Consider the following 72,089-nt stretch of genomic DNA (forward strand, 5'->3'; position numbering starts at 1 on the left):
CCAAGCATGCTTTCTGTATTTATATGTTCACATATTTCTTACCTCATTATTTATTTTCCATTATTCTACCTCATCATTTATTTCCAAGACAATCCTACTTAAACCTGTTGTCCCTAAACCCTACTTTTTTGTTCTTATCGTCTTTCAAAGTACTTTTTGGCCAAACCATTTTCTTATAGCTTCTCAATGCATTTCTTTCCATTCATCACAACTCGTTCTCTTATATAGCCTACCCCATCTTAAGCTAACTTAAATCTACTGAGCCCAGATGCTAAACTAAGGGACAAGGCAATGCAGCAGCACATAACAATTAATACAAACAGCAATGACAAAAAAATGGAAATTGGCGAAGCAAGCAGCATTAGAGAAATTAGCAAAGCAATTGCAATATTACAACTAATATAAGGCAATGTGCAGCAAACAATAAAAATAAATCAGTAGTAAAACTGGCTTAACAAAGTAATACAAAGTCAAATTCAGTAACATTATGCCTGGCAAAGAGCAGCACCAAATGCAATAACTTATATCTAAACATGACAAAGCTCAAGCAGAAAAAATATTACAGTAAAGATGGCCATGTCTAATACCTATGTCACATCTTAGTGTCTATGTAATTAAAGTGGTGCACCACAACAACGTATTGTAATAATAAATATAACCATGTACTTGAAAAGAAAATTATGTATGCAGTTACTGTTACTAGTCCCTTCTTATTGTTCTTTCCTTTCCAAGTGCTCCTTTTTTGAAGAATGTGGATCACAAAATTATTGAAACTTCCTGGCAGATTAAAACTGTGTGCCCGACCGAGACTCGAACTCGGGACCTTTGCCTTTCGCAGCAAAGTGCTCTACCATCTGAGCTACCGAAGCACGACTCAAGCCCGGTCCTCACAGCTTTACTTCTGCCAGTATCTCGTCTCCTACCTTCCAAACTTTACAGAATCTCTCCTGCAAAACTTGCAGAACTAGCCCCCAGTTTTAATCTGCCAGGAAGTTTCATATCAGCGCACACGCCGCTGCAGAGGGAAAATCTCATTCTGGAAACATCCCCAAGGCTGTGGCTAACCAATGTCTCCACAGTATCCTTTCTTTCAGGAGTGCTAGTTCTGCAAGTTTCGCAGGAGAGCTTCTCTAAGTTTGGAAGGTAGGAGACGAGATACTGGCAGAAGTAAAGCTGTGAGGAACGGGCGTGAGTCGTGCTTGGGTAGCTCAGATCGTAGAGCACTTGCCCACGAAAGGCAAAGGTCCCGAGTTCGAGTCTCGGTCGGGCACACAGTTTTAATCTGCCAGGAAGTTTCATATTAGCGCACACTCCGCTGCAGAGTGACAAAATCTTATTCCACAAAATTATTATTTAATAGATCTGTTGACAGAAAGTGTTCACATTAGCAAATGCATTTTATTTTATTTTATAAAACCAATGCTGCAACACAGCTGGAAACTAGATATCAAATGAAGTAAGCAACTATGAAAAGCGAGCATAAAAATATCATTCAATAGTCATGTGACATTTCATAACTTAGTAGAAATTCTCTCAACTCTTGTAGAAAGACGCTTGTCATAATCAGTTGTGCAGATGTAAGTATCTTTCCAAGTAATGAGCATGTCGTATTTGTGATGCTTTCTCTAAAGGAATGTCAATGGCAGGGATAATGGCCTCTTTTTTTCTCCACCTAATGGCTTTCTTTTCTCAGACAACTACTTCTCAGCTGGGCGCCCAAAACGCATTACGTGCAGGTGGTCACTTACCTTTCTTACTGAAATATTTACGACAGCAGTTTCTGCTACAGTGGTAGTCTCATATAAAAAAATTCCACAGGTTGAGAATTTGCGTTACAAATGTGTAGAAACAAAATCCTATTGATATAACAGTGTCCAAAAAATTTTCGTCGGCATTGGTATACATTCACGCATTTACATACATTTCATAAATCTTAAAGTATGATTCTTGGTTTCCAACATCCTTTTTCACAAACCAGAGTCCCTAACCACTACTCGTTATTCCTTACCTTATTACACATATACATATTCGTCGAGACTTCTTCAATATTTCATCATAACAGATACGTAGCATAATCAAATAACTCATATACCATCAGCTTATTAATCATAAACATACCTCAGCAGCATAATACACATTGTCGTCGTAATAATATCATCATAACACCTCAGTCAAATCTCAAAAACGTCGTGGCTTTCTGCAATAATTTCAAAACCTAAAGAAAATTCTCTGCCCATTTCAATAGTATCATCTACCTCAAACGTACTTTAAAAATTATGATCTCATACCAAATGCATCATTCAAAGCTCTCATAGTATCACAATGGTTCCAAAAAAATATGAACAGTTCACTACGTACAGACAAAATACAATTTTATAAGTATGAAGTTATCCAACTGTGTAATTGCGTAAACATGTGTCGCTGATGTAGTCAAAAAAATGTTTGTCTCTCAGTTAAATGACCAGATAGCTGTGTAGTTTATGTGTTAGAGAAATATGGTACCGATGTGTAAAGTTGTATAAGCAAATACCATATTAGCTAGGGCTCCTTGTGCTTGCCACACACATGGTGCACAAAGTAGGCGTGTACCCCCTGAGGATTCATGTAATTATACCCTCAGGTGTTACAGATTACAGCAATGGAATGAAATGTATCACGGAAAACCTTTGTATCATTGTACTTCAAATATCTTTAAAAATAAATGATTTAAGTACAAAATTAATCACTCAAATACGTGTACTGTAGCGCTAAACTGTGCGTCTTGTTGTAAGATAATCTCTGTGGAAGTGTCATAGTTATCGTCCTACGAAAGCTAAGTTCTGCAGAAGCCAATGTACTTACCTCATGATCAACAAAAGTGAAATGCTTTGCGTATAGATATCTTAGTTATTACGTTTATTGCCGTGATGAAGAAAGTACTGTGCTATAACTTATTGTTGTGCTACGGAAGAGGCAGTCTCGTTGTAGCTATACCACAAAAGTTACTACTAAAACATGTTTTACTTTCCATAATAATACAGAAAAACTGTGCAGATATAAAACAGAAACACTGCAAAAGCAACATTGTAAATTGTCACTCATTAGTAGCGTCGTGATAAAATCGTGAAGCTGTCACATAAACTAACCACTGTGTCACCTGGTATCTCATTGAAAGTACTTTAAATCCAGAATGTATTTTCAAGTAAACCAAAATGTTGCATTAAAATCTCATTAGCAGTACCAGTAGAGCTGACTTATCTAGCTGTAATAAGCGAGTGTATCTTCGATGCTCCACACATCTCTAATGAACGGTGCGTGTTGTTTGACGTGAGGAATCTGATACACATCCGCTTTACGATGCTGTAAATCGTCCTTCACAGAGCCGAGTAAAGCTGCAAATCTTCGTGGGGGGGCCGGAAGATCACCTAAGACAGTGTTTCTCAAGAATACGGCCTATCTTCAAACTATTGTATTTATAAATAAATAAGATTGAAATTTTTTACTTTAGACCAAAAAACTACCGTTTTTAAAATATTTTTCTAAATTATTAACCTAGAGAAGTAGGATGAAGGACAACGAATAAGCCGAGTGATGCAAAAGATACAGGGACGGGTCCTTTATGACAGAAGCAGGCAGGAGTTTGCCAGACCCGGAGGGTCACCGCTGTGTGTGGGAGAGATACAGGACGGCAGTAACAGCCAGTAGGGCAGTCTTAAAAGCGGTCCGGTGCAGTAGGCCAATGCATTTTATGCGTTTTTGGAGACCCCATCCAGAATTACGAGCTAATTCAGCTCGTGGCACGTAGACTGCATGGATTACATTGGTACTCTTCTCTAGACTGAAGACTGCCATTTTCTGCGCTACGTCAAGGAAGGAAAAGCCGTCATTTTGTAAAACTAACCCCGTAGCTTCGAAGACATACTGGAGAGACAACTTGTTGATAGTAGCGATGATTCAGAATAACTGTAGTCAAATAAGCTACCATATTTGCAGGAAGTACATCGTTCTCAAAAGCCATTTGAACTAGTGATTAATTATTTATTATGTGTTTTATATACTGACTGCCCCCACTGCAAACCTTCTTCCAGAATATTTAGCGGAGAATGATATCAAAGCATGTAGGGACCTATCTGGCATCATATCGCCGAAATCACTGCTGTAAAGACAATTTAAGTAAGTGAAATTTCCGACTGCGTATGACAGCGACCAGTACAGTTATAAACAATAAACTTAACTGTCTCAACGATCTTTTTATTTATTAACTCTGTCACCCTTGTAGCTTGCTGCTGGGATGTTAATTCTCAGTTTCATTTATTACTATCTCATTACCAGAATTATACGAAATTTTATTTTTCATCCCATTCACATATATATGCGAACTCGCCTTTTCCCACGAAGTCGAGAGTTGCATTTCAGCATATTTGGCCAAAGCACTGCGTTCACTTATCAGGTTAGTGTGACATGGTGGCACGATCGTGGCAAGCTTTACTCCCCAATGAGTCACTTTCATCCGCTATGACCGAATGTGAGGGAGAGCGGAGAGCGCTGTAGACGGCGAAAATGTTGGTGGTTGCCACTCGCCCTGTGGCCAGGGACAGATAATGATAATTGCTGGAGATCATCCGAGATCATCCTGCAGACACTTATTTAAAGAGCTAGAGATCTTCACTGTAGCCTCACAATATATATATTCACATATGAAATTTGTTATTAACATTCCGAACGAATTCAAAAGTAATAGCAGTGTACATGGCTACAACACTAGGAGAAAGGATGAACTTCACTACTCAAGGTTAAATCTAACTTTGGCTCAGAAGGGGGTAAATTATGCTGCCACAAGTCTTTGGTCACTTACCTAATAGCATCAAAAGTCTGACAGATAGTCATATAGCATTTAAAAGAAAAATAAAGTAATTTCTTAATGGCAACTCCTTCTACTCATCAGATGAATTTTTGGATATAATAAGTGGGTAATTTCCCCAACCCCACCAAAAATAAAATTAAAAAAATTAAGTGTCATGTAATATTTTGTGTATTGTTATATCTTGTATAGACAACTTTTATTAACCTGACACGTTCCACATCATTACGAAGTGTCGTATTCATGATCTATGGAACGAGTACTAATCTAATCTAATCTAATCTAGATGCTTTTGTATCCCGTTTACGATCTCGACAGAGCGGGAGCAGAGAGAGCCAGGTCTACAGCAAATGAGTATTTCTGCCGTCAGTAAGTTTTGCCTTGACCATGCAGATGTCGTAATATTGCATCTCACTCAATACCATAACTAAAAAGAAGTGCTATTGCCGAAAAATTATTGCAGCCTTAAGGAACCTGCAGTTTTTGAACTAACACTTAGTGCGGACAGGGTCGCAATTTAAATATCTCAAGTGTTAGCGGACATTACAGATTGAACGGTTTTTGCAGATTAACATAATAAAAAATATGGATCACAATTTACAATCTAAATGTTGTATATTAACTGCTGTCAAGTTAAATAGCATTCCAAGAATACCTCTTCTGATGAAGCAATATTATGTGCACATGAATCGCCTTTGTGACTTACAAAGCGAAAAATAAAAATGGTACAAATAAATATTTAGAATATGATTGACACGGGATTGGTCCATGTTAGCGAACATACAGAAGATGCAAATCGCCCCTTTGACCTCGATGCAGTACTGTGTTTATCAAATTGCGGAACACGCACAGCATCTCTGCCTGAGGGATAGCAACAGTACCGTTTCCAGAGTTGTGCTGTAGCTATTCCAATGTGTGAGAATTGAATGTATCTGACCCTTCAATTTGCCCTACAGCTAAAAACCACTGGAAGAGAAATCAAGTGGTCGAAGTAGACAAAAGACTGCAACTGCCTCCGCTGACTGCCGTTTCCTCACAGAACCTCATCCACTCGCGACAGGGCTGTAAAGGCAGTGAGAGCAGCTGCTCCGTCTTGCTCAAAATATCTGTACAGTCATTCTTCCCCTGTGGGTTGATCTACATCTGGATTAAACAGTTCCTAGACGTTAGCAGTAAAAGTCATCTTCAGATGCTGCGAATACTGCTGTTACGTGTACTCACTGCATGACTCCAACAATCTGCTTTGAGTCCAGACAGCGAGTACACATAAAAACAGAACTGTTTGGTTCAAGTCTAGGCAGCCAGTACACAAAACGCAAAACTGTCTGGTTGAAGTCGAGGCAGCGACTAGACATAACAGCAAAACTCGCAGCACCTGAAAAAGAAGGCAGGGTCGGTCGTCGAAATATTGTGCATAAACGGTAACAATAACTCGGCAGAATATCCGGGAGGACACCATTCATCAGTCGCGCCGAGAAAACCTGAGAGATCAAAACACGGTATCGAGATTTTGTCGGAATTTTTTCCAGGGTTTCCTCCGCTCGAGCAATGTTTTCTGGCGTTTGAACTATATCCGAATTTTGCTACAGACCCGTTTTTTGCTGTTTTATACTAATTTTTGCATCGTAGATTTTGCGGGAACTTTTACCTAAACACTACCAATTTTATCCTTTTAGTTTACTGGCATACGTGCCCATATCAGCACTGAAAATATGATTCTACAGCTTTTTTTGACAATGTACAGTATACATTAGTTTAAGTTGTACCCTAGCACAACGTTACCTAGGCTTAACAACAGATACCGACATAAAGCAGATGTTACATCCACAGTACACTGAAACAAGTAAACAAGGCGAAAATGTAGTTCCAGTTTTAAACTCTTGCGCTAACATATTCGCACATGTTTTCCACGAATTGTGTTTCACATAACACTCGACAATGAACCAGCCAGGGTAGGCGAGAGCGCTAACACGCTGCTTCCTGGACTCGGGCAGGCGCGCCGATTCCAGATCGAATCCGCCCGGCGGATTAACGAGGAGGGCCGATGTGTCGGCCAGCCTGGATGTGTTTTTAGGCGGTTTTCCACATCCGGCTAGGTGAATACTGTGCTGATCCCCATGTTCCGTCTCAGTTACACGGCTCGCAGACATTTGAACACTTTCGCACTATTCCATGGATTACACTCGACGCAGACAGATGGTGTGCACTAATTCCATCCCAGGGGGTGCGGGGTGGCGGCAGGAAGGGCATCCGGCCGCCCCTTAAACATTAACATGCCAAATCCGATTAACGATGACTGACCCTGCGTAACTGTGGGACAAGGCTCAAGCGATAGATAGATACATAACACTCGACAATGAACATGCACTGTTTTATCGTGAGAACGTACCCAGCCAAGTGCATCTACATCATAGTTTCCAGACTTTTCTGTGACAGGCAGTTCTCCTGTTCCTTATGCTCCTCGTTCTGGGCCCAGACGGGCATATCGAACCCGACCGATCACCATGTCATCCTCTGCCGATGCGGTGTGGAGGGCGTTGTCGATTTTCTTGACCTTGGAAGAGCTTCTACTCGGTCAAGTAACTGCTCATTTGCCCTCAAGAGTCAAGAGGAGTGTAACGCCAGAAATGATTATCCTCCTATATCCATCTATTGTACTATAATTTTTTTTCCTTATTTTCTTACTTGAAGATATGACATTTCTGTGTCTTTATATATTGTAATTTTTCTACTATATATATATATATATATATATATATATATATATATATATATATATATATATATATATATATGTGTGTGTGTGTGTGTGTGTGTGTGTGTGTGTGTGTGTGTGTGTGTGTGTGTGTGTGTATATATATATATATATATATATATATATATATATATATATGCATTTATGTAGATGTTTAATTGGTTTCTTTTGTAAATACTATTTGTATTTTTACGCTGGGTCTTGCCTAGGTCGTGTGGAAAACCGAAGTGTTTAGGAGCTTTGGTAGTGTTAGCTCTGCCAATGGAGCGTGGGCAGAGCGGATGTCTGGCTGGAGTAGGGCGGTGGAGCAGGTATGTGGTGTGACACTCCCGCAAGTTGCCGTGCTTTCGGGGTTGGGCAGCAGGTAATTGCGCTCAACTTGCTGTGATAGTTTCTGACACGGTGTCGCGGACGGGAAGTATTAGCTGGCGCACATCAAGAGCCCGTTTCGCCTGGTGACAGTGTTGAGAAGAAGGCGCACCAACATGCAGCTTCTGCAACAGCGACGGCCGACAATGAGTGACTGTCTCCACCTCCCCGATCGACGACTGCAAACCTTCAATCAACCAACAAGGAAGACTAAAAGCACATAAAGTTTTAGAACTGTATGGCAGACCTCAGCTTTTCAAACTTTAAAAATTGTTGCATCACAAAAATACAGCAACTTAGCACGAAGCTTCGTTGCTCATTGTCCCAATTGTATTACCAAGCACGGTCCCTTCCTTTTCTGGAATGAACGCGAGTGTCTTTGAAATTCATACGCCAGCATTAAAGTAATATCATTCCATTTCACTGCTTTAATTTCAAAGTTCAGTTAAATCATTCATAGTTGGCTACAATATTTAGATTACACAAGCAGAAATTAAGAGTGTGAGCTTTGTTACATCTTTTAGCTTACCTGTGACTGCAGCTCAGCTTGGTACGTACTAAATTTTACTATTGTTAATTATTCAGAATCATTTAATTCAAGTTCAAAGTTAAATCTCCTATTTCTAAATTGCGTAGATTCAAGTAGCTTTTGAAATGATTGTTGATGTAGCCCAAGACTAACTTATTTTATTGAATTTCGTAGTGCTTCAGAACAAAGTTCACTATTAATTTCAGTCACTAAATTAACTTTCAATTTTCCGGTTTTATTAATTCTTTTGCTAAATTAAGTCAGAGTGTAGAGAAATTTATTACTTCTGACAAACATTCAGTTTTCACACAGCAAGTGTCAACCTTCAGTTACCACGCTTTTAGTGCTAATTATATGTGCTTTAATCTTTCATTTCAGTTACTGTAGTAGTTGTCCATAGGACTGGCGGCCGTAATTTTCCCCAAACCTCAAATATCTAATTAACGCCAATTAATTGTTAACGTAACGACCACACATTTACTTTCTTTATTAATTTTACCTTTTACTCAAAATTAATTTCCACCAATTTCATTTGCATTTTTTCTTTCATTAAGATGTAACCCTTTCCTCCCTCTTTACCGACAAATTAACTTCGGTGACGATTGCTTTTCCCAAATTTCCATTAGGTGCACGCGGTTTAATTTTTCACTGTCATTAAGGTCGATAAGTGAGGGGGAGGTTACAGGAGGAATGTATCTCGTTCCAGTGCTCCCGCCACGGAGAAATTTCCTGGTAGTACCGGTAATCGAACGAAGCTCTCCCGCATGGCATTCAGGTACGCTGAACACACAGTGGACACCTGCTCTTTCCAAGTATGATGTCCACGTCAGTCTTGTACTTTCCAATTTGATTTTGTTTAACCTGGGTATGGATAGAGCCATTGTACGAAAAATTGTCAAGCTAGTGTCTACAGTTTGCTCATTTATTCATTCGTTCCTGCCTTGTATGAGCTCAGATTATTCACTGTTCTGCGAACTTCTAACACTTTTAGAGGATCATAACAACTGAAACACGACATTACACTCTATAGGCACTCCTCACGTTCACCGGGACCATACCACTACAGTTAAACATCCAAGTCATTGCATAGCCACGCCGCCGACATGGCTTCCTATTGAAAAGCGTGAACCAGAAAGAGATTCACAAGGAAGGTAAGTACCTTGTTTCGTCACATCAAAATTGTACTCACCATTATTCTGCTTTTCACGTACACATTCACAAATAACAGACATTTAAATAAGCGCGCCTGCTACTGGGAGACAATAGTGAGAGGGAGCAAGTAACTGAAAACGCTACGGGAATGGCCTCTTTACTAACTCAAATTTATCGAAAATCTCTTGTGCACTCCTTCGAGGCTAGGAAACACCACAGGTCACTCCTATTTAGAAACTGGGTCACAGTAAGCTTGCACATAATTACGTACTATCTTCGCTGAAGTCTGTCCACTGCGGAAGTCCAGTGCACATTAAAAGCTCGAATGCTATGACATTCCCGGAGGAAAAGAATTCATCTTAAAGAATCAGCATGGTTTCAAGAAAAGCCACTTGTATGAAGAGCAGCTCCTTATATTCACACATGATATCTTGCAAATAATTCCCTCGTCCCGAAATTTGAATAGGTTCAACACTGTATCACATGCTCGACTGATAACCAGGGAACGACTCTACTGAGTATCCTGAAAAATACGTGATTATGATGAAAATTTATTTTACTAATAGAACATAGTAAGTTATATTAAACCCTGAAAGTTGAACAGTAACAAAGGTGACATCCGATGTTTCCTAAAGAAAGGCAAAGAAATTACTGAATTTCTGAAGTGGAAAAATATTTTCGTTGGATAACTATAAGAAAAAGCAGGACGAATTGCACAACAATCTCCTTTGGTATAATGAAAGACAACTCTCCCTAAATATGGGCAAATGCAGGTTAATATCTTTGAGGAAAATAACACGTTAGTAAGCGATTACAGTGTTAGGGTAAACTTCTGTAGACAAACACATCGTTTCAACATTTAAGAGTTACACTACGAAACAATTTGAAATGGGATGTACAGTTAAAATCAGTAGTAAGAAATGCGAAAGCAGAGACTTGTATTTGCGAGAAGGTTTCTGGCAAAGTACTGCGATCTCTAAAAGAAGCCACACGCAACACGCTACTGCTGGCAGTTCTAGAGGACAGCTTCAGCGTTTGTAGTCCTCATCGAGTAAGCACGACAGTGGGCTAAATCACTGGCATGGTGCTAGGACCCCGAGAGGTCGTTATAGCAGAAACCAAGCAGTCACAGTGACAGTTCTGCCTTCCTGTTCCTCACGAAGAGATCGTCAGAATAATACGAGAGATTGTGTCGCACACAGAGGTAGACAGACAATCCACTTTTATTTTCCTTTGCTCCATAGTTGAAATGAATAGGACAGAAATAGTCATACGAAGAATCATCTACCATAAACAATATTAAACTGTTCTTCAGTGTGTTTTAGTCATTTATCTGCTACTATATCTGCATTTAACAGTGGTTTCTTATCTACACTTCTTAGCTGACACATCTTTATAAATTTGATCGTCCCTTTTCGGTGCTTAGCTGGCAGCAGATATTTTTCACCTTTTTGACGGCACAGTGGCAATCATATAATAGATTTTTTTTAAATCTGGAACAGTGGAAACAAAGTAACCGAGTAACTAAAAAAAGTGAAACACAATATAAATTTTTATAAACTTTAGAATCTCTTTCTCATTAAATAACGAGCTTGACGATATTTGTGTGGAGAATGATTACGGATGTGTCAAAAATTTGAATGTGGATGTTGCGACTCATGAAGTGGTAGTAGTGGTGGTGCTTTGTGGTGGTTGTGGCCGTCTACAAATTGTTTGGGCAGACGGCTTTGCTGAAAATCAAGTACTGATGGTTGCGGATAGATGAAATAGGGACAGAAGATGGTATGTTGGTGTTGAGGTTTAGGAGAAAGCTTCGTGTCGCCGTATTGTGTGGACAGGAGGTGTGATAGGCTGCCTTGATGGTTACAATATCTTTGAGTGAGATGAGTGTGGGATGATATGGATGTGAGTGTGTGAATTTTATTAACAGTTGCGGGATAAGATTTTGAACGTCGATATCGCCAAGGACATAGACTTCTACCTGTTTTTCCATTCTTCTCTAAACTGATCATGTCGGTACTTTGCAGTCGTGACTGATAAAATTGATGTTTTGGTAATATTCACATCTGCCAGCACCTGCCCCCTTTCTTCTTCTTCTTTCTCTAATTTTTGCTGACCATATCTCGTATCTTCATGGGGTCAATGAGTTACTCTGGTTTTGACAATGTTAGTGGTATAGGGTGGCCGGATGGACTTCCTGTGGCCACTCCCTCCTACTCTCGTCCCCCCTTCCACCCATCACCGATGCACGCCGTCTGACTATGTCTACATTATATCCCATGTGCAACTGTCAGAACGTGGTCGAACAACTTATGAGATGGGACGTGGGTACCAGCCCGGTATTCACCTATTGGGATGTGGGAAAGCCACTGAAAACCACATCCAGGCTGGCCAACATGCTGGCCCTCGTAACCAGTCTGGCGGGCGGATTCGAACCGGGACCAGAGAGCCTCCCCAAATCACCATAGCTGCATACTAACGAGAGTGGCTATCCAGGCGTTTGGCACCTGCCTTCTTTGGAGTTGGCATTATTATAACCTTAGTTATGAATTTTCGCCACAGAATTCTTTCCTGCTGTTTTCTTTAGTGTTGAAGCTCTGTTGCGTTCTCTTTTTATGACACTTACATACCTTTTATCAGGAATTCCTCGCTCTCTTTGTGTCCCCCCGCTATCGGTGCTAATTTATGTGTTTTTTTGCTGTTTTTCCGCTACTTAAATAGATCTTGCCATGTGCAGTGCAAAAGGGTTGTGCTTAAAAAAATTTCAAATAGTCATTGAAATGTAAAGACTCAATGTCAAATAGCTTGGAAAATGGTTGCACTTCAGCTTTGTATTCATCAGCAGAAATTAAAAGATATGAACATGTCTATATCATTGGACATTGTTATTAATACATAGGTAAAATGTGTAAATAAATATCAGGTATACGAAGTTAATTCTTTATACAAAACTTCCACGAAAACTACTTCCTTAAAAAATTCACATTAATGTTAAAAAATGAAAACGGGTAAAGAGTCATGTGATTCTTTCATGAAAATATGCATTTACGAGATATTGAAACAACAATATCTTAATAAACAAACAATGCGAGTTATGAAATTTACAAACCAAAACTGAAAAATGTTCCCTAAACGCGACAACTCACGATTGCAATTTTAACACACGCAGATATCTGGTTGGAAATTACCTTATTTACTGAATTCCCACTATTTCAACAGCATTTCGAAATTCGGCTTTCACACAAGTGAATATCTGCTTCCTACCACACATGGTACCCGAGTCTCTCTCACCCGGACAGTTTACTTCACAACAATGTAAACTGTGGAATCCAGAGAGTCTCCTTTATACACGTACTCAGGAGAAGTGTTTATCGTGGCAGATATCACAAACAAACCGACAACTTCTCAAATTTTGCCCACATTTTCACATGCCATACATTTTGACACTTGTTTACTTTTATCTGATCATTTGTTTACCATCATATTTTCTGTAACAGTATGTGTAGAGATCTCCAGTCCTGATACAGATGGTATTCGACTGTTGCTCTGGCCAGCACATTCTTCAGGACTAACACACACCGACAGCATGTATCTGGTCGCGAGTTGTTGAGAGACTGGTATATCACCACTTGCCAGCCACTACGATTGGTTTACTCTAGCAAAAAGCTGAAGCGCATGGAGTGGCGTAACCGTATTTGTCAGACCAAGCTCACTTCGAATCGATGGCTAGTTGCGTTAGAAGGGCTGTTGGTGCCAAAGATGGCAGCTAAATATTGCTCCATGCGTAACCCCTAATTTATATAAAGTAAATGAAGTATTCTTCACAGTATACTGTGTATGTGCAATAAATAGCCCGCCTGGGTGGCCCAGCGGTTCTAGGCCCTACAGTCTGGAACTGCCCGACCGCTACGGTTCCAGGTTCGAAAACCTGCCTCGGGCATGGAAGAGTGTGATGTCCTTAGGTTAGTTAGGTTTAAGTAGTTCTAAGTTCTATGGGACTTATGACCTCAGAAGTTAAGTCCCGTAGTGCTCAGAGCCATTTGAACCATTTTTTACAATAAGTAAGCATTTAGGTATGTCCATCCTTGTCGTTCATGGTCCGTGGGACTTTGACTGTTCACTTATGTAATAAAATGAAACACCTGCTTTTGTGTTGTCTCGTTGTCACTGTATGCTTTTGGCAAGGGAAGCAAGGAGAGGATGTTGTTTGGTGGCTGGTATCCTCCTCTACAACACAGCTTGCACGTATTAACAGGATTCTAAATTCATAAGAACAAGAAGTTACTTAACTCAAGATAGTGTTATGGTACAAGTGTAATAGTCCAAGTGAGCCTCACTGCTGGTGAAGTACAAGTCCCACTGCGTACACTACTCTGGTCGCTAGGTACTAACTGACTCTGAGCTAGAGGCTGTGCAAACTACGACTGCAACTCCCATTGGACTGCGACTGGTGACTTTACACTCACTAGATGACTGACGGGGGCCGACTGGTCCGCAGCGGCGATCTAAACACTTCTAAATACTTGTGGCCGAGAGGGCGTTGCCGGCACATTACCTGCGAGTCTGTCTTTGGCCTCTCTGCTGATTGGCTCACTTGCTCTGGTGTCTATTATCGATCTTCTCACAACCTCTTAGCCGGCTGGAGTTCTGGCATCAGCTTACACCAGCACACCTGCAGCAGTCATTTAGATGTTACTTTATTACGAACCAACCAGTTTCGGTCTGCAGGCATCACCTGCCAACTGACTGGAGTGAGTTGGTAGCTGATGGTTGCAGATAAAGCATCGCTGGTACTGTATTCTACGAAAGCCAGGTGGCAGATGTTAGCCACTAATTGTATTTCATCCCCTCAGCATCAGTTAAGGCATGAGGATGGTGCACTGAGTCATATGAACTGGTCGCCGTATAATAAAATTACATCTAATGACTGCTGAAGCCATTAACTTAAATAAGGTAAATGACGTTACTTGATTTCGTTCCTGGTGCTGCAGTGTTAATGGCAAGAGGTTTAGTTCGCAGAAAAGCAAACAAAGTATTTTAGATCCTGAAAACAAGTGTTGGCCGGCAGTGTATACACAGGAAGCTTCGCGGTGATAGCGCGAGCTGTTGCCGCCAAAGCGGCGAGGTGCCGTGCCGTGCTGTGCTGTGTGGTGTGGTGTGGAGATTACGCAAGCAGGAAGCCGTACGCCACATTCGGCAGTCGTCAGGCGGAGACCGGCGCGTCGCCAGTCGTCGCGCTATGCTGTCCGGCGGCGGCGGCGGCGGCCTCGGCGTGGGCGGAGCTTTCGGCTGGCCACTGCCGGAGCTGCGCGATGACGTCACGCTGCCCTCGCGGGACCGACGCCTGCACAAGTAGGCCCCCCTCCCCCCCACGCTCCACGCTTGCAGACTCTCGTCATCTTGTTTGACAAGCTTCTCTCAACGAAGCAGCACAGATTCATAAATTAAAACCACTCGTGTGAAACACAGCTTGCTATATCCATACGAGGCACCTTCCAGGCAATACACCTCGGTGACAGGAGTCGTGGGATAGCGATATGCACGTATACAGATGGCAGTAGCATCGCGTACACAAGGTATAAAAGGGCAGTGCAACAGCAGAGGAGTCATTTGTACTCAGGTGATTCACGTGAAAAGGTTTCCGATGCGATTACGGCCGCACGAAGGGGATTAACAGACTTTCATCGCGAAATTGCAGTTGGAGCTACCCGCATGCGACGTTCCATTTCTGAAATCATTAGGGAATTCAATATTCCAAGATCCACCGTGTCAATAAAGTGTCGAGAATATCAAATTTCGGGCATTTCCTATTACCAGGGATAATTCACTTGACGACCGAGAGCAGCGGCGTTTGCGTAGAGATGTCAGTACTAACAGAAAAGCAACACTGCATGAAATAACCGTAGAAATCGATGTGTGACCTACGACTAGCTTATCCGTTAGGTCAGTGAGTCGATATTTGGCTTTAATCGGCTGTGGCAGCAGACGACCGACGCGAGTGCCTTTGCTAGCGGCACGACATCGCCTGTAGTGCCTCTCCTGGGCTCGTGACCCTATCGGTTGTACCCCAGACGGCTGGAAAACCGTGGCCTGGTCCGATGAATCCGACTTCAGCTGTTAAGGTGGGGTGGTAGGGTTGCAGCGTGGCGCAGACCGCACGAAGCCGTGGACCCGGGCCGTCGACAAGGCACAGTGCGAGCTGGTGGCGGCTCCATGACGGTGCGGGCTGCGTTCACATGGACTGGACTGGACTGGGTCCTCTGGACCAACTGAACCGCTCACTGACTGGAAATGGTTATGTTCGGCTACTTGGAGTCCATCTGCAGCCAGTCGTGGACTTAATGTTCCCAAATAATGATGGAATTTCTGTGGATTCCAATACACTATGTCATCGTGCAACAATTGTCTGCTACTGGTTGCAAGAACATTATGGACAATTCGACCGAATGATCTGGCTACCCAGATCGTTCAACAGGAATCCCGTCGAACATTTATGAGACTTAATCGAGAGTTTAGTTCGCGCACAAAATGCTGCACCGGCGACGCTTTCGAAATTATGGACGAGTATGGAAGCAGCAGGGCTCAGTATTTGAACAGGGGACTCCCAGCGACTTGTTCAGTCCGTGCCACATCGAACTGTTGCACCACACCACGCAAAAGGTGGTCCGACACGATATCACGAGGATCCCATGACTTTTGTCACCTCCGTGCATAGGCTGGTGTACATGTAGATTCTGCCTTCCTAGTTTTGAGAAAGGCTTTCGAGTCTGTACCATATCGTCAACTAATAACCAAGATACTATCAGACGGAGTATCTTCACTAATATGTGATTCAATGGAGGATTATTTGATTAATGCGACCTAGTACGTTATACTGGACAGCGAATGTTCCACAGAAACGAGAGTAACATCGAGAGTGAAGCATGCGTAACTGGACCCCTCACATTTTGAATATACATAATCCTTTAATAAGACAGCATCAGCAGCAGCCTAAAATAGTTCACTTACAATGCTGTTGTTGCAGGAAAGTGTACTTGTCGGGCGACCATAAGAAAACGTGGAAAGGCTTCCATATAGTGTAATGAATGGCAGCTTTCTTTAAATCTGGATAAATACAGTGAAGTAACCTGATAGTATCGGATTACAGAATCAGTTGTGAGTATCTTCAGTACGTCGCATTTGAGGTGATACTTAGAAGCGATATCGATAGTGACGATCATGTAAAATTAGTATCAGAGATACTTAGATTTGTTAGTTATTTCCATGTCCACGGCTTATTTATATGACTAGTCGTAATGAGGTGGAACGAGTCTCTTTACACGCAAGTGCAAAGATGGCTACATCCAGAACATTTACAAGTTTTTGTAGCATAACCAAATTAGTAAGTAACTCTTTTGCGGAATAGCATTTGTCAAGGAGAACCTACTTCAGTGTGTTTTCAAATTAAATTTTGCCTTCATTGTGTGGGTGATCCAAAGTTTGCTGATAAAGTGTGCACCCCTATTTGGCCTAAGGTCAATTATAACGTAAAATAATGAATGTTATCTTTTTCATCTGCTACTGTAATTATATATATATCATTGCTTAAAGGGTTCTGGGAAAATGAAGTGCATCTGTAATGGACATTACATACACGACGCCAGTGCGAGTATCTTAGAGTATTGATCCCCTGTTTGGAGTCCTTCTCAAGTACGCTTGTCAGCAGACGTCGAAAGAATTCAAGGGTGTACAGCTAGGATCTGAACAGCTAGGTATAGTCCATACGAAAGTATAACAGCAGTGTTCGGGCAATGCAAAAGCCAATATTTGGAAAAAAGAAGACATAGATCTCGCGAAAGCCGTTTGGGTAAATTGGGAGAAGCTATAATCGATAACTGTGAGGTCATTATGCTGCCATCTACTTACATCTCGCCCTGGAATAATGAGAGCAGGTAACAGCGACTAGGGTGCGTACAGACATATAGAGCCAGTCAATTTCCCTCGCTCAGAACTCGAAATAAATAAAAAAGAAAATCTATAACACTAATACGATGTACACTCCGCCATGCACTGTACAGTAACTTGTGAAACACGTATATAGTAATTGTACCTTTCAGAAGGGCGCGTAATAAGACATCTGGAACAGTTCCGCTGCCTAGCTATTTGTTTGAAACTTTGTTTCTGTGTCCAGTTTTCCAGTTGTTAGTAGGATACGCTGGCCTATTCAATCTGTAAGTAGCCTACTTATGTGATACTTCCCGACAGATTAAAACTTTATGCCGGACCGAGACTCGAACTCGGGACCTTTGCCTTTCGCGGGCAAGTGCTCTGCCAGAGAGCAGAAGAGCTTTTGTGAAGTTTGGAAGGTAGGAGACGAGGTACTGCCAGAACTCAAGCTGTGAGCACGGGTCGTGAGTCGTGCTTGGGTAGCTCAGTTGGTAGAGCACTTGCATGCGGAAAGCAATGGTCTCGACTTCGAGCCTCGGTCCGGCACACAGTTTTAATCTGTCAGGAAGTTTTATATCACCGCACACTCCGCTGTAGAGTGGAAATTTCATTCCAGCCTGCTTACGTGTTTGTATGTTGGCAGCCCTGTAGACTGCATTAATATCACTGACAGTGCTGTACGCCCTCTGTAAGAGACTCTGTGGCTGGACGGACTTGCAGTTACAAGTTAATAGTCAGCTGTGCTAGCGGTGAGTAGTATTAGCGCGAGCGGACGGTTTGGACGTGTGTCCTTCATGGAGATTTAGTGTTGGTTGGAAATGGATTCTAAAATGATGATTGATATATCTGCTAATGTTTGGGAAAGGGATCTATTGACGATTATATAATTTTTGGAACTGGCTGTCTCATCATTAAGGTAAAATCTGCTAAATACATTGTTTGATTTTCAACGAAATCTTTCTTTCGCTAACCATATGCCTACTAGTAGTTAGAGATTTTAGTGGTTAGAATATTTTATTTAGCTGGCTGTAGTTGCTGATTGCTGTATTTGGTCTAGTTCGTGTCATGAAGATTTTCTGGAACTGGACGTCACATGATTAAGGTAAAATCTCCTAAATACATTGTTTGCTTTTCAACAAAATCTTTCTTTCGCTAACCATATGCCTACTAGTAGTTACAGACTATAGTAGTTAGAATCTTTTTATTTAGCTGGCTGTAGTTGCTGATTGCAGTATTTGGTGTAGTTCGTGTTATGTAGATTTTCTGTGACTTATGAAATGTATGGGTAATTGTTAGGATTTCTCCTCATTCAGGGCCATTCTTTTGTGTTAATCATTTCTGTAGTTCAGTAGTTCTGTGAAATGACAAAAATAAGCAAAGTGTCAGAAGGTTCAGTCTCACCCAGCAGTTTCAGTAGGTTCTGTTGCATTCAGCAGTTTCGTAGAAGTTTCACCTGTCGCCCTTAACCGAGGATACTTCACTGGAATCTTCTGATTTTCTCGTAGTTTGAATATTAGTACACAATTAGAAATTAGTTATTGTCTACTGCTAGCGCATAGTTGTATATAGGGAATTTCCTTTGTAGTTGTAGTCTGTCATTGTTGTAATGTATTGTAATGAGCAAAGTAGTTGTGGAATGCGTGTGGATTTGCACTAAGTATTTCGCAGTAGCGTTTGCAACTAATCAGATATTGATTATTTTCAGTGCTATTTTAGTGTGTCTTCCTATTTTTGATTTTCAAATTGTGTTTTTTGGGTGTTATCCTAAGAAATACTGTGATTATCGTGGCGTGTGAAAAGCGTAACACTAACCGGCAAAGCAAAATGAGAAATGACAGTGAAGACTAGCGTAGCGTGTTAGAATCACCTAGTAACGACGTGACAAATATTCAAGACAATAATTTGATAACTGTGCATAGGGACATGGACCAGACAGTAAATAACGGGGTAAAAATGGAAAGTGGACTATTGTCGATCGATCGGTCGGTAACAGTTCGCATCAGGAAGGCGAAATAAGAGAACAAAATCTTGCAGATACCGTAGATTCAGGTTTTGCATCATTACACTTTTCTCAATTAAGTCCAGACACATTTTCAGCTTTTCAAAATACGAACATTGCAGGTGCAAACGCATGGCTGAAGAGCACAGAGGAACATTTTTCAGTGACTAATGCATTGTTATTGCAATTAATTCAAAATCAGAAACAAATTGAACAAAATCAGAAACAAACACAGCAACAAATGGAACAAAATCAGAAACAAACACAGCAACAGCTTCAAACGTTAGACATAATTGACGAAATTAGAGAAACACTCTAACAAACACGTGAAGATTTAACTGCTAAGCTACTTAAAATCGAATCGAAGCGTCAAAAGATCCATTAAGATGTAAAAACACAAATTTGTGATCATTTTCAGCCTATTTCTTCGCGACATGAAAAAGCATTACAGAATCATGCAACAGCCATAAAAGAACTGCAGATCAATGTTCACGAAAATCACGATACCTTGCAGGTTGAATTGACTCAGATGCATCTATCGATACGGTCACGCAACTTGTAAAAAATCAGGAAAACAGTAGATACGACTAAGGCACAAATGGACACTCTAAAATTTGGTTCATAAAACCACACGGAGGAAATCAGCACATTATCGGAAAAAGTAGTCAGTTAACAAATTTATCTACGAAGATAGAGGAATATTTGAATGATGCAAGACCGGTAGCCTTTACTGACACAGAGGGGTACAAGGAAATCAGTAAACTTAAACAAAATCAGAATCAAATTAATACGCAACACAAAAGAGAAATGCGGGAAGTAAAAGATCAATTGGCACAGGCGAAACTTCTAGGTTTTTACTTAAACTGCTGAATGCTACAGAACCTACTGAAACTGCTGCGTGAGACTGAACCTTCTGTCCCTTTGCTTATTTTTATCATGTCACAGAACTACAGAATTTTCCCTGACAAATGCTACTCAAACTTATCCTATTCATTTATGACCCACAATATCTGACTGCAAACAAAAGCATGACCCTGAGTTAGAAGAAATCCTAACAATAACCCATACATTTCATACGTCACAGAAAATCTTCGTGACACGAGCTAGACCAAATACAGCAATCAGCAACTACAGCCAGCTAAATAAAAATATTCTAACCACTAAAATCTCTAACTACTAGTAGGCATATGGTCAGCGAAAGAAAGATTTCGTTGAAAATCAAACAATGTATTTAGCAGATTTTACCTTAATGATGAGACGTCCAGTTCCAAAAATTATATAATCGTCAATAAATCCCTATCCCAAACATTAGCAGATACGTCAATAATCATTTTAGAATCCATTTCCAACCAACACTAAATCCCCATGAAGGACACACGTCCAAACCGTCCGCTCGCGCACTGCTCACCGCTAGCACAGCTTACTATTAACTTGTAACTGCAAGTCCGTCCAGCCACAGAGTCTCTTACAGAGGGCGTACAGCACTGTCAGTGATATTAATGCAGTCTACAGCGCTGCCAACATACAAACACATAAACAGGCTACTTACAAATTCTCAGGCAAAGGGAGCGGTACAGGCAGGATGGCGTACGCTGGAAGGGGCAAATTCCAAGAAGCCGTAAACCATATAGGAGGGAAAAATGAGGATGCAAAAACAACAAGTACTATAAAATAATGAACTTCATACTTCACAAGTCTTCAGGGCCACTCTATGTGCTGTTCTACTGATTTCACGTAGATCACGATGAAAATAATTTTTTGAAGAGATTTCACGAAGTGACATTAACTGTGAATGCAGTGGCAAAAGTGCTGATACGCGTATCATTGTTATTTCATGGTATCATATTTGCGTTTCGTATCGTATAGATTCTGTAACATTACTGATACACGGTATTTCAGCACCTTTGTCTAATTCCGTGTTCATTATGTGCTTAGTGTGAAAGACAACAGTTTTTGGAAGGAATTTAATGGCGTAACAATGGTTGCCTGAGGAACGAAGGGTTAATGCACTCATTTATGAGCAGACATCACACACGTTTTTATCGTTTGCTCTTCATTGGCTTGCACTGTAACTTAAGGCCTAGCTATTAGTTAGAATTTGTATGTTGTGACCCATTTTTATAGCTTCTCGTAAGAAAAACTGAAATACTAAGGTTTGAGTCCTTTTCCTCACTCGTCCTACAGATTCGCTGGTGCGTTTCTGTATTCGTTAGTGACAGACGACTCTAATGCATAGTACAGAGTTTCTGTGCTTACAGGTCACTGTAGAAACGCAAATGAAATCTGTGCTCTCGCATAGCCTACTACCCCTGACATTACCTTCCTGACCCCTACGGACGGATCACCGTCAACAACTAACTAACTAACTGTATCACATACGCAACTTCATTTGATAATGAAATTTCGCACAGCTCCGCGGCCCCACTTAACAGCCTCCGATTTGAGCTCAAATGCATTAGTGCTGCTACGGATGTACACTCCTGGAAATGCAAAAAAAGAACACATTGACACCGGTGTGTCAGACCCACCATACTTGCTCCGGACACTGCGAGAGGGCTGTACAAGCAATGATCACACGCACGGCACAGCGGACACACCAAGAAACGCGGTGTTGGCCGTCGAATGGCGCTAGCTGCGCAGCATTTGTGCACCGCCGCCGTCAGTGTCAGCCAGTTTGCCGTGGCATACGGAGCTCCATCGCAGTCTTTAACACTGGTAGCATGCCGCGACAGCGTGGACGTGAACCGTATGTGCAGTTGACGGACTTTGAGCCAGGGCGTATAGTGGGCATGCGGGAGGCCGGGTGGACGTACCGCCGAATTGCTCAACACGTGGGGCGTGAGGTCTCCACAGTACATCGATGTTGTCGCCAGTGGTCGGCGGAAGGTGCACGTGCCCGTCGACCTGGGACCGGACCGCAGCGACGCACGGATGCACGCCAAGACCGTAGGATCCTACGCAGTGCCGTAGGGGACCGCACCGCCACTTCCCAGCAAATTAGGGACACTGTTGCTCCTGGGGTATCGGCGAGGACCATTCGCAACCGTCTCCATGAAGCTGGGCTACGGTCCCGCACACCGTTAGGCCGTCTTCCACTCACGCCCCAACATCGTGCAGCCCGCCTCCAGTGGTGTCACGACAGGCGTGAATGGAGGGATGAATGGAGACGTGTCGTCTTCAGCGATGAGAGTCGCTTCTGCCTTGGTGCCAATGATGGTCGTATGCGTGTTTGGCGCCGTGCAGGTGAGCGCCACAATCAGGACTGCATACGACCGAGGCACACAGGGCCAACACCCGGCATCATGGTGTGGGGAGCGATCTCCTACACTGGCCGTACACCACTGGTGATCGTCGAGGGGACACTGAATAGTGCACGGTACATCCAAACCGTCATCGAACCCATCGTTCTACCATTCCTAGACCGGCAAGGGAACTTGCTGTTCCAACAGGACAATGCACGTCCGCATGTATCCCGTGCCACCCAACGTGCTCTAGAAGGTGTAAGTCAACTACCCTGGCCAGCAAGATCTCCGGATCTGTCCCCCATTGAGCATGTTTGGGACTGGATGAAGCGTCGTCTCACGCGGTCTGCACGTCCAGCACGAACGCTGGTCCATCTAAGGCGCCAGGTGGAAATGGCATGGCAAGCCGTTCCACAGCACTACATCCAGCACCTCTACGATCGTCTCCATGGGAGAATAGCAGCCTGCATTGCTGCGAAAGATGGATATACACTGTACTAGTGCCGACATTGTGCATGCTCTGATGCCTGTGTCTATGTGCCTGTGGTTCTGTCAGTGTGATCATGTGATGTATCTGACCCCAGGAATGTGTCAATAAAGTTTCCCCTTCCTGGGACAATGAATTCACGGTGTTCTTATTTCAATTTCCAGGAGTGTAAATAGATCATCTGAAATTTATACGAGCGTCAGGCCTGAAATACAAGCAAATCATAACAAATCATCTTTTTGACCTGATTGCCTGCGTATTTCATTTTTCAGAAACGCAGCCATAACGACATTGCGCTAAACCGCTCTACTGCTGCTTCGCTGGTCAACGTGTTCCTCGTTCGGTGCATATACAGCTGCCTTTATCTAGTGAACAACTTGGAACGATATTTTGAAATCGCTGTGAATCGGAAGAAGGGACTCCATTGCATTTGATGGACAATTTTGTTTAGTTCTGATAAAGGATGTTGACTCAGGGGGAGAACCGAGACGCTGAAAAAAAGGAAGGAGAAATTGTTATGCCTTCAAACCGTATTGTATGCTGATTATACACAAATCAAATAAAGTTTTTCATCACACCGGTTCCGAGAGTTCCGGAACCTGTACAGAAAATTGGAATATAGGTCAACTTAAACATCATTTCAGTCCTTTTTATTTCTCATGAAAACCACACATAGTATGTTGTACCACCATACAGGGAGGCCTTCAGAGGTGGCGGTCTAGATTGCTGCACACCGGTACCTCTAATACCCAGTAGCACGTCCTACTGCACAGACGCATGTCTGAATTCGTCGTGGCATACTATCCACAAGTTTATCAAGGCACTTTTGGTCCATATTGTTCCACTCCTCAACTGCGATTCACCATAGATCCCTCAGAGTCATTGGTGGGTCGCGTCGTCCATAAACAGCCCTTTTCAATCTATCCCAAGCATGTTCGATAGGGTTCATGTATGGTGAATATGCTGGCCACACTGGTCGAGCGATGTCGTTATCCTGAAGGAAGTCATTCACAAGATGTGCTCAATGGGGTCGTGAATTGTCGTCCATGAAGGCGATGGCCTCGCCAATATGCTGCCGATATGGTTGCACTATCGGTCGGAGGATGGCTTTCACGTATCGTACATCCTTTACGGCGCTTTCCATGACAGCAGCGGCGTACGTCTGCCCCACATAATGCCACCCCAAAACAGCAACGAACCTCCATCTTGCTGCACTCACTGGACAGTGTAGCTAAGCCGTTAATCCTGACCGGGTTGACTCCAAACACGTCTCCGACGATTGTCTGGTTCAAGGCATATGCGACACTCATCAGTGAAGAGAACGTGATGCCAACACTAAGCGGTCCATTCGGCATATTGTTGGGCCCATCTGCACCGCGGTGCATAGTGTCGTGGTTGCAAGGATGGACCTCGCCATGGACGTCGGGAGTGAAGGTGCGCATCATGCAGCCTATTGTGCACAGTTGTAACACGACGCCCTGTGGCTGCATGAAAAGCATTATTCAACATGGTAGCGTTGCTGTCAGGGTTCCTTCGAGCCATAATCCGTAGGTAGCGGTCATCCACTTGAGTAGTAGCCCTTGGGCGGCCTGAGCGAGGAATGTGATGGACAATTCCTGTCTCTGTGTGTCTCCTCCATGTCCGAACAACATCGCTTTGGTTCACTCCGAAACGCCTGGATACTTCCCTTGTTGAGAGTAACAATGCGACCGCGATCGCGCCGCGGTATTGACCGTCTAGTCGTGGTTGAACTATAGACAACAAGAGTCGTTTGTCTCCTTCCTGGTGGAATGACGGGAACTGATCGGCTGTCGGACCCATCCGTCTAATAGGCGCTGCCCACGCATGGTTGTTTACATCTTTGGGCGGGTATAGTGACATCTCTGAACAGTCAAAGGGACTGTGTCTGTGACACAATATCCATAGTCAAAGTCTATCTTCAGGAGTTCTGAGAACCAGGGTGATGCATAACTTTCTTTTATGTGTAGACATGTAAAAGAATTACAGTAATTGACATCATTATAAGCTGCAGTTATAGCAGTTCGTACTTCTTTAGAGGAACAGGTGTTGACTGAACAGCACACACTGCGTATATAGCCTATAAATTCTAAAATGTTACAGTTATAGAACGATACTCTAAAGAAAGGTCAAGCAAGAGTCAGACTTTGCTTTGCAGAAGTTTATGATGTTTCATATAAATGTGGCAAATAACGATTTTATACGCAATTTAAAACATATTCGGGAAAAAATGGAAATGAGCGTATGGCATCATTGGCCGGGCGGCCCCTACTCGGGGAACTTCGGCCGCCAAATGCGAGTCTTATTTCATTCGACTCCACATTGGGTGAATTGCGCGCTGGTGATGAGGATGAAATGATGATGACGACAACACAACACCCAGTCCCCGAGGGGAGAAAATCTCCCACCCGGCCGGGAATCTAACCCGGGGCCGCTTGCGTGGGAGGCAAGCACGTTACCACCCAGCTTTTCTTTTTTTTCTTTTTTTTTTTTTTAGTCTCATTTTGTTCGGTTTTGTTCGTTGCATCTGCTCGGGGCGGACGTCGTAAGACACCCTTTTAAGTTCGTTGTTGATCGATTAACTCAGTCTTTTTATTACAGAGGAAGCTAACCCTCTGACCGAACACACTGAGCTACCGTGCCGGCTAAGCAGGCGGACAACAAATTGGAGTTATGCAGGAAGTAAGTTTCTCTGGCCACAAAAAGAAAGGGAGCATAGTGAGATGGATACAAGTGTTGAAACATGTAAAGGAATGACTGAACGACTGGAATGTAAATACATATCGTTGTGTTGTATTAATTTTTTTAAAATTTCTGCCTCACAGAGGTTGCCATGGGAACTGAACCGTCTGCTTCTCTTTGCCACAGTTAAAATATTGACGCGACTCGATAATTTTTCAGTTTTAATAATAGGTGGAAATTGGTTGTAGCAAGGGAAAAACTATAGATACATCATCTGGACAAAAGTATCCGGACAACTCTATGTACTGCATAACTGACCACTAGATGTCACGATGGGCGCATCAGCCGGTGTAAAAAGAGACGGGAAATGATCTCATTTGAGAAGAAGTAACATCACAATCGTGCAGTCACAAGAGCTCAGTTACTTCGAGCGTGGACTAGTTATCGCATGTCACATTAGTGGCAAATCTATCAAGGACACTGAAATCTATCTAAAGCAGACCAAGTCGACTGATAGAGATGCGATTATGAAATGTAAACGCGAAGGAACGACCACAGCTAAACCAATATGGACAGCGTCCGTCGAGCACTGCGGGGGTAGTCGTAAAAAATCTAATAAAATCAGCAGAACTAGTCTCTAGTGAGTTCTACATTGCTACCAGCTGTCCAGGCTACGCGTAAGGATTTAAAAAGAAGGGGGTACAGTGCTCGAGCAACTGTTCCTAAAACACATAATTCTGCAGTTTAAGTGGTAATCGACGCTCGAGGTGCTGTGAAGAGCAACGCCACTGGACGGTGGGTGACTGGAAGCGAGTGATCTGGAGCGATGCATCACGCTATACCCTGTGGCAGTTCAATGGAATTGTTTGGTTTGCCGAATGCCTGGAGAATGTTAGCTACCATAATGTGTACCGCCGACAGTGAGGTGATGCGGTCTAGGGATGTTTTCGCAGGTAGGGTGTGGTCCCCTTATTTTATTTAAGAAAACACTAAATACGGAAGGATATGAGCACATTTAACAGCATCGTGCACAGATTGAAGCAGCGGAAAAGTTCGGTGCTGTGTCAGCATTACAATGCAACCTGTCATAAAGCAGAACCTGTGAGGCAGTGGTTTGTGAACAATAACGTTCGTCAAATGGACTGGGCTGTCCAGAAGTCCGACTAGAAACCAGCGGAACACCTTTGATACAAGTTAGAACGTCGACTTCGCTCCAGCCCCTTGCGTCGAAAACCATTATCTTCTCTGGTTTCAGCTCTCCAGGAGGAATGGGCTGCCACTCCTCCGTAGACTTTCATACACTTGTTACGAGGTTGAAGCCTCCATAAGAGTGAAGGGTTGATACAACCCATATTAATGCGCACTGTCTCCGGATACTTTGGTCAGACAGTCTAGTGCCGCATTTTCAGATAACGTTGTCACGACTTCTTCATAACACGAGTAGTGCACTGAGCCGATGAGAGATGATCAGAAGTCGAGAACTGAACCGATCACTACTCGCTAGTTGTCTGAAAGATTCGCCACTATGACAGAGTTTCGCAGACTGCCGTTTCTCTTAGGATATTCTTACACAACAATCCGTAGACGTGTGCTTTGTTTCTGGGATAAGGAGTAGTGTGATTAACTAACGTTTCATGACGTCCGTGTACTTCTCGTCGTCATCTCACTGTTGCTGCAGTACTAATGATGCTATTCGCATGCGTTTTGTTTTGTGTCAGGTTCTGCAGCACGCATGTGACTCAATTTTCGGAACATCAAGCGCTTTATGACAGTTTCTTGGGGTGTATACCACAGATGAGAGCCGAGTACCGTAGTCGTAGGCGAGCGACTGTTCTCTGCTTTGCACAGCTACACATGTTCCATAAGATAGTCACTGAAGGGGAACAACCATACACTGCACTCTTTATCGCGAACACGCTAATCGCCTTCCGAAAATGAACTGTGCCGATAACGCATCATCTGCTTGCATTTTAATTCTAGGCTATCAAGTAAACTTATTTCACTATGAATTTGATTTGTCGCGCCGTTCCGTGATTTCGAAGCCCATGAAAGGACGAAGTTGGTAAAGAAGAAATCGGAGCTCCGGCTTTCAGTCGTTACAGCAACGATACTGGGAGCGACAGAAGGTGCTGTCCGTTACGTGAGACATCCACGCCTCGAAACCCTCACATACGACCACTCACCTTTAGCAGTGCTCGGTTTGCTATCTTCTGATATTATGAGAAACTTACGCTCTACGTAATCCCAGCGCAATATTCGGAAATATTCTTTCGCACTGCAGCGGAGTGTGCGCTGTTTTCAGACTTTCTGGCAGATTAAAACCGTGTGCTGAACCGAGGCTCGAAGAGGAAAGGAACCTTGCCTTTCTCAGGGAATCCTCTCATTGACCGAGCTATCGAAGCATAGTCTTCAAGTCCGAAAAACTTTACTGCCAGAAGTGAGACTGTTATCAGTTGCGTTTGAATAGCTATAAAAGAAACCGAGTCGTTTAGAGCACCGCCCGTGAAAGCCCAGGGGCCTGCTGCAAGTTCTGGGCCGAAGCAGGTTTTGAAACTAGAAGAATATGTCAGAGAAAAATTTGCGTGAAACGTGTTCATAAACGGGTCAAGATATGACGCAAAAACACTACAAGAAAAGAAAAAAAAAAAAAACATCCAACACAAAATAAGACTCACTTCTTCAACCAAATTATAATTGGTAACAGTCGCCTATCCTTTGGTAATATGTTTCTCTGATAATTGCATTTGTAGCGATTCTAATAGCATACTCTGTCATTTTCTCCGTACTTGCACTACTTTCCTACTCAATTGAGATGACTTTCCTAAAATCCGTAGCCGTGGCAGTAAATTGCCAGAGCGATTCGTAATGTTCCTTAATTCAGATTAATATTGGGATAATATTTCTAATCATTTTTAGTTGACAAGTAGAATAAGAGTGATTAAAACATCTCAAGTTCTTACTAGCCAGTAGGAGAATGAAAAAAGTTCTGTAAACCTGCGTCCGGCAGTAAATACTTGTTGAGATGTAAATAGTTTTATTTGTGTCAAGAACCGTAAGTAGTCGGTGTTGGCAGGGTGTCGTCCTGCAGACAATAATTGCTCATTTGTTATTGTTATGTCTGTCTTCTTATCCCTAAAACAATAACTCTGTCGTCAGATATAGCACCTACAGCTGTCTCCTACGGCAGGCCACCACGCCAGTTCCTACGCTTAGGCTTCCTAACACATACTTTTTCAATGAACATCGGAATCGTGTAGGAGCCCATGTACCACGGCTTTCCCTTTCATCTGATCTTTATCCCCTAGATTCCTGGCGACTGAGTCACTTAAAAGCATTTGTGTGTTCCCACACCAATCGAGAATGTGTACACGTTACTGAAGCGTGAGTCCTATGCATGTGATCAAATCAGAGAGCGGCCAGTTGTGTTCCCATGAGTTCGTGAGGTTGAAGGACTTGTAAGATGAGATGGTGCCCACAGTGAGAATCTTATGTAGCTGCATCAGAACAGAATGGCTCACATTTCAACAAGCATTTGTTTGTGGGCATATGTTTATAGGACTTTTTTCTGATTTGCCAAGTACCATGTTTTGTAAGAATGCAGCACACTGCAAACAGGATCGTGATAAAAGGTAATTAATATTTGTGTGCTACACAAGGACCACACTACTTACCCATTTAGCTGTTCTCCTTGATTGAACATTGATACCTCTGACAACAAAGACTTCGGCTCTGTACAGTGACCAGTTTTATTACGTTGGCGCCTGTTGCTTCATACCGACCATGTTTACGTAAGCATTACATCACGTTCCACGCATACTACTCGCCACGATCTGGCAACGAATGGTATACTCTCAGAGCTCGATGAAATTGGAAGTAAAATTGTATCTACAGACATAACGATAGATTGAAAAGCTTTGCTCCTATCTAAGGTCATCAAACAGACTTCTTGTATCAGCTGACTCGGTAATCATAGTGGCACTGAAACGGAGGATGATTCAGAGATGATCGAGATACTGAAGTGTGTCTTGTGCAAGATTACCGTACTAGGATCCTAATTTCAATCGACGCACTATATCCAACACCACAGATACTGTGTTTAAATCGGTCAACAGAGGAAAAGCGTCTGGACGTTATGGCCAGAGTTTATTCCACTCTACGCCGACAACGTCATAGAACGTAGACCTCTTCTAGCAGCCGTTACCGTAGTTCTCTGTAGAAAGGAAGCTGCTACAAGCGATTGGAAAAAGGGCGCAGTTCTTTTACAAGAAAGATAGTCGGACAGATGAGAATAATGAGACGTCTACGTCGTCTATATCGGTGCAGAATTATGGAACGTGTTTCATATTCAGGCATTGTGGTCCCTTCGGAAAGAGAAAATCGCTTCAATGGTAACTGACACGTATTCCGCAAACATCGATCTTGCGATATTCAGCTCTCTCTGTTCGTCCATGAGATCGGCGGGCCAGTTTACAGCTTTGTCCCTTGACTGCCGGATGCAGTTCGCTAAAACTAGGCAGTACTGTTTTGAGTACGAAATACAAGATTAAGAGTGATTAAATTCAGGTCTTCAAAATCGCAGAGAGTTAAATTCGAGCGCCCACTATAGTTCGATTACACGATTGGCGCCCAATCACTTAAAATAGTAAATACTGTGAAACTGTTAGGAGTGTGCTTTCAGATTAAAATGAAATGTCACGACCACATAAATGAGTTTCAGGAAAACCAGACATCGGATTTAAATTCTTTGGAGGAATCCTATTATAAAGTAATTTACCCACTACAGATTACGAAACTCTCATTGACCGATTTTTGAGTATGCTCGTCATGCTGAACCTCTTGCTACGTGTAATTGAGGAATAGAGAGACGATTCAAAGAAGAGCTGCGCGTTTGGAAGCGGGTTCAGTTTTTAAGCGCCAGGAGCCGACGTGGCCAGCCCCTGTTTCAGACGTGACAAGGCAGGGGGCGCACACCACGGGGAGGCTCCGAGAGAACCCGTTCGCGAAGGAGTGCAGCAACGTGTCATCTCATCCCACGAATACCTCGCGAAATGACCGTGGCGGGAAAATCAGAGAAAGTGGTCCTCGTGCGGAGTCAGTCGCTCTTCTCACGCAGCCTTTGCAACTAGAACAGACAAATAACAGTAATACACTAAGTACGCATTAAGGTGGATTGTTGAGTGTAGATTTAGATGCTGCTGTACACTAACACAAACCCGCCAACACTGACCATCCTCCAAAGTTTGGAAATTTTCAATCCGTCACCGTCGCTCACTACGTTTTTTTTTAATTTTTTACGTTTTCTGACGCTCAGCAAACTTAGAGGCAACTCCTGTGATCACAAGAAAAGAAAATTACGTTCAACAATCGCAAAAAGAGTCTATGTGGTGCTCATGAATGTGGATAGAAACAGAATTAAAGGCTTGAAGAACACGTTTGAGAGTGGCAGATACTGTATTTCGTAGTAGTCTTTTCTTTCAGTTCATTGAAGCGCGAAAGAAGCTAGTCAGGGGAGACCATGAAAAATTTTTAACACCAGAAGTCAACCTACCTGAAGCCGAAGTTGTAAAAGTTATACTGAAGAATTCAACAGGAAACAAGAAAAGTTAAAATACACAGAAGGTCTTCCTCTGCGTTATGATACGTAAAAAAATATTTGTGCACCTAGAGTTGAACGTAGAAGGTTTCAGTTGAGGAAATTTTAAGAAAGTGCGTCGCGTAGCTATACCATACGGCGTTTATGGAAAATGAAATGGTAGGAGTGGGAGGGGAGTCGTAAGGTGCCAAGCCACGTTACAAACGTACCTTAAAAACAGATTTATTGTAAGCTTTTCAAAACTTTTAAACACTTGAACACAGATGGTCAGTTCAAAAAACTTTAAACGAACTCTGAAAACCAGCAATGAAAAAAATTATTAACTTGACAACTCTGATTGCTGACAGTAAAATAATATTGACAATAAGCAATACATAAAAAGAATTCCTAGAATCTTCAAGTAAGATTTTCTCTCTACAAGACAATCTCCCCCTCCCCCACCCCATGAACCATGGACCTTGCCGTTGGTAGGGAGGCTTACGTGCATCAGCGATACAGATGGCAGTACCGTAGGTGCAACCACAAAGGAGGGGTATCTGTTTAGAAGCCAGACAAATGTGTGGTTCCTGAACAGGGGCAGCAGCCTTTTCAGTAGTTGCAGGGCCAACTGTCTGGATAATTGACGGATCTGATCTTGTAACACTAACCAAAACGGCCTTAATGTGCTGGTACTGCGAACGGCTGAAAGCAAGGGGAAACTACAATTTTTGCCGAGGGCATGCAGGTTTACTGTATGGTTAAATGATGATGGCGTCCTCTTGGGTGAAATATCCCGGAGGTAAAATCCCCCATTCGGATCTCCGGGGGGTGGGGGGGGGGGGACTATTCAGGAGGACGTCGTTATCAGGAGAAAGAAAACCGGCGTTCTGCGGATCGGAGCGTGGAATGTCAGATCCCTTAATCGAGCAGGTGGGTTAAAAAATTTAAAAAGGGATATGGATAGGTTAAACTTAGATATAGTGTGAATTAGTGAAGTTCGGAGGTAGGAGGACAAGACTACTGGTCAGGTGATTACAGGGTTATAATTACAAAATCAAATAGGGGTAATGCAGGAGTAGGTTTAATAATGAATAAAAAATAGGAGTACGGGTAAGCTACTACAAACAGCATTATGAACGCATTATTGTGGGCAAGATAGACACGAAGCCCACGCCTAACACAGTAGTACAAGTTTATACGGCAACTAGCTCCACAGATGACACAGAGATTGCTGAAATGTATGATGAGTTAAAAGAAATTATTCAGATAGTGAAGGGAGATGAAAATTTAAATGGGTGACTTAAATTCGGTAGTAGGAAAAGGAAGAGAAGGTGAATATAGAATGGGAATAAAAACTGGAAGAGGAAGCTGCCTAGTAGAATTTTGCGCAAAGCATAACTTAATCACAGCTAACACTTGGTTCAAGAATCCTGAAAAAAGGTTGTATGTATGGAAGAGGCCTGGAGATACTGGAAGGTTTCAGATAGATTATATAATGATAAGACAGAGCTTTAGGTACCAGGTTTTACATTTTAAGACATTTTCAGGGGCAGATGTGGACTCTGACCATAATCTATTGGTCAAGAATTGTAGATTAAAACTGAAGAATCGGCGAAAAGGTGGGAATTTAAGGAGATGAGACCTGTATAAACTGACAGAACAGGAGGTTGTAGAGAGTTTCAGGGAGAGCATTAGAGAAATACTGACAGAAATGAGGGAAATTAATAGAGTAGAGAAAGAATGGGTAGCTTTGAGGGATGAAATAGTGAAGGCAGCAGAGGATCAAGTAAGTAAAAAGGCGAGGGCTAGTAGAAATCCTTGGGTAACAGAAGATGTCTTAAATTTAATCGATGAAAGGAGAAAATATAAAAATTCAGTAAATGAAGGAGGCAAAAAGTAATACAAACATCTCAAAAATGAGATCGACAGGAAGTGCAAAATGGCTAAGCAGGGATGGCTAGAGGACAAATGTAAGGATGTAGAGGCATATCTCACTAGGCGTAAGATGGATACTGCCTACAGGAAAGTTAAAGACCTTTGCAGAAAAGAGAACCACTTGTATAAATATCAAGAGCTCAGATTGAAACCCAGTTCTAAGCAAAGCAAAGAAGGGAAAGCAGAAAGCTGGAAGGAGTATATAGAGGGGATGAAAAAGGGCGATGTACTTGAGGACAATATTACGGAAATGGTTGTAGAGGAAGGTGAAATGGGAGATATGATACTGCGTGGAGAGTTCGACAGAGCACTGAAAGACCAATGTCGAAACAAGGCCCCGGGAGTAGACAACATTGAATTAGAACTACTGACAGCCTTGGGAGAGCCAGCCCTGACAAAACTCTACCATCTGGTGAACAAGATGTATGAGACAGGCGAAATACCCTCAGACTTCAGGAAGAATATAATAATTCCAATCCCAAAAAAAGCAGGTATTGACAGATGTGAAAATTGCCGAACTATCATTTTAACACGCCACAGCTGCAAATACTAACGCGAATCCTTTACAAACGAATGGAAAAACTGGTAGAAGCCGGCCTCGGGGAAGATCAGTTTGTATTCCGTAGAAATGTTGGAACACGTGAGGCAATACTGACCCTACGACTTATCTTAGAAAATAGATTAAGGAAAGGCAAACCTACGTTTCTATGATTTGTAGACTTAGAGAAAGCTTTTGACAATGTTGACTGGAATACTCTCTTTCAAATTCTCAAAGTGACAGGGGTAAAATACAGGGAGCGAAAGGCTATTTACAGTTTGTACAGAAACCAGATGGCAGTTTTAAGAATCGAGGGGCATGAAAGGGAAACAGTGGTTGGGAAGGGAGTGAGACAGGGTTGTTGCCTATCCCCGATGTTATTCAATCTGTATATTGAGCAAGCAGTAAATGAAACAAAAGAAAAATTTGGAGTAGGAACTAAAATCCATGGAGAAGAAATAAAAACTCTGAGGTTCGCCGATGACATTGTAATTCTGTCAGAGACAGAAAAGGATCTGGAAGAGCAGTTGAACGGAATCGACAGTTTGTTGAAACGTCAATAAAAGCAAAACGAGGATGATGGAATGTAGTCAAATTAAGTCGGGTGATGCTCAGGGAATTAGATTAGGAACTGAGACACTCAAAGTAGTAAAGGAGTTTTGCTATTTGGGGAGAAAAATAACTGATGATGGTCGAAGTAGAGAGGATATAAAATGTAGACTGGCAATGGCAAGGAAAGCATTTCTGAAGAAGAGAAATTTGTTAACATTGGGTATAGATTTAAATGTCAGGAAGTCGTTTCTGAAAGGATATGTGTGCAGTATAGCTATATATGGAAGTGAAAGGTGGACGATAAATAGTTTGGACAAGAAGAGAATAGGAGGTTTAGAAATGTGGTGCTGAAGAAGAATACCGAAGGACTTTGATAAGGAGATCTTGGAAATTAAACCAGAGATACAATCATATGAAACTCTTATAGACCTTGTCAAGAAAATCTCTCGACGGCGCATACCTAGAGGACGCCGCACCCAGTATATCGCTGGACTAAATGGTAGCAGGAAGGAAGCTCTGAAAAAGTATGAAGAACTGTACAATAAGGACCCCTTCTCAGAGGAAACGATCCAGGCAGGTGAGGTACTGATGTCTGGTATCTCCGAAGCGAGAAAGGAAAAGTGGTGCAACCTCCTACAAGAGACGGACATGAAGCACAGCAATAGGTAGGAAGGCATGGAAACTGGTCAAAAGTCTCAACAACGACCCAACAGAACCACAACCAAATTACAGTGAAGTTACACCTGATCAGATAGCTCACCAACTACTCATGAACGGAAAAACTAAAAGGAAGATCAGGAATGGCAAAATTAAAAGAAAATTGAACGAGGAGATTAGCTTCCTAGCTCGTCCGTTCTTCATTCAGGAGCTACAAGATGCCATCAATGATTTGAAAAACAATAAGGCCGCTGGCCTCGACGATCTGAGATCTGGGCAAATTAAACATTTTGGACCGTGAGTACAAGCATGGATCCTAGAGCTAATGAATAACTGTATTACAACAATGCAAATTCCTAAACTGTGGAGGAAAGCTCGGGTTATTGCGTTATTAAAACCAGGGAAAGACCCAGCTGAAGCTAAAAATTTCCGGCCTGTGTCACTGCTTTGTCATTTATTTAAAGTGCTGGAGCGAATGGTCCTCAAACGCATAGCTGATTATGTGGACAAAGCCCTCATTAACGAACAAGCTGGATTCCGACCAGGAAAATCATGCTGTGGCCAAATCCTTAATCTCACACAGTACATCGAAGACGGCTATCAGAGAGGAGAAGTAACTGGGGTCGCATTCCTGGATCTCAGTGCTGCATATGACACAGTTAACCATAAGTTGCTTACCCAAAAAGTGTATAATGTCACTAAGGACTACAGCCTTTCTATGTTCGTGCGATGTCTGCTACAAAACAGACGCTACTATGTAACCTTACAATCTAAAAACAGCCGATGGAGGACACAGAAAAATGGACTTGCACAGGGTAGTGTCTTGGCTCCAATATTATTTAACATCTATACCAATGATCTTCCCATCAGCCGCCAGACACGGATGTTCATATATGCTGATGATGCAGCAGTGGCCACACAGGATAAAACCTTTGAACAAATGGAGGAGAATCTCACAGGAGCCTTAACAGAACTTGCTACCTATTACGACGGCAATAATCTCAAACCAAACCCTAGTAAATCTCAAGTATCCGCCTTCCATCTTAGGAACAAACAAGCCAAACGGAAACTCCGAGTCATGTGGTAAGGGGAAGAGCTGAAACATACAAACAGCCCAAAATACCTGGGAGTAACATTGGACAGAGCACTTACTTTTAAGCAGCACTGTCACAACACTAAAAAAAAGGTCTTTGCCGGGAACAACATACTGCGGAAGCTAACAGGTTCATCGTGGGGAGCTCAACCACAGACATCATTTACCCCATCATAGGCAAAGCACCACCCACTATCCGCAGACAAGTAGCCGCCGAGATCGAAACATCAAAACAAAAGAATGATCCTCGACACCCGATGCATATGCACCGAAAACAACGTGTCCGGCTGAAATCCCGCAGGAGTTTCATTGAAACTACTGAAGAGCTCGCCACCAAGCCCGCCGCAAGGCGGCTATCTCTTTGGGAAGAAATGGTGCCACACTCCACAATGGAACTACTTGAGGAGGGATCTGCAGGATTTCAACTACCTTTTACAACTTGGAGGTCATTAAACCGGCTGCGCACTGGAGTAACTGGGTGCAAATCAAACCTATTTAAATGGGGTTACAGTGATGGCGACAGGTGTGAATGCGGAGCAATACAGGACTTGGACCACCATCGGATCTGCCCAGATATGTCTACAACATGCACTAAAGATGATATTTTGAAAGTCAATGACAAAGCAATCTACGTTGCTAATTACTGGGAAGGGAAGATATAATTGGTGCATCCGGACACGGAAGAAGAAGAAGAAGATGGTAGATCACATAACTAATGAGGAGGTATTGAATAGAATTGGGGAGAAGAGAAATTTGTGGCACAACTTGAGTAGAAGAAGGGATCGGTTGGTAGGACATGTTCTGATGCATCAAGTTATCACCAATTTAGTATTGGATGGCAGTGTGGAGGGTAAAAATCGTAAAGGGAGACTAAGAGATGAATACGCTAGGCAGATTCGGAAGGATGTATGTTGCAGTAGGTACTGGGAGATGAAGAAGCTTGCACAGGATAGCATGGCGAGCTGCATCAAACCACTCTCTGGACTGAAGACCATCACCACCACAACAACAACAACAAACAATTACAACTCACAATTTGAAAGACGGATTGTTCGAGAAATTACTCAACAGAATCAATTAAATCCCTAAATAGGTTGCTATATGAAATTAAGCTTGGCAATTGTTAAATAAATTTTCTGTTAGAAATTTTTAACTGCGAATGGTGTTGCGGTTGTGTCATCTTTGCGTTCCCCTTACACACCACAGCCCACGTGCTGGTCTTCACATTTTCCCTGGTAAAACCCTTTGGATGCTTCGTATTACTTTCGTCTCTCTTCGATTTATTCTCAGTCCAAATTCTATTTAACAAATCCCGTAATTCCTCATCACTTTCACTGCGGATAGCAATGCTATCAGCAAATTTTATCGTTGGTGTACTTTTACCCTGAATTTTAATCCCACTCTCGACCCCTACTTTTGAATTCTACATTGCTTCTTGAATAGTAGTCCGCATCTCGTGGTCGTGCGGTAGCGTTCTCGCTTCCCACGCCCGGGTTCCCGGGTTCGATTCCCGGCGGGGTCAAGGATTTCCTCTGCCTCGTGATGACTGGGTGTTGTGTGCAGTCCTTAGGTTAGTTAGGTTTAAGTAGTTCTAAGTTCTAGGGGACTGATGACCATAGATGTTAAGTCCCATAGTGCTCAGAGCCATTTGAACCTTGAATAGTAGGCGCAAAACAATATATACCTGTCTTACATCTCTTCTAATCCAAGCACATCGTTCTTGGTCTCTCACTTTTATTGTATTCTCTTGGTTCTTGTACATATTGTAAACTACCCGTCTTTCTCTGTAGTTTACCCTTATCATTCTCCGAATTTAGAACATCTTGCACTATTTTACATTGTCGAACTCTTTTTCTAGATCGACAAATCCTATGATCGTGTCTTAATTTTTCTTCATTCTTGCTTCTGTTGTCACGTGCAAAATCAGAACTGCCTCTCTGGTGCCTTTATCTTTCCTGAAGTCCGCCTGCTTAGCTGGGTCGTAACGTCGCCCAATGTGGCGCCGACTGAAATAAGACTCGCACTTGGCGGCTGAACCTGCCCGGATGGGGACTCCCGGCCAACTATGGCTTACGCTCATTTCATTTTTTTATCTTTCATACAGCCAAACCGTTAATCTAACAGTTACTCAATTTTCTTTTCCATTCTGCTGTATATTACTCTTGTCAGCACCTTGGATGCGTGAGGTGTTAAATTGTTGGTGCGATAGTTTTCGCCCCTGTCTGCTTTAGCTGTATTCGGAATTGTGTGGATGATGTTTTTCCGAAAGTCCAATGGTACGTCGTCAGTCTCATAGTCGTTCGGCTGTCATATCCCCTAATCATTTTAGAAATTCCGATCTTTTGTTCTCCATCCCTTCAGCTTTATTTGATCTCAAGTCTTCCAGAGCTCTTCTAATTTCTTGTATCAGGTAATCAGGAAAGTCCTCCCACCTCAGAGGCGTTCTAAGTACTCTTCCCACTTATCCGCCCTCTTCTCTGCGTTTAACAGTGGAATCCCTATTGCATTCTCAATGTCACCACCCCTGCTTTTTTCACCAAACATTGTTTTGGCTTTTCTATATGCGTAATCAGTCCTTCAGACAATAATATCTTCCTATTTTTCCTCAAATTTTTCCTGCTTCTCTGGACTTATATTTATTTCATTTCTAAGTTGCATATTCCTGTATTCCAGTCTTTCCCCGAACATTTTGTACTTTTTTCGACGATCAATTTAAGTAGGCCTCCTTCCTCTATTACCCACAATTTTTTTCAGTTAAGTGTCTCATAAATACAGAGGGGTCCAAAAAAATTTATCCACTGTTTAAAAGTCCATAACTCGTAAACTGATTGACGGAGTTGTCTCATTTTTGGTGAAAGTGTAGCTTAAAGTCCAGCTTAAAGATAACACTGTAGATGTTCGAAATTGTCACCATTTTGTCGATAAACGACGTCCTTTAGTGTTTCCCACAGGTAAAATTCCAGAGGAGTTAGGTCTAGGAAACGTGGTGGATACTCCACAGCACGTCTACGGCCTATCCATCTTCCTGGTAGATTTTCGTCGAGATACGCCCTAACACGATTTTGGTAGTGGCCTGGGGTACCATCTTTTTGAAAGGAAACTCTTCTGTCTCCATACAAGTCTCGGATGGCAGTAAAGTGGATGTCTGAAGCTTCTGAAGGCACACCTCACCGGTAACTGTGCCGTCAAAGAAGAATGGCCCAATCAAGCCCCGGAAAGACAACCCACACCAGACATTTACTCCTGGCAATTTACGGCTTTGTTTACACGGACGTTCGGATTTTCGGCGGCCCAGTAGATGCAATTGTGGCGATTTACTGTACCATTGAGTTTGAACTGTGCCTCATCAGACCACACAATCATCTCTGCAAACTCTTCATCGTTTCGCACAATATTAGTAAACCACTCGCAGTACTCCCTTCTACGATCTGAGTCGTCCTCGTTCATTGCGTGTAGCAATCGTGGGATGTAGCACTTACACTTTGCTGTCTTCAAAATTCGCCGAACACTTGAGCGGCTCACTCCTGTTTCAAGGGCACACTGTCTCACAGACTTCTGTGGTGAGCGAGTGAATTGTTGTAACACACGACGGGAGTTAGCTGGACTTGTTACTGTTATAGGTCGTCCAGATCGTTGTTTGTGTACCTCTTTAACACAGCCTTAGGCTTCAAATTTGTCTCGAATGCAACGAATCGTAAAACGTGTCGGTGGCTCTGTTTGATACTCATTTCGCCATTGCCGTTGAACCTCATTAATGTTTTCGTACTTACAATACCTGACTTCCTTTCATCGAATGTAAGCCTTGCGCCAGCCATGTTCACTCGAGTAACTAGGTACAACTAAGAACAAAACACTGACTATCTGGCGACTGTCATCTGACAAAACAAAACAACGCAATACAACGCTTGTGTGCCGATTGCCGGAACTACAAACTATTACACTACCAAAGAGGAGACAACTCCGTCAATTAGTTTGCCAGTTATGGACTTTTAAACATAGGATACATTTTTTGGACCCCTCTGTATGTCTTTCCAACAGCTGTGATTGCTTTTTTTTAGAGGTTTACACTCCGCTTCAGCTGGACTGCCTATTGTGCTATTCCTTATCGCAGGATCCGCATCCTCAGCAAACTTCAAACGCCTCTCATCATTTCTCATTACTTCAGTGTCCCACTTCTTCTACACTGATTCTACTGTACAATGCTCAATCTTCCTTCTATTCTTCATCGTTGCTAAATGGTTATCTGAGTCTTTATCTATTCCTGGATACGGCTTAGAATCCAGTATCTCGTTTCGGAATCTGTATGGCTATGATGCAATACAGCTGGAATCTTTCCATGTCTCCGAAACTTTTCCAAGTATGCCTCCTCTTATGATTCTTGAACATTATTCGCTATTACCATCTTAAATTTACTGCATAACTCAATTAGTCTTTCTCCTCTTTCCTATTGCCTGGTCCATATACTCCCGTAACACTTTCTCCTATACCTTCCCCTACAACTGCGTTCCAATCCCCCATTATTATTAGATTTTTGTCTCCCTTTACATACTCAATTATCCGTTCAGTATCCTCATACTTCCTCCATCTCTTCAGCTTCTACTTGCGATGTAAGCACGTATACTAAAAAATATCGTTGTCAGCGATGACTTTGTGTCCATCTGGTGAGAACAACCCTATCACTGAACTATTCACAGTGGTTCGCTGTCTTCCCTAACTTTCTATCCACAATGAAACCTACTCCCGTTACCCCATTTCATGCTGCTGTTGATATTACCCTATAATCATCTGACCAGAAATTCTTATCTTCTTTCCATTTCATCTCACTAATCCAACTATATCTAGAGTGAGCCATTGCATTCCCATTCTCAGATTTTCTAGCTTCCCCATCACCTTTAAATTGAACGACATACCATGCTGCGAGCGCGGGTTAGCCGCGTGGTCTTAGGCGCCTTGTCGCGATCCGCGCGGCTCCCTCTGTCGAAGGTTCGAGTCCTCCCTCGGACATGGGTGTGTGTGTTGTCCTTAGCATAAGTTAGTTTAAGTTCGATTAAGTAGTGTGCAACCTTAGGGACCAGTGACCTCAACAGTTTAGTGTCCCATAAGTTGTTGTTGTTGTTGTTGTGGTCTCCATGCTACTCTATCCTGTGCAAGCTTCTTCATCTCCCAGTACCTAATGCAGCCTACATCCTTCTGAATCCCATAAAATATTACTACAAATTTCCAATTTCCATGCTCCGATTCTTAGTATTTTATTCTTCCGTTCGTTAACCCATCTTTTTCTCTTTGACCCCCCCCCCCCCACCTCCACACACACACACACACTTCCTAGACCCCTCCCAGAGATCGGGAATCTTTAGCCAGTGGAGAGATCATCATGATACTTTCACAATTACAGTACAGTGTCGTGTGGATGCACCTTATGTGTCTTTAATGCAATGGCTTCGATTGCCTTCTGCTCTTCGTGCCGTGGTGAGTCCTCCGCCTTCTAGGGACAGTTCCCCTAAGGCCAAGAGGGGTTTCCTGAACCTTTGTCCACTCCTCCATTCTCTTCGACAAAGCCGTTGACAGAGTGAAGGTTCCTTCTTAAGCCGGAAGTCTTCGCCGCCATTGTTGATTTTTATTCAAAACGTGAGGAGTGGCAGGATTCGAAACTGGGCCCCATGGCGTTTTTGCTTATTAGTCAATGGTGCCTCTAGGTACCCGGTTGATGAGGGATACCTCATGGGAATATTGTCCATTAATGTTCTGCTCCTGTAAGCTCGACTAATCTAACAGTAAGAACATCCCTAAATTGTTCACATAAATCAACGATCTGTTTCCTCTGCTTAGCCAGTACATGCGTCAGGTCATAAATCGGAACACCGATATCGAACTGAATTGCAATATGGTTTTGACGCCCTGGTCTTCTTTTCACCATAAACTTACGAAATTTGAAGACATCACTGAGCAAGTAACATGCCTCACGGATGAAATCAGAACTTCTAATGGCTGACACAGACAAATTATGTACCTGGCTCTTTAATAGTTCCCGGAATCCGCAAGCTTACAGAACTCAGCCCCACTCGGAAATCCTGGAAGTTTATGCAGCTCACAATGAGAGGAAGACCAGTCTTCACTGGCCAAGCAAACAGAACTCCCAACATCGAGAAGGCCACCAAGGGGCTCCTCATTTATAACTGGACATAGGAGGGCGATCCAAAAAGTTAACTCTTTTTTTTCGACGCATTTACTTCAAATACAGACACAAGCAAGATGCCATTTCTCAACATAACTACCCTTCCAATACTGTTGTAGCAACTTTTCCATTCGAATACGGCTGTGACAGCAGCCAAGAGTGCACCGCTTCTTTAACTCATCATCACTTTCAAAGCGTCGCCGATAGCGTCCTTCTGGGGTCCAAACACGTGATAATCCGAAAGGCAGTCTGGGGGATGCAGTGCGACCTGAAACCTCAGTTTCCGAATGACGGAAGGAGTTCCAGCGGTGGCGTGGGGGTGCGCGTTGTCGTAAAGGATAAGAACGCCTCTAGGCATAAGTCCCCTGCGACGGTTTCGTATTGCTTTAGCTCGTTCTTCAACATGGCGCTGTACTGAGTACTGTTCACTGTTTCACCCCTTTGCTGATAGTGCTCCATAAACGGCCCATTCCTATCCCAGAAGATCGTGTAAAAGATCTTCCCGGCAGAGGACTGAGACGTTAATTTCTTTTTGGCTGGAGAAGTTGTGTGTCGCCATTCTGAAGACTGTCTTTTGCTTTCTGGTTCACAGTGGTGCAACCAGGTTTCGTCTCCTATAACGATACGTGGCAGAAAGTCATGTCCTTCAGCGTTATATCGTGCCAGAAATGATGTGGCAACCTGAACAAGCTTCGTCTTGTGTTCAACAACGAGAATCCTAGGCACCCACACAAAAAGCGGTACTTGAGAACCTCATCAATAATGGTATCAGCGAATCCGACTCTGATACTAGGTTCCCTGGCTAAAGTTTCTACAGAAACACGCCGGTTCTCGCAAATTATGGCGCCAGCGCGTTCCACATTCTCGTCAATAACTGTCGTGCTGGAACGACCAGAGCGTCGCTCATCTGTATCAGGCGTAAGTCTACTTTTAAAGGCATCTACCCACTCGTGCACTCTTCTCTCACTAATGAAACTATCTCCATACCTTTCCAACATCCTATCGATTTGTTGAGGTTTTGTGCCCTTCGACCACAAAAATTACATTACTGCTTTCTGTTGTTTTATGGTGCACACAGGTAGGGAAGCACCTATTTTGTTTTAACTGTCTTTCCTATTCAGCTTCTCATACCATCTGTCGGTATATGCCGGACCTTTCTTAAAACATGCGTATTCACTACCCTAAACTAAACTCCTCCCGAACAAGCCAGAAGGCCCAAAGGTGCCGGCCGGCCGCCGTGTCATCCTTTGAAAATAGGCGTCACTGCATGCGGATAGGGAGGACATGTGGTCAGCACACCGCTCTCCCGGCCGCATGTCAGTTTCCGAGACTGGAGCCGCTACTTCTCAGTCAAGTAGCTCCTCAGTGTGTCTCACAAGGGCTGAGTGCACCCCGCTTGCCAACAGCGCTTGGCAGACCGGATGGTCACCCATCCAAGTGCTAGCCCAGCCCGATAGCGCCATATTCACTTCCCGGTAGTTTCAAATGCCTGACGTGTTGCTGGCCGCTGTGACCGAGTGGTTTTATGCGCTTCAGTCCGGAACCGCACTGCTGCTACGGTCGCAGGTTCGAATCCTGCCTCGGGCATGGCTGTTTGTGTGATGTTCTTAGGTTAGTTAGGTTTAAGTAGTTCTAAGTATAGGGGACTGATGACCTCAGATGTTAAGTCCCATAGTGCTTAGAGCCATTTGAACCATCTGAGCCTGATGTGTTAATCACATTTAATACTGATTGCTTTTGAACTGCGTTCGTACACTGAGAATAGCCCTAATCCTTCTGCAAAGGGGTCTTCTTAGTAATTCCTCCTTAACATACAGTTGTGTGTATTTTAAGCTTCCCCACCTCGTAGAATTCCTTGCTATGTGTCCACCACCTTTACACTTAAGACATATTACTGTTAGCAAAACCGGCTGACTTCTTTGGTCAAATCCTTTACCTTTCTGCCACCTACCGCTAAAGCATTCGACCGGTTTTTAGCGGCTTGCAGATGAATCATCGACTCTCCTTTCGGAAGACAGGCTGAAGCGGTCACTGGGACGCATTTCTTCAGTAACGCTTCCGGCCATTTGCCCTTCACTATAATGCACACTTCTTGTCCTTCACTATAATCCAGACTTCTTCTATTTCTTTAATTGCCATTAAATACTTTTCTAATGGTTCTTCACATCGCTGGCCGGTGTGGCCAAGCGCTTCTAGGCGCTTCAGTCTGGAACCGCGCGACCACTACGGTCGCAGGTTAAAATCCTGCTTCGCGCATGGATGTGTGTGATGTCCTTAGGTTAGTTAGGTTTAAGTAGTTCTAGGGGACGGATGACCTCAGATGTTAAGTCCCATAGTGCTCAGAGACATTTGAACCATTTCTTCACATCGTTGCGTCCCAAAATATCCCTTCTGTTTAGCTCATGTCGAGAATGGAGGCTCAGCTGATTTCGAAAAATTAGCTCCCGTAATTCAACAAAAGACAGTTTCCGCCACGTGGATTCAGCCAATAGAAAATATGAGCAAGAACAGCACGCCCAGCTCCAGAGAGAATTTTATTAGATTATAAAAACCTCAACGTGATCCTACTAACGGCAAACGAGGGTTACGTTGTAATTTTAATTCGGATGGTCGATCTTAATTGACGAGTGCTCGAAGTGGGCGGGCTCCGCCTGTGCTGCATTGTAGACGCGCCGTTTTTCAGAACGCCCGGACGACTCGAGAGTCGTACAAAAATTCAGAGATAAATTAGAGCCTGATAACTTTACGGATTATAATAGAAGAGAGGGAAAATTCTGTCACGTATCATTCTGAAAGGGTCTCACTTGGAAGTATCGACGGAAGATATTCCAGTGGGAAAAACTTTCAAATTGTTGTTAGAGATGTTAGCATGACTCACGTTCGCACTGTTGTGGCAAGACACTTGAGGACGCGCCATTTCTCAGTAGAACACGGATGGGGTGAGGATATGTCACGAGGCGGCTCCGCACTTACGGCGAAATAAGCATTGTGCTTGTGCGTGTTACATAAATAATGTTGCCGAAAGGCAAATCCCGTAGGAGGTGAATTGTTTGGTGATTACGTATGTTTTGGCTCAGTAGCATACTCAAACGACGTCACACAGAGCGCAGAGCTTCTGTCATTCGCAACGCCATTGTTACAATGCAAGTAAGTAAGTTGGTTGCCTTTACTGTTCCACCGTGTGCTGTCTCAATGTTATGTAATTAGTGTCGCTCCTGACCATTTCTTTGCGGCAGAAAAATATTTTAGTCATTTTGGGTTCATTATGAAAGTGATGCATTTCCAAAACTGTCCCGGCGATGTGCGGTATCAAGACCCGCTTGACACTTACAGTTCCAGACACAGTAGAATGGCGGGATATTATTATTGTGCCTCCGGTGCAAGTAGCTTATCTTGTGTAAAGTACTTTCGGGTTGAGAGACAGTAATATATTCCGAATGCACTGTGAATTCTGATCGAAGCAGATGGTGCTTTATGCCAGTGCTGTTAAATGTACACATACGAAGCTGGAGGACAATCGACTTTGACAATATATCAAAATTTCACCAGCTTTGTCTTTAGTTTATTTACCATGGGTTAACCACTCCCCCAAAGTATTGTTCTCGCAGTAATTTCGTACTCAGAATTCAGCGACAGAGTGCAACGTGCGGTTAGCTGTCCTGTGGGTGATTCGCGTGAGTTTGACGCGTGTGGATGGTGCCTTTGGAATACAGATTTGCAGAAACTGAAAGACTGAACTGGTAGGCAATATACCCACGCAGCCCTGTCAGACCATAGCGTCCTGATACAGGCAACAGATGTTTAATATGTTGCTAGTTAGAGTTTGTACCGTTAATATTGCCTCTCGTCATATACCGATGTGTTTTAATTTGGTAGAAACGAAAAAGGTAACGAGACAAATTCACCTAAAATACGAGAGGGAAAACCAACTGGCTTACGTGCGAGCGAGATAGTTGGCTAACTCAAAAAAGAGTGTAGACTGTAATTCAGTTAATATGCTGTTACACGACAAAATTAGTAAGGAAACGTGAGGAGAAAATTTTTTCAAAGTTCGAACTGCCAGAGTTAGCCACTCGAAAGTGTTGCCATCTGTCAGTCGGGAAGCGTAAGAATTTCAACACCGTTACTGGGTCAGGAAGAAAGCCATCTGGACACTTAACAGACTGCCAGTATCTCAGCAGAAAATGGTTAGACTAGTGCAGACGAACTGCCTTCGTTTCTCTCGTAATATTTCGTAAGATACAACAGGCAGGAAGCAACAACTCCAGCAAGAGTTTGCCTAAGCAGTAAAGACTCTTAAATTCGTTAAGAAAATGTAACGGACGACTCAGGAAGAGCAGAATCAGTTCAGTCGTTACGAATGCCTCTAGAGCAGGGCCCCTCCCTGACAACATAAATACTCCACTACCTCTTGCTTTTGGCACTCGATCAGAAGGATCGATGGTGTTCATGTCGTTTGCACTCGATTGTCTGGTTATGGTATGGTAACATCTCGTGCGTGAGATTTTTCTAGTGTCGGTCTTGCACTTTTTGCCCTTTTAGAAGATCAGCGACCCGAAGCCACCTCTGCTGGAGAACAGTACCGAAGTCAGAACAGCAGCCAGCGCTGGTAGGTGGTCAGAGGGTCTACCAGCATGGCTCCGATCCAGGGCAGAAGCAGCCCTAAACTCCAGCGTTGGGCGGGTCTGAAGCCCTACTGGCGGTCCAGATTCGGCATTCAGCACGGCATCCGACACCGTGTTCCATGTGAGTGGACAACGTGGGCAGTGATACGGGAGGGTTTGAGTATTCCCAGAAATGGCGTGAGAATCGAACATACACGTCGTAGTCACCGCTATATTCAAGTCGAGCTACCGACAAAGCGGGTGTACCTTACCAACGAGGGGATAAATCGTCGCAGCAGGGTGTCATCGACTTCCACTTAGAATTGATGCAGTGTCCTCGGCAGCCATGAGTCCTCTATTGGATTCAGCGGATTCCTCTCTGAATTACGTAGACACCAGCTGGTGCCGAAGACATAGCAATAACTTGAATTTTCAGTAATAAATGGAATAGGTTTGAATACAGGTCCTCGGTCGGCATCCTGACGAATTATCAGGGGTTTGCAGCTCGGCAGAAGGCGACCCTGCAAATTGGAGCGCAAAAGTACTCCAACCCAGTGCCAGTCCAGTAAGCACTGAATGCCCTCCAATGTCAGTCACAGAGCATGAGTCAAAGGAGGACACTGTTATTAGTTCTCAAAAGAAAAAATTATATTCTTTGCTACGTCCAAGTTAGGACTGACAGGCTTTGAAATGACATTTTTAGACCGAGAGAACCGGCAGATTTATCGCAATTCAAGGTAAATAGTCGGCAAGAGTATCTTGTTCCGACACTTTGCAAAATATGTAATTTAACAGGTCGTAGTACACGGTGTGACACATTTGTACCACCTTCAGAAAATACGGCCATTCGATAGACTATTGTTCAGAATCTCGTTGGTTAATAATCACGCGTGGGAACTAAATGTAACTGTTTCCTTTTGCAACTATGGCTGTTAAATTACCGTCGGAAGTGATACTAGTCGATTCATGTAAAAGAGGGATAGATAAATTGTACAAATGTGGCACAGACACGGACAGCTAATACCAACGAGGTGATAGACACTCTTATGAAGCAAGTTTGTTACAGAATAACACACAGCAGAAAACTCTTAACGAACAACTAATACAACGAGTACAATCTTTATTGGCAGACCAACAGCCTCAGTCGGATTTATGTGAGACTAAAACAGTAGTAAATGCTCCTTCGTCATTTACTGACCTTCCAGAGGATGTTTTTGTATTTACAGACGAAGTAATAGTGACAGTCGCATTAAGCAACTGGTCAGATGAAACATGCTTACGGACGGCAAACTTATAAATCACGGATGAACTGAAAACTTACAAAAAAATGGCTCTGAGCACTATGGGACTTAACATCTATGGTCATCAGTCCCCTAGAACTTATAACTACTTAAACCTAACTAACCTAAGGACATCACACAACACCCAGTCATCACGAGGCAGAGAAAATCCCTGACCCCGCCGGGAATCGAACCCGGGAACGAAAACTTACATCTCGTATCATGAAGCGCTTAATAAAGTATCAACATTCAGAGAGTAAGCAGAGGTTTGTGTCAGAGTTATAGAAAACAGAACAATACACGATCTTTTAGGGAGAAACTCAATTGTTTAACACAGAAGTCGTCGAATTAAACAGTTGAATCATTTTCTGACTGAAAACACGAAATTAATGTACGGACTTTGAGCTGACCCAAAAGCCATATGCGGACAGACTCATTCTCAAAGAAGGAGAAAATAGATCACTGGACTTTTCTCAGAAGTATCCACCAGATTTTTCATGGCGGGTGTGAATGGAAAATTCCGAGATCTATATGTGATAGTGAGAAAGGCAAACAGCAGCAGCGCTATCTTACTTAAAAAATGGTGGCAAATATGATCATTATGTTATGACTTCATGGAATACCAGGAAATTGGTAGGATACGCTGGAAAATTGGTAAACTGATGGGGAAGGCCGTAAACTGGCAAACTGACGAGACAAGCCGAAAAACTGACTGGAAATTTGTAAGATAGACCATAAAATTAGCAAATTGGTGGGATAGACCATAAAATTGGCAAACTGGTAGGATGTGTGAACTGGTGCAATCCCCATTACCACTCACTTGTGATCTGTGTATTGCTTGTTAGTCATGTGTGCCATTCGATGTGTCCACGGTGGGGACGGTTCACTTCTGGGCTGCCACACACACATATGAGCCGGCGTTGTCTTGCTCAGTTGCAGTCCACCCAGATAACATAACGCATGTCTCAGAAGGACTCTTGGTGGCTACAGTCATGTTCTTCTTTACGCCGGCCGTATGGCCGAGCGGTTCTAGGCGCTTCAGTCTCGAACCGCGCAACCGCTACGGTCGCAAGTTCGAATCCTGCCTCGGGCATGGATGTGTGTGATGTCCTTAGGTTAGTTAGGTTTAAGTAGTTCTAAGTCTGGGGGACTGATGACGTCAGATGTTAAGTCCCGTAGTGCTCAGAGCCATTTGAACCATTTTCTTCAAGCTATGCACTAGCGTAATTAGAAAAAATGTACTGGACAATATACTTCCATTTTAGTTATATGCAAACCGCATAAACTATTGCTGCCTGCAGCCGGCCCCTGTGGCCGAGTGGTTTTAGGCGCTGCTGCAACGGTCGCAGGTTCGAATCCTGCCTCGGCGCATGGATGTGTGTGCTATCCTTAGGTTAGTTAGGTTTAAGTAGTTCTAAGTCTAGGGGACTGATGACCTCAGATGTTAAGTCCCATAGTGCTTAGAGCCGTTTTTATTCCTGCGTGCGGCCAGCCGGGGTGCTCTGGCTCACAAACAGAGTAGCCCGATTACCATCCCATCTGGTCTTTTAATGTCTGTTAAGAGTTTATGACCGATGAGCCAGTCCATAAAAGACTTTGTGGCAGTCAGTAAAGCACACATGGTTTATCACTTTTTACGCAGCTGAATAGTTAACAAATGTTTTGGATACTTTTGAGCACAGTCCAGTTGGAGATATACTACAATAGTAATAATGGGCTGTGATTGGAAGAGAGGAGAGAGGTGTGCGATGTATGTTTTGATAAATAATTCAAGCAGTTGATATACTTTTGACCACAGCCCAGGCAAGAGTACTGGGACCCCACAGAAATTGGCAGAGAACATGTTGACAGGTGGCAGGGGTAAAATACAGGGAGCGAAAGGCTATTTACAATTTGTACAGAAACCAGACGGCAGTTATAAGAGTCGAGGGACATGAAAGGGAAGCAGTGGTTGGGAAGGGAGTAAGACAGGGTTGTAGCCTCTCCCCGATGTTATTCAATCTGTATATTGAGCAAGCAGTAAAGGAAACAAAAGAAGAGTTCGGAGTAGGTATTAAAATCCATGGAGAAGAAATAAAAACTTTGAGGATCGCCGATGACATTGTAATTCTGTCAGAGACAGCAAAGGACTTGGAAGATCAGTTGAACGGAATGGACAGTGTCTTGAAAGGAGGATATAAGATGAACATCAACAAAAGCAAAACGAGGATAATGGAATGTAGTCGGATTAAGTCGGGTGATGCTGAGGGAATTAGGTTAGGAAATGAGACACTTAAAGTAGTAAAGGAGTTTTGCTATTTGGGGAGCAAAATAACTGATGATGGTCGAAGTAGAGAGGATATAAAATGTAGACTGGCAATGGCAAGGAAAGCGTTTCTGAAGAAGAGAAATTTGTTAACATTGAGTATAGATTTAAGTGTCAGGAAGTCATTTCTGAAAGTATTTGTATGGATTGTAGCCATGTATGGAAGTGAAACATGGACGATAAATAGTTTGGACAAGAAGAGAATAGAAGCTTTCGAAATGTGGTGCTACAGAAGAATGCTGAAGATTAGATGGGTAGATCACATAACTAATGAGGAAGTATTGAATAGGATTGGGGAGAAGAGAAGTTTGTGGCACAACTTGACCAGAAGAAGGGATCGGTTGGTAGGACATGTTCTGAGGCATCAAGGGATCACCAATTTAGTATTGGAGGGCAGCGCGGAGGGTAAAAATCGTAGAGGGAGACCGAGAGATGAATACACTAAGCAGATTCAGAAGGATGTAGGTTGCAGTAGGTACTGGGAGATGAAGAAACTTGCACAGGATAGAGTAGCATGGAGAGCTGCATCAAACCAATCTCAGGACTGAAGACCACAACAACAACAACATGATGACATCGGCATACAACTGGCAAAGAGCGAAGTGGGGGAGGGTAGGGGACAGGAAGGAGGGTTAGGGAGGGGAGGTGCAAGGAGGGGAGGGAGGGAGTGACCTTGAAGACAACAGTTGCAACTTAATACAGGTAGCCTGATACTTAACGTTAAGGTTGGCCAGAACGTACATCGCCACCTTTCCTGTGTAATCCAGAGGTAATTACGTGTAAATCTTATCCGCTGGAGAAAACTTTTCGATAGGTGTATGCATGAAAATGATAAATTGGGAGCACTCTATGACACTACCGAATTCATCCACCACTTGGCTTATAAATATACGATGGTCGTTCAATAAGTAATGCAACAAATTTTTTGTGAAAGTAGGTTGGTTTTATTCAGTACTCCAATGCACCATATTATTCCCCACTCCTTTGGAGATGGCCTTACATCACGTTACTGGGACGGTCTGTATGCCCACATGGTACCACCTTACTAGTCGACTTCGGAGCAAAGGTCTTGCTGCATCAGTAACCTCCCGTTCGTTCACGTACTGCTTCCCGTGGAATGCGTCAGCCATTGGACCAGACCATTGGAAGTCGGAAGCTGCGAGATCCGGGCTCTAGGGTGGATCACGAATAACACTCCAGTGAAGTTTTTGGAGCTCCTTTTCATGGAGAAGGAGAAGATAGCGTTTTAGTGGCGATGAACACGCTGAAGTCCTTCAGTTTCTTGAGGATAGCAGAATATACTTCAGAGTTCATCGTTGCACCATGAGGGAGGACTCCAAATAGGACAACCCCTTCATAGCCCCAGAAGAGCGCCGCCATGACTCTGCCGGCTGAGGATGTGGCTTTGAAATTTTTCTTCGGGGAAAAGGTGGTATGTCGCCATTCCATTGATTGTCGTTTTGTTTCCGATCTTGAACGCACGTTTCATCGTCTGTGACAACGCTCGATAAAAAACTGTCACGATCAGCCTCACAAAGAGCAAGTATTTCCTTACAGATGGTCCTTCATTGCTGTTTATTGTGTTTGTTCGGCAGTGAGAAACCCAGAGAGCATACGTCTTTGAGTACCTCGATTGGTGGACGATTGTTTCAGCATTACAAACAGGGAGGTTCATTTGTGCAGCGAAGTGTTTGACTTTGATCCGTCGATCGCCTCGAATGGGAATGTTCGCCCGTACCAACATCGCAGGAGGAAAAGCTGTGTACGGTCTGGCCGCCTCTTTGTGAGGCTGATCGTGACAGACAGAAGTGGGAGATCCGACAGGTTCGCTCGACCTTGTTGCGATGGTGACAGACTCCTTACCGAACGACTCACAGTGAGTTTGTTAATTGGCAGGTCTCGACAGACACTGTGCAGGCACCTATGAATATCTGGTTATCCACGCAAGAAACTCAATGACAGCTCTCTGCTTGGAAAGACACCATTTTTAAGTCTTCTTATAGCACGCCACCTAGCGAAACTTTATGAAACTATATAGGCTGAAGCGGAAATATTCAACAATATCCCACAAAAAGTTCCGCAATCTTTTCAACCGAAATTGGCCGAGAAGAAAAGTGTTGTGTCATTGAACGCCCCTGGTAGGAGTATGACATACAGTCACATAAATTATCTGTGCAACACTAACTCTTTATCACGCTGTATCTCGATATTTTCAACATATAACGCACCTCTTACTGCTAGCTACACTAATAAACCGAAACACTATGACCAGCAGCCAGCGCGGCGTTGGATGCGGCCTGGTGGCATTGCGGGCTCGTGACGCAGTAACAAAAGCACTCTGCGGAGCAGGCGCGGACGGGGATCACTCTAGCAAAATATGGGGTGTAAATGGGGAAATACATTGAGATAAGCGAATTTGACAAAGAGCAGATTATTATTACGTAGAACCTGTTAACGAGTATCTCGTTAACGGCGAAGCTGGCCGAATGTTCGCGTGCTACTAGTGTGAGCATCCACGGAAAGAGATAGGGCAGCAAAACCATCACTACGTGCTAAATGATTGGACGTCAACCGTTCTTCACAGAACGTGGGATTCGGAATCTTGTCTGGTCTTTAGAGTAGGACAGATGGCAATGCGTGGCGTCTCTGTCCAGAGACCACAATGGTGGGGCAAGCACAAGTGTTCATCGTATGTTGCTGAGCGTGGAGCTCCACAGCAGACCATCCCTACGTGTTCATATGCTGACCCAACGACATCGCCCATTACGACTGTAGTGGACAAAGAAACCACCGGGATTCGACCGTCGATCAATGGAAACGTGCCAGCTCTTCGGCTGAATCACATTTTTGCTACACTAGGTCGATGGTCGTCTCCACAAACGCTCTTATCGAGGCGAATGGCGGCTCGAAACGTGCTGCCCGCCACTAATACAGGCTGGTGGGAAAAGTATTATGCTATGGGAGACATTCTCCTGCACTTACAAGGGACTTGTGGTAGTAATCGAAGACATGCTGACAGCTGCGAACTACTTGCATCTCTTCATGCTTGATAACTTCCACGACGCCGATGTAATATTACAACAGTATAATTGTATGTGTCGGAGTCAGAACTGTGATACAGTGGTTTGAGGAGCACTGTAGTGAACGCACGTAGATGTCTCGGCTACTAAATTCGGCTGAAGTAAATCCTGTGTAATCAATCTGGATCGCTATTGGGAGCCAGCGCCGCGTACGCAAATCTGCGGCCCGTTATTTACCCCTGCGTAGGCATGTAATGCCCCATATCTCCACATATCTGCCAACAAACTTTCGGATCCCTGATACGCAGAATCAGTAATGTATTTCGTTCCGAACATGCTTTTAAGCAGTTGGTCATAATCTTTTGCCTCATCAGTGTATAATAAGACCTTTGTGGTACTTACGAATGAAACATTACGTTTCCCATTTTGACATAGTTCAGTTTGTACCATTAATAGCGTCAATTATCCACGATTGCTTTTATCAATGAATATCGGGTGTAGAAGTATGAAACCAGAATTTGGTTGGAATAACTACACGTCTGTTGTTTGAAACTGATAAACAATATTTTATTCAAATAATCTCCTTTGCTATTTATACATTTCTCCTATCTCTCCGGCAGGCTACGAATGCCACGCCAAAACAAGTTCTTTTTTTGAAGCGAACCAGTCAGCGAGCCATTTTCGTACATTTTCATACGAACTGGAGCGTTGTTCAGCGAGAGGGTACCCCATTGAGGCAAATCGCTGATAAGCGGGCGGAGCACGGTCTGGAGAATAAGCCGCATGTCCTACTATTTCCCAACTGAACGCCTCGGTCGTTTCTCTGACCCAGTCTGCTGTTTGTGATGGGGCGTTATCAAGGAGCAAAGTGTCTCTGTGTTGCCTTTTTCCATATTCTGGTCATTTTTCACGTAATGCGCGATTTAAATAGATCATGTACTGTCGGTAGCGATCAGTGTTAACGGTTTCATCAGGTTTTAGCGACACCCTTCTGTTCGCACCAAACGCAGAATATTGTCTTCTTTCCAAATCAATTTTGTCTTGGAGTCGATTTCAATGGCTTTCCTGGATTCACCCATGACTTCGACGCTTATGATTCTCAAAATACATCCATTTTTCATCACTTGTCACTATTCGATGGAGAAACGACTTTCTTTTGCATCTGGCAAGCAGCATTTCACAAGTGGTCTTTCTATTTGCTTGATGTCTGTCATTCAGTTCATGTGGAACTCGTTTTCCCACTTTCTGCACCTTTGCTATAGCTTTCAACCGACGAGAAACGGCTTTCTGCGTCACATTCAATTGTTTCGCGGGTTTATGTTGAGTTTGATTACCATCTTCATCCAATAAGGTCTTCAATTCATTGTCTTCGAATATTCGCGCTCGTCGTTTCTCACGTCAAAATCACCACTTTTAAATTTTTTAAACCACTCAAAACACTGTGTTTTCCCAAGCACATGTTCGCCGAAAGCTTCGACAAGCATTCGATGCGATTCTGATACAGTTTTCTTCAAATGATAACAGAAAACCAATGGTGTCCGCAAATCGTAGTTCGTATGCAGAAAACTCGACATGTTTACGGGTTTGAAACAGATACCGATGTATGGAACTTGGGTTTTCAATTCTTCGTCTTACAGCAAGCAGATGGTGCCGCAGACGTGATCTCACGGGTCCTACACTAACGGCCAGCACCATCTATAAGGAAAATGCGGTTTCATTCTTCTACTCTTGGTATCTGTGAAAAAATAGGGGACGGAAGTGTATATTAAAGTGTCGCCCTTAGCGCAGAATTTAAATATACAGCATTATACTGAAGTCACAGACGCCGGCGACATGCACGATGTGCTATGCTCAGTCCGTATGTATTCCTGCTCTATGAGTGATGACGCTGTTGCAGTGACGACGCCGGGGTACGGCAGGCAGCTGTGGCCCCTGCGGCAGCGGCAGCGGCAGCGGCAGCGGCCAGCCCGCCGTGCAGCAACGCCCCTCGCAGCGAGGAGCCGTCGCCAGCGGCAGGGGCAGGGGCAGGGCGAGAGCAGCGGCTGCGGCGCGCCGTGGACCTCCTCTGGAGGCAGACGCGCCGCCTGCGCGCCGACATCCGCCGCCTGCACTGCGATCTCAAGGTAGCCGCCTAACTCCTAACACTCCTGATCGCATAAAGTTCAACACCGAGCTCGCGTGTTTTTAATTGCAAATCAAACTATCAGTTTATGCTTTTGAATGCAGGAAATTGGTACCTGCAGCCATCTGTGAAATGGAGTTACCAGCAAAGACGCATTCTCACTATATTCAGTAGAGCGCGCTGTGTTTCCGGTCGTGAGGAGCAATTTCTGTACACACTTTTTAGTCTACCAGCACGCCTCTAAAAGTGATACAGAGGCTTCGTCCAAACAGGAATACGCTTCCCAGTCAGCGGCCGCAGCCTGTTGTGATTGTTGTGCTGCAGGAAACGGCGTTGTCCTCATCAAACAGCAGACGGGCAGGTTGTGACTTTTAACAACTGGCAGCTGTAAGAGATGTAGGAGGAAATAGAAAAATAAAATGCATTTTATAATGTATCGTTTATCTTGCCGTCTCTGGAGCACGTTTACTTTTAAGCTATGACGGTTTTAATCACGGTTCCCTGTTTTCATACGCTCCCTACCGCTCATTACCCATCGGAGTCCCGTCGGCATGACGAACAGCCTCCATTCCCGTTATCACTTTTTCTGACTGTTAAAAATTCCTAGGACGTCCGCAAAAGGTAATTTTAGAAAGATCACTGGGATGCATCCGTTCCAAGGTTCTTCCCACAATTTCCTGCTCTTGGAACCCTAAATATATGCTCCTCACCCAGTCCTTTATTCTCTTCACATAGTTTTCCAACAACTCATTGTTCTACTGAGCATTAAAGTAATCCTTCTAGATCAACTAGTATCACGCCCATGAAGATAGGTAGTTCATACCGACCGACCACGTATATTCTAGAAAGGCAAACCTGTCAAGCATGGCCTCCCTTTTGATTGTTTCAACCTACCAGTGGCCGTCAGACTTAAAATCTGATAATACTGCTCATCCCTAAAACCTAGCAGTTCGCCAGAATCTTGTAAATCGGTTCAAGGTCCTCAATAGATTTCACTGACAATCCTCTCCCTTCCCGCAAAACTCCTGGCAGCAGGACCTTAATTTCAAAAAAATGGTTCAAATGGCTCTGAGCACTATGGGACTCAACTGCTGTGGTCATAAGTCCCCTAGAACTTAGAACTACTTAAACCTAACTAACCTAAGGACAGCACACAACACCCAGCCATCACGAGGCAGAGAAAATCCCTGACCCCGCCGGGAATCGAACCCGGGAACCCGGGTGTGGGAAGCGAGAACGCTACCACACGACCCTTAATTTCATAAACATTCTCGACAACCCTATACTCCATGTTTGGATCGCATTCTCACTACCTCTTGGTTCCATAGGTAAGACCACCAAATTTATCCTACTTCGCCAATACTGATGTTTAAGTTTTGCACAGTGTTGCTTAGTTCATCTACATGTTCTTGTAGCTGTATAAGATGTATCAGGGACATATCCTGAATCCAGTTAGCATAATGGGTCACTCGTGCGGGGATCCTACTCATTTGAGAGAAAGATGGCTCAGTAACTTAAAAAAAAAGAAAAAAAGCTAACGGCACAAGCCACTTATTGCGCTTTCAATGCTGGAGCCGGCGTCACTCACCTCGGCCATGTTGAGGTTCGGGTGGGCCATGACGAGGTGGTCCGCTGTTCCTCCAGTCGGCGCTGCGCTCCAGCTCTCCCGCGCTGCTGGAAAGCCCCCACCCTCTCACCGACAGCTCGTACGCCAACTCGTTCTCTCCCAACATTTCAATGCCGGTTACCTCTCTCGTCGACATCCTAGCAATGGAACGCAAGTGGTGTCTGACAGACTAGGCAAAAGACAGAAAATTACTAAAACCCCAAAACTTTCAAACTCAAAAAAGCTTTCAAAACATTTACTACTTTCTTAACAAATCCACTGAACAAACCCCTTATCAACCCAGTAATATGCACCGCTACCAATGAGTAGCGGAACTAGGGTTTGGAGTGGTTGAGTGGCTTGTGCAAATTCCTAAAAACATTTATTTGCACTTAAAAATCCAACTGGCAATACCACCTCCAAGGCGTATGCTCTCGGTCCCCATTCACAATAAAGTCAGTCATCTAAAGAAATACAAGGTACAGTATACCACTAATTTAAACACCAGCACAGTTTTACAGAATGCAACCTCCAATTATTCTCGCTGCTCAATCTTCAGCTTTTTAGCTTGAACAACTATCTTAAAAACAATAGCTTTATATCTTCAGTTAATTTACTTTAAAAGTAGTTATTAGTCTGTGAACTGCCTTAAAAACAGACTCAAATCGTGCACTTCAAAAAATCACAGATCACGTGCTCATGTGTGCTCACTAGTATCTCCAGCACATAATACCAGTTATTAACCACCAGAGGGAAGCGTGCGGAAATATATAAAACTGACGTTAAGGGTATCCCCGATGTCCAACAATGCAATAAACAATTTACTGAAACCTCCTCTCTGTTGATCAGCAGTGAATAACACACGGTTGACTAAATCTTATGCCCAGTGGCATTCAGCAATTTAAACTATTCCATAAATACTATGAAGGCTGGCTCACTGAGAATTAAGGGAAATTATACAAATCCCAGATCGCTAACTGACATCGAAATAACCGTCTTTACAAGCAAATCAACATCGAAATAAGAGCATGGGGTTCCAAGACAAAAGGTTTCTCGTCGAAGAAAGCCATCCTTCCACAAACTGAAGCCGATCGGTAACGACCTGAAACACTGATTGTCTGCCCATCCCAGCAGAGACCCGCAGCGCCCCCAGTCTCTGTGGCACGCCGAGAAGGTAGAGGCAGCTGCACAGCACGCGCCGAGGCCAGCAGCGAGAACGTCGTGGCGGAGTAGTACCGTCACACGATAAATAACATCTTCTGCCAAACATATTTCCACAGATTCCTGAATAACTGAATCCCAGAAGGACCTCGTCGGGGCCAAGATTTCCGTGGAAGACTAACGGCTACAATGCCCGGCTACCGCTGATTTACTGGGTTGCGAAAGGCAAGTGTGGCGATCACGGTCAACGCACCTTTCACGTGCTGTGCACGTGTGTGACCAACGTAGGCTTTCCCATACTGGCAACGTATTCTGTAGGTTCCAGCCATGAGCATTCCCTTGATCGTCCTTTATGGAACCGAGAAAGCACAACTCCTTGTACGTCACCTGACGATTACTTAGGATTCTGCCTAATTTCGACGTAAAGTTGCTGACAGAAGCGAGAAACACTATAGTCTTGAACAGCTAATCCTCCTCTTCATCTTGTGGGTGGTCATGTTTCTTCCTCCTTAAAGCTGTGTTGATGGATGCGGAGACTATCCATTACCTCTGAACACAGATTGCAGGTGTTCCAACTTCTTTGCAAGGTTGTCACTATCACACGTATGTGCCCCGTGCACCGACTTTCCAAGTATCCCCATAGTTTATGAAGAGTGGTGACAACTAGTCACCTGCAAATACAGATCTGTATGTGTGCGCCAGTGAACCACCTGCGAGTGACTAAGACGGCTAGAAACGGCCGACACCACGCTTCTCCATTGCCATTGAAATTGGACATTCTCATTTAGTGAATACAGATACTTCAAAAATCCTGACAGTTCTTCTTCATCGTGGGGCAACACTACAAGAATATCGTCAACGTTTCAGCGGAAGATATTAGGTTGAAGTTGTCCTGAATGAAGTACTCTCTCCTCACAGCCTTCCATGAAAAAGTTTGCTACCAGAGAGGACAGAAGACTACCCACGGAAACACCGTCAATTTGCTCAATATATTCACTGCTGAATAAAAAGCAGGATGAGGAAAGGGGGTGATAAAATAGCGTTGTTATATCGTCTTTGAACGTACTGCCGATGAGTGACAATGAATCCATGAGACGGATCCTAGTGAAGAATCAGATGACATTGAAGCTTGATAAGTCCGACTCATTGGGTTGTAGTCACCACAGTTGCGAATATGATGCATGCATTTCTCCACAAAAGATCTTAGTAAAGAAACTAGATCTGTAGCTAGGTTATATGTTGGAGTGCTGATATTGCTCACAAAAGGACCTAATGATACACGTTCTTTGAGAATTTTTTGAAGCCCACATAACCTGGGTGGAAATGCATTTTGAGAAATTGACCTTTTTGCAACTTGTTGAAGAAGAGAATAAGAATTCAAAAACGGTGATATTTTTCCTTCTACTCTCCCTGTTTGTTTTTTATTAATTATTCGGTGTTTTGGTTCACTCACTGAGATCTTCATAAGTCTGCACGTACTGTTTCCCTCATCCGCTGGAAGGATCACCATGAGACAATCTTCTCGTATCACTGTTACGCATGCGACTGTGCGCTATAGATGGAGCAATATTCGAAGGGGGCGCTAAACTCGTCGGAGGGCGCTCATGTAGAGGCTGAATTTGCGCATGAGTCTCCACGCCAATTTCTGGTATAAGGTTAGCGACATGAACCAGCAATCTCCATTGTAAAATATTCACTTGAAAATGGATGAGTGGTTGTCAGCCGAAATATGAAAAGAAGTCGACGTCAACACGCTTCAATCTCGAAATTGGTTGGAATACTCATAACGGCGGAAAAACACGGAGGAGATTCGCTGACGTCAGCTGTTAAAGACAAAGATCGTTGCTATTTACCATATTAAAGATCTACTGTTGTATCATAGCTAGGAAGAAACGCTGCAGGTGAATCATTTGTATCACTGTATTCAGACACATGGCCGAAATCGGACGGAACGAGGTACAGGAGACCGAAGACGACCTCGAGAACACCTGGTACTAACAAATCCACACTTATCGAAGGCAGAAAGAAACGCTGGAAACTAGAATAGGAAAGGCAACTCATCTGACATAAGAAAGAAGAGTTAGTTCGTAAGAACGACTGCCAGGTTGAAATTCAGTCATGGCTGCCTCCGATAACACTTATGTCACCACCATACTGCGAGTGTGGGGAGATCCAGGGAGTTAACCACACATACTTTGACTGCTCTAGATACAGAAAAGAAACTTACACAGCTAGTCCAGAGGAATACGAACTTCCCTCAAATGCGTTAATACTTTTTACAACAGTGAATATAGACATTTATAAATTACTTGTGGAATTCGTGTTAAAAGTTGGAATTAAGCTGCAACCTTTCAGTTGTGTGTGTGTGTGTGTGTGTGTGTGTGTGTGTGTGTGTGTGTGTGTTTGTTTGTGTGTGTGTGTGTGTGTGTGTGTGTGTGTGTGTGTGTGATGTCTTCAAAGGATAGACAGCCTCGTTAATTTTAACTGGCTGTATTGGTGTATCCACAGGCAAATTTTAAAAAATGTGCCATTTTTCAATACTTCCATCTCTCCGTCTTTAAGTCAGAATGTTGTAATGTCCGGGTGGGTCAGTCTATTCCTCTGATTCCAGGTCATAGACACTGTTGAACATCATTGACTATCCAGTTGATTCAGTTACTGTATCCTGGTTACTGTACCCATTTACCAGTCGGAATGGGTCTTCCAACGTATTTAACAGTATTCGTTATCTGTAAGGAATGTGAGAATTTTATTGTTATCGATGTTCCTTGTGCAAACCACGCTACCAGCGGTACATCTGGTGATTAAAAACTTTGTGTAAAGCCATAGTAGATGACAGTAGACCATAATAATATATCATGGTAACTGGTAATGTATGCTTGTTTTAGATTACTGAGGAAAACGGTTAAAAGGCGTTACTAACACATTAATTTTTTCTGAATTGGAATTGTGACATTACGTTCCGGTTACAAGACTGTTTCCATAAGCGAATGATAGGGCAGTAGATAGATAGGGCACTTTTGCGTTACACATAATCCGTGGTGTGATGCAGAAACTTTTCGTGGCAACACTTTGATCTGTATCTGCAGGTTACAAGCTCCTGAAAAGACAATGACCGTTGTGTAAGTTCCTTTTTCTGGTGTGAAAATAGTGATAACGCTAAGTTTTCTTTTTCCCGTGCACAGGGTGCTTACTGATGTACTTATCACTCGCACAAAAAACCTGATTTATATGACACAGATGAGGTTGAACTGTAGAAAGAAGTTCGAGAGTCTGACTTATATTCTATGGAGGAGACGAAAGAAGTTTTCGTGATGAAAGTGTGTCCTTATCATGAACGTTAGGTATGTTCTACAAAGCTATAAATGAAAAGAAATATATTTGAGAATACAGTTTAGGCTCAACAGGTACTTATATTAAGGAGCAGACGTACAGTTGCGTTAACAACACAAATTAAGTGAGCAATAATATCTGTTAAGTGTGTAGATTTACTATGCTTGAGTACATTTTCTAACTTAACAAAATTAGAAAATGAAAGGACACAAACGCTTAACTGTAGTTCTCTACTTATTCTGTCATGTGGGCATGATACTAGAGTAGTTCTTAAGTATGATCTCTCATAGTAAATAAATAATGCCCAAAGTCAATATAAAAAAGGGCGAGAGAGACCTGACATATATGAGGCGGATGCTAACGACTTTACCTGTTCTCCTCCTGAGAAATGCTCGTTCATCCATCGTCGAAAGACTTTTTTTCTTTTCTTTTTTTTATTTCCATTGATGTAGTTCGCCACAAATTCCTCCTGCACCGACTTGTTCACCTCAGAGTAGCACTTGCAGCCCACGTCCTCAATTATGCGCTGGATGTATTCCAGTCTCTGGAGGTCACATGTCCTATCATCCTGTCTCTCTTTCTTGTCAGTGTTCTCCATATGTTCCTTTCTTCGTCGATTCGACGGAACCTTCTCATTCCTTATCTTTATCGGTCTAGCTACTTGTCAAAATTCTTTCGTAGCCTCACATCTCAGACGCTTCCGTTTTCTTCTGTTCTGGTTTTTCCACTGACCATAATGAACTAATATACAATGCTGAGCTCCAAAACGTACATTCTCAGAAGTTTCTTCCTCAATTTAAGGCCTATGTTTGATACTCGTAGACTTTTCTTGGGCAGGAATGTCCTCATTGCCTGTGTTAGTTTGATTTTTATGTCCTTGTTTCGTCAGGCGTGGACTATTGTGCTCACAAGGGGTCAAAATTTCTTAACTTTATCTACTTTGTCATTACCAATTTCGATGTTAAGTCGTTCGCTATTCTCATCTCTGTTACATAGTAGCATTTTTGCCTTTTCCAGTTTACTCTCAATCCGTATTCTGTACTCAAAAAAATGTTAAAATGTCTGTGAAATCTTGTGGGACTTAACTGCTAAGGTCATCAGTTCCTAAGCTTACACAATACTTAACCTAAATTATCCTAACGACAAACAGACACATACCCATGCCTGATGGAGGACTCGAACCTCCGCCCGGACCAGCCGCACAGTACATGACTGCAGCGCCTAAGACCACTCGGCTAATCCCGCGCGGCTATTCTGTACTCATTAAGCTGTTCATTCCATTCAACAGATCCTGCAATGCTTCTTCACTTGAAGATAGCAGTGTCATCAGCGAATCTTACCATCAATATCCTTCCACTCTGAATGTTAATCCCACTCTTGAACTTTTCTTTTATTTCTATCAATACTTCTTCGATGAATACCGCGAAGACTGCCTTCCTCTCTTACACTCTTTTTAGCCCGAGCACTTCGTTCTTGGTCTTCCTGTCTTACTCTTCCCTCTTGGTTCTCGTATATTTTTGAATGTCCTTATTTCGCCGATCAATTGAAGTGTTTCTTCTGTTATCCAACGTTTCTTCGTATTTACCTTCCTTGTACCTATGTTTGGCAGTCCAGCTTTTCCGACTGTCCTTTTTAGAAATGTCCAAGCCTCATAAACTGTGCTGCCTACTCTAGCATTCCTTATCGCAGTATCCAGATCATTAGTGAAATTGAAACTCGTCTCATCATTTCTCAGTATTTAAATATCCCACTTACTTCCACACTTCCACACTACTCGCCACTACTAAAATTTGATCTGAGTCTATATCTGTTCCTGGATATGCCTTGCAGTTCAGTATCTGATTTCGGAATTTGTCTGACCATGACTTAATCCAGCCAGAATCTCCCCATGTTCCAGGTCCTTTCCAAAAGTACCTCCTTCTCTTGTAATTCTTGAATAGAGAATTTGCTATTAACATCTGAACTTCACTGCAGAACTCAATTAGTCTTTCTCCTTTTTCTTTCCTATTGTCAGGCGCATATCCTCCGAATCTTTCAGTATTAACATTCAAAAACTCTTTCGTCTCACACTCATAAAACAAATCATTTAGCAATATATCGTCGTCATCACCTTTATCGTTATCTTTCATTATCTTAGGATTACGCCTTTTACGTACGATCTGATGTGAACATTTAACTATTTGTTTCTCAACTCGTACTAATTTCATTTCAATATTCTGACGCCTTTCTGCCGATTTATTAACATCTATCACATTTCCGTTTACTAGCGTCCTATTCATTGCCGGTTTATGTTGCCATCTCCGGACCTAAGATGCGGCGAACTTAATTTCCCCATCTCCTATTACGCTGGTTCATTTCGCCAGGTGCCGGTCCCTCAAACCTACGTTCTTGGTGTCGGTTCCTGTCACGAAAGTATCCTTTCCCATTACCCCTTTGAAATTTATCATTGTATGTGTTCCTGTTATCGTTTCCCTTATCAAAACATAATAATCACTCGGGGTGTAGTTATAATTTCCACTCTGGAAACTATTTGAAGCTTACTTGACGGTTTAAATTTCAACGCACCTTCTAATTTTTCTGCAAAGGACAAAAATTCGTATATTTAGTTGCTAGGACTGTGCACTAGATCCCACCGCAAATTTTCCGGTAACCGTCTTTTCAACGACGTAACTTCAGTAAGCACTCCCAATGAACGTTTCACATGTATTAATCTCGCAAGTTCACGTTTACAAAATTCTCGCATCGACCCGTTCCCATATTTAAATGTTGACCCGTTCAGAAACTCATTTTGGAGTCGCGTTTGCTTCGCTTCACTCCATAGATTGCTCAGGAAACTGCTTTCATATATTTCGTATGTAGTGAACGTATCACTGTGTATGTTTGCCCACGATTGCGGCTCACCTTCCAAATGTCTTTTCACGAATTTTATCTTCGCCTCGTCGGACATTCCCCTTATAAAACCATCCCTACATGTTGCTAGAAAATTTACTGGGTGATATTTCCCGTCGTCTGCAAAACATTTGACCGATCCCGAGTTCATCCACGGAACACTGATCACTGTAGAGGTTTTATGTGCAGCTAAAGAATTCAGTTCGCTTTTTATTTCATTGATTTGCTTTTTAACTTCACTACTTTCAATTTTAATGCCTGATTCTACTTGTTCCTTTATTTTATCTACTTCTTTCTCCCCTTTACCTATTCGAACGGATAAGCCGCTAATAGCCCCTGTCGTCTCAGCCATTAGAGCATCTTGCCTACTGATACAATTTCTTACTTTGTCCATCCAGATCTGCTTGCAACTTCTCCACCTTATCACTGAAATTTTTCTCCGCTTGATCCACCTTAGAGTCAAGTAACCCAACTTCATCAGAAATTTTGTCCATTTCGTCCCGAATGGTTTTTAATCTTCCGTCTATCAATTCCTCGATTCCGCTAGCCACTTTACCTACTTCGTCTTTCACAACCGAAGCTATTTCGGATTGAACTGAATCAATTTTTAAATTTACTTCAATCATATCGGTTTTAACAGAGTCAATTTTTAAATGTACGTCACCCATATCGGTTCCAACAGAATCAATTTTGGATCCCAATCCTCTTATCATTGGCATTAATTGCAGCATCATGTCTCCCCGCAAATTCATCTCCCTCTCCTGATTTCGGACTATTTGTGCTACTAAATTCACCACCGATCACGCTCTTCCGCTCCTACTTCGGAATAAGTGGCTCGCTAGTATTTTAGGACCCACACAGACTTGCCGACTGCTTAATATTAGTGACGTCTATTACTGGCGACTGAACTACAGAACCATACATAATCTCGCTATCAGCCCAGGTACTTAGCTTTGTCGTGCTGGATCCTTCTGCCATGCTATTGCTGCCGATGCTGCAGTTGAAGCCGACGCTGAAGATCTCGTAGCCTCTGCTGTGGTACTGCAACCGCCGCTGCGCGATGAATCGGCGTTGATGATGCCGCTGCTGGCTGGAACCACACGCTTTCGATTTCGCCTCTTCCTCTGCGTTACTTTTTTATCACTACTAACCACTGCTAAAACTCGGTGCACACAACTGTTGCAAAATTCGTAATTCAGAGCCCCCACACAAACTGCCTAAACTGCCACAGATTTGGGACCTAGGTCACAGAATGTCGTTAACTGTGAGAATTACAACTGCAATTTCACAAATATTAAAGAAACCTAATATTCAGTCCTGAACCGATCTCACATTTCACTTTTGCGAGAGGTCCTGCCTGTCTAAGTTCAGATAATACCTTCGGAAACACTTTGCAGAATTCAAATCCAGTTCTAAACTTTACAGAGTTAATATTCCACAACTTACACTTTCCAATTTCCAGTCCTGTACCAACACTTTGCAAGACTCTTATCCCTCAACTAACACTTTCCAAGTTCCTATCCCGGACGAGCCCCCAATTTCCAGCTAACATCCCAAAGATGTTCGGACTCACATGCGGTTCCCCTTCATTCAAATTTCTTGGCTCAAACTCGTCTAGGGGTTGAACCGCACGTGGCGCATTACACGCCCTAAATTAGACACTTGTGACCCTTTGGTTAAATTGTCTGGCTGATGGAAAGGTAGCGAAATACAAAGTTAACGTAACATATAATAACAGAAATAACAAAATCGAGAACTAAATTAACGACCCATAAATGATGTAGGCCACACAATTGCGATTTGGTTAGAATAATGTTCATTTAGAAAGCAAAATAATAACGGAAGTGGTTGTATTTATAATTACTGTTACACTCGAGCGCATATCCATTCGCACAGTTCGATCATTTACAATGTCATCGCGAAATACAAGTTATCTACGCGAAAATTTAACTGCTCACCGCTCAGAGACTAAGTTCCGCGATACCAAAAAAAGCGAAATTTTCTATGTCGTTTCATTTCCTAGCTGCCTTAAGACCGACTGTCCGCTTTCGCGTCTCAATCCGAACTGCACCCTCTGGTGCCTCCAGCCGGAATGTCCCCTTTCGCGTCTGCACCAGCACCGTCTCTGCCCGCCCCCACGCGCCGAACACCCTCGCTCAGCTGACTGGGGCAGTTCCCTTTCCTGAGGCCATCCATCTGATTGGCTACAGCTTATTCTACATTATCCTACATTTTAACATATTTAAATAATCAAAGTTTGACCACTTTCACGTTCTAAACAAAGAAACAATAATATCCGTTACATAATAAATGTTAAATTCTTTTACATAAAACCAATACAATTTCCTTCTTAACTTTGAATGTCACGGCCATTATCCTTGCACCAATGTGCTTTCTGATAAATAAATAAAGAACAAAAGTAAGTACTATGCACTAAACTTTGCAACAAATATTCTATTGCCTGATGATTCAATAAGGTGGCATGCTGTCATCGTTCCTTGTGTATTGTGTTGAGGAAATGATGATCTGATGCTTAACTGAAAACACTGATGATTTAAATATACTATATCTTTTAAACACATAAAGTCAGAGAGTTGATATTTACAACGTTTGTCATTTTAATGATGCGCTTTTATATGAAATGTCGATCGTTAAGATCAACTAAAGCGTTCAGATTTTATCATTCAGGTCTTTGTTACAAAACTTGTTAATTTCACTTTAACAGTAAATCCAAAACTATTATAGATACGATCAATATTCAAGTTTTATTGGGATCATCATTAAATTTTATGAAGGATTGTAGATTAAAATTACTGTGGCTTCATTCCCTGCACTACTACAAAATTAAATAGTTTCCATAAATGTTTCCCTTTATAGCCGAACTTAGATCCGCCATATTTAACACTGCTACGTCTCCTCGAACACAAACGGCTTCGATTGGGTTTCCCTGTGATGTAGGTTCTCATCTGTCTCGCTCGCACACTACAGCGCTTAGGCCTCAATAGACAATAGACGCCGGTGAATTTCCCCATCTCGTGGTGAATCTGCGCCCTTTGTGGCACACGAGCCTCGACGGTGGGGTTCGTTTCAAAATTCCTGTTAGTTGACTCTTTCGGCCATATATTTAAATGAGAGCGCAGTGCTCGTTAACTCACACACCTGAGCACCGTTATTAAAGTAATACAACTGCTGCACTGTAACTCGCTCAAAATCAAATTATTACAAAGGCGCCAAGATGGAACAGTAGCACGAAATTACTCAAACCACCCAAAAGCAGAATAGAGCACGTATTTCAAAAACACCAATAATACAAAATAGTTCAGAAGCCCCAATAGAAGAGAATATCAAGGACTCTTAAAATGGGCCAAAAAACAGGCCATTTAATAAAAGTTAGTTTAAAATTATCAGTAATGCAAAATACAAAAAAATTACAACCCGGAATTTTCGCACAAAGAAAGCCAAGGACTCGCCCTGAAAACTTTGCTCAGAAGCCGCTGGTACATTCACCATGGGAAGCAAGAAGCCATGCCACTAATTTTACAGGTGCAGAATACAAATAGTTCAAATGGCTCTGAGCACTATGCGACTTAACTTCTAAGGTCATAAGTCGCGTAGAACTTAGAACTAATTAAACCTAAGGACATCACACACATCCATGCCCGAGGCAGGATTCTAACCTGCGACCGTAGCGGTCGCTCGGTTCCAGACTGTAGCGCCTAGAACCGCACGGCCACTCCGGCCGGATGCAAAATACAATTATGACTTAGAGGTGTAAAACAGAAAAACAACGTTAACGTACATACAATATCATCTTCAACTAAGTTCAAAAGGTACTAGTTCTACCCCATTTCCCTTTTATAATTTAAAAATACTAATAAATTTACTAAATGAATCATCATTTACTACCTCATACTTAACGGAGTGCCTGCTTAGACGACTAAGCACCAAAACAGCCTAGCGTAAGACGCCGCCCAGACAGTGCATAGACGTATCCTAGGCGCACGGAAGTTACGACTGGCACTCGCTTTGGAAATCTGAAACAAAAGGACCACTTCAGTTCCGAGGCAGCCGAACTCCCACGAGCTCCTCAACACTGAATCCACCAAAAATAACTTTAATCACTTTGCGGCCCACTAAGCTGTAATACCGCAGTTGGGAGCTCACCATTAACTTCCGGTGTAAGCCGATAACCGCCACAGTGTTCAAATGTTCGTGAAATCTTATGGGACTTAACTGCTAAGGTCATCAGTCCCTAAGCTTACACACTACTTAACCTAAATTATCCTAAGGACAAACACACACACCGATGCCCGAGGGAGGACTCGAACCTCCACCGGGACCAGCCGCACAGTCCATGACTGCAGCGCCTGAGACCGCTCGGCTAATCCCGCGCGGCCCGCCACAATGGTCTCGCAATAAGTACGCCTCAGTGAAGTACTTTCGCGGTCTAATTAGAAGCAGCATTTCCCATGGAAATACTCCACACCAGCAAGGCAAAGACCACTGAGGAACTGACGAGACCGTATGTGGATACCCATCACATAGCTACCTCCAAAGAGGGAAAACTTGCCGCTCTTCCAAGGTAACATTCTCGACACCTGGGCAGTCCTCATATACTCGTGGTCGCCAGCAGACTGTCGTCAGTGTACACTCTTTGACATAAAACTTGACCGGCGGCCGGCCGCTTCAGAGGCTAAGTCCGCGCCGATCGCGACATGGGACAAAGAAACTGGCCAACTCGCTAATTCTCTAAGTCCGGTTATCTGCACAATCTGGCAACACTGTAGACTGCGGCACTTCCTGGAGGAAAACTTGTCCCAAGATAGAGAGACTCTAGGCTGATTACGCCTGTGGTCTAGCGGTAGCGTGCGTTGTTTCTGTTCATAATGTCAGTGGATCGAGAGCAGCTGGCATAAAATATTTTTATAGCCTCTTCTGTCTGAATGCTGAAGACGTGAATGTAATGGTAGCGCAGATTCAATCTATTTCGCTTTGTGACACACCGATATCAAAATTTTATCTAGTAACGATTTTGCGGCAGATTTCCTGCAGACTGTCCTCCTCTGGACGCCGTATGCGGCAAAGCTCCGGGATCCATTTGCTGGCTACTGGCAGCGGCCGTGGCGACAGCAGCGGCGCTGCACTCCCCCGTTCTTTATCGAAAGCGCCTGCTACCGCTCATCGCTTTTGATGATTTAAAACGCTTTATTATTAAATGTTGCTCCACAGAAAATTTCTACAATTTCCATTCACGCTCAAAAGCAACGGAGACAGACGCCCTGATTAGTAGGCGGGTAATCGGCAAGAGCTGAGTATGGCCCGAAATTAATTTTATAGACTGGGACGAAATTAAACCACCTCACTACATTCGATGAATTTATAAATGCTTCATACCTCGTTTCTTTTCCTTTCAAACTTAATTATTTGTGCAACTTTTGGTCAATGTTTGGATGTTTTCGTCAAGCCAGAGTGAGCGTCTGTGGTGTAAAGTGTATTACAGTTCTTGTTTCATTCCTTATGGTAAGTCTATGCGATAAACTGTGTGAATACCTTGCAATGCATGCTCTGTAGCAGTGCAGGCACACTGCACATTTGGAGTTCCATGTATGGGTTCATGAAGTATTTATTGTTGATCGGAAGTGATAGTTAAGGTCATCAGATTTAAACCAGAAAAATTTGTCGTTTTGAAGGTTTCAGAGAACGGAAAGGAATTGCTAACGCCGGTGTTAGAAAACGTCTACAGTTAAACGCTATTGCAAAAATTTAGAAGATGTGAACTATATTAATGAACATGTGCACTTCATAAACAACCTTCTGACATGTTAGACCTATATGACGAACAAAGCTCAAATTTATATCGTTGACAGTCGGTTTGAATCTTTTCAGGACCTATTTTACAGTGAAGCACCTTGGAATTTGCAAAGCAGAAATCCATGATATTAACTTAATTTACTAAGTCGAAATCGGACGAAGATTGATGTTTAAAGGCATTCTTCAGATTTCGCATAAGAAATTTTTACTAGCAGTTTGCAACTCCATTAATTAAAATGGAAAATAAAAGGTTTTAGTCAGCGGCTTCTACCGTGATTCGAACTTATAGTACAAGCACTGCAACGCACAAGGGAACCTCTGAGCTAACGACACACTGGCGGCCAGGGGCGGACTATAGTCACTGCGATGTTGCCTGAGCCTCAAAACGCAACCTTAAACACAGAAACAGAGGAGGTGGAGATTACTGTTTTAACGTCCCGTCGACAACGATGTCATTAGAGACGGAGCACAAGCTCGGATTAGGGAAGGATGGGGAAGGAAATCGGCCGTGCCCTTCCTAAGGAACCATCCCGGCATTTGCCTGAAGCGATTTAGGGAAATCATTGAAAACCTAAATCAGGATGGCCGGGCGCGGGATTGCACCATCGTCCTCCCGAATGCACACACAAACAGGTGTTACTTATGTGAAGAACGCCGTTCTTGGAGTCCAGAAATTAAATATACTTTCTAATTGTGTCATCTTGCAGTGGATTATATCGTACGAGTCTTCGATGTGGAAAACGAATGTTAAGTGAATTTAGCGAGGTAACGCCGACCTACACCCGGAAGTAAATGCACTATCAGAGTGTTGACAAATACTTGCTACGACGCTGCCATTTCTCGGCTCTCTGACGAGGCAGCTCTTCAGCGAAATGCTTGCCGTGATTCTCCGATACGGTTCTTCAGAGTGGAGACGCGCGCGCACGTTTGGTTTTTATGCGGCGTTCTCCCCTGGTGGTTTCTGACGTCGCCTTGTGGGCTATGTATACATATGAGACATTCAATTATCATTAATCCAGAATGATACAAGTTTCAGCTTCCGGCGTGGAAGAAGGCTGTTGACGCCGACATTATATCATTTCAACGTAGGGAAAGCAAAACGGATCATTCAATGTTTCTCATTCAACATAAAGCATGTGAGATAAATTTCCGTAACGTTCATAATCATCTAAAAATACAAACGAAGTAAAAATACACCGGAATCTTATTCGAATTGAATATAATGTAAGATACCAAACGCTTTGCACCTCGATGTCGAATTTGTCCACTTGCAATCGTTTGCAGCATGCACATAGATTGTCATGATTACCACGAGAATGAAGAAATATGTTGGTAAGGATGGAAGCAAGAAGAGACGCAGTCAACAAATATTCTATTCCTCATGGCATTCATTTCATTTGACACGTAAGAAGAGGTAAAGCGGGAATTTACTTTCGT

This window comes from Schistocerca cancellata, chromosome 6 (genome assembly GCF_023864275.1).
Source record: "Schistocerca cancellata isolate TAMUIC-IGC-003103 chromosome 6, iqSchCanc2.1, whole genome shotgun sequence".
NCBI classification, from domain to species: Eukaryota; Metazoa; Arthropoda; class Insecta; order Orthoptera; family Acrididae; genus Schistocerca; species Schistocerca cancellata.